Source organism: Spea bombifrons, chromosome 3, assembly GCF_027358695.1.
Source record: "Spea bombifrons isolate aSpeBom1 chromosome 3, aSpeBom1.2.pri, whole genome shotgun sequence".
Taxonomy (NCBI): Eukaryota; Metazoa; Chordata; class Amphibia; order Anura; family Pelobatidae; genus Spea; species Spea bombifrons.
The window spans coordinates 69,712,260-69,784,348 of NC_071089.1; the positions used below are offsets into that span (position 1 = coordinate 69,712,260).

The 72,089-nt window shown below is 36.4% G+C and overlaps 1 protein-coding gene across 1 annotated transcript; it reads left to right on the forward strand.

The window, feature by feature from the left end:
* The first annotated feature begins 9,000 nt into the window (after window positions 1-9,000).
* On the forward strand, window positions 9,001-26,008 carry TBX18 (T-box transcription factor 18). The gene is made up of 8 exons (XM_053460944.1): window positions 9,001-9,541; window positions 11,036-11,222; window positions 12,811-12,912; window positions 14,389-14,560; window positions 17,347-17,514; window positions 19,430-19,494; window positions 23,999-24,093; window positions 25,133-26,008. Exons 1-8 carry the CDS (start codon window positions 9,307-9,309, stop codon window positions 25,849-25,851), a joined length of 1,743 nt encoding a protein of 580 aa, XP_053316919.1. The 5' UTR covers window positions 9,001-9,306; the 3' UTR covers window positions 25,852-26,008.
* Window positions 26,009-72,089: the final 46,081 nt, after the last annotated feature.

Here is a 72,089-nt window from a genome sequence, read left to right on the forward strand (position 1 = left end):
TACCAGAAAAGGCTCTACCACACCGACACCCAGACACACACACCAGGACAGGCTCTGCCACACCGACACCCAAAGACACACCAGAACAGGCTCTGCCACACCGACACCAAAACACACACACGGAAACAGGCTCTACCACACCGATACACCCAAGCACACACCAACCAGGACAGGCTTTACCACACCTACACATCCAAACACATACCAGGAAAGGCTCTGCCACATCGACACCCAGACACACACACCAGGACAGGCTCTACCACACCGACACCAAAACACACACACCAGGACAGGCTCTGCCACACCGACACCCAAATACACACACCAGGGCAGGCTCTGCCACACAGACACCCAAATACACACCAGGAAAGGCTCTGCCACACAGACACCCAAATACCATAGTTGTTCGATTATAAGACGACTCTGATCATAGGATGACCCCCCAAAATCTAAATATTAATTTAGGAAAAAAAGAAAAAGCCTGAATATAAAATGACCCTATAGGGAAAAAGTTTTATATGCCCTATATGCCACTCTGCCTCCAGAAATGCCTTATATCCCTATATGCCACTCTAGCATTAATTTAATTAATTTATTTCATTAGGCGCCAGCAGCCGCTTTGAATGTTTATACCAGAAAATTTCCCGGTGGGACAGTCCGTCCCTGATGATCACATTACGTCACTGCCATTGATCGCGAAACTGATCAATGATTAGTGACCAAAAAGGTAAATAATAAGTGGTCACATTTTACTAGGTTTCATATAACCCTATCAGATCACAAGCAGATTCTTAACTGATAACAACTGACCTGGAAGCACCCTTGACTTTTCTTCTTTTTTAACTCTTCCAATACTGATGACTGCATTGACTGTGATTTAGTTCCCACAAGCTTGTCAGGACTGTAGAGACATATATTAATCCCTAAAATATAGCGACCATGGAATTGAAGGGGTTAATGCTGCACAATTAAGTTGCAAGAAGGTACATTCAATTTGTTTTTTTACTCATGCTAAATTACCTATGCAGCTGAAAAAAAAATTGAGACATGAGTGTTCATAGAGGGTTATCTTTTAGTTCCACTGTGTTCCTCAAGATAGTATGCAAGTGCCCTCAATGTCTATAAGAACATATAATGAACCAATAAACAATACAACAACAATGTTATTCAAATAATATATTACATTGAGTACCCATAAATCCCCCAAAATAGGAAACCATAAGACACAAAAGAAATCCTCAAATTATGTCAAGCGTCCAGAGATCTAAATCATCAATTAACAGAAATTGAAGGAAGGAAGGAAGGAAGGAAGGAAGGTCAGTGCCCCTCAACCCTCTGCTCAATGCACACCTTACAGTTCAGGATATTGTTATTACTCAGGTGTGTCTAAGGTGTTTAAGGTGTTTTTTTTTTAATTTTGCAACACATCTGAGTAATACCCAAATCCGGACTGTTAGATGTGCCTCGGGGAGCACTGATTTAGATCGTAGGCATATACCTCAGTTAAAAATAGTTACATTTAAAGTGTATTACATTTAGCATGTATAATTAAAATCTACCAAACAGCATCAACTTCTGTCAGTGTGAGTTTAAATGCGTTATTTCATACATTGTTGCATGCTTGGTTTATGTGTGTTAAAATATAAACTATTCTTTGAATCATGTGCCGCAAGGTATGTGTCATCAGAGCATGAAAATGTGTTTACTAAAGTACATATTATAATGGAACCTTTTCCCTGTGACCGGAATTTCACTTCTGGCTTGTAAAAGCAGCGATCTCTTTCCTTCAGATAGATGGCGCAATCCACATACTCACTAACCTGAGATGCCGAAAATCAGCGTTTCTTTGCATGTGCAAGCAGCTTCACACTGACACAAGTTAAAGATAAATGTACGTTTAAATAAATGTTAATAGTGACATTCATATATGATTTCTTATTAAAGCATTTTTTTTATTTTTGCTTATGGAAAACAATGTATATGGACTAATAGTACATTAGACCTTATAAAATATGGAGTCTTATAATTCTTCAAACCACCAGAACTAGTCTCTTTAAAAAAAAAAAAAAGACTAATTGGCATGCTGATATTTTGCTAAATGGTTAACCATGGCTGCATTGTTACGTTGTAATACTGTCCTATTTAAACCTAAGAATAAATTAGGTTTAATGTCAGAAATATATGATGCACGCAGTTCTTGGCACTGCGAACACATCGCCTATGCCTGGAATGTAATAAACTTATCCGGTCAGGAGAAAAATGAGTAGGATATTAGTTAAATTAGAGCTGAACGCATTTTGATGGAAAAACCATACCTCATTCATAATTGACCTGATTTTACAACCCCATCATAACGAATACAACACTTTAATGATAGAGAATAACTCGTTGGGGTGTCTACTATTTAATATAGTCGATGACTTGGACAAGTTTAAAAAAATATGTAAAATAGTAGTGCGTGTTTAAACAAAAGGCTAAGCTTTATAATAAGACTTACTATTCATTTAGAAGCATTGCTCATACCTAATTTCTTCTCAAAATTAACTCAGTCTCCGAGGTGATCACTGTATAAGCTAAACTTGGAGTCAAAGTGCAAAAGAATTGTGTACCCCAATCAGCCTTCATGAAGAGATCTTAGGATGTGCTTCACAATATTAACCAGAAACCTAATCCAACGTTTTCCTAATTAGACTTTAAAATTTAAATGTGTTTATTATTTATTATTATCTTAATTTGTGCAGCAATTACTTTTAATGAAACCATGTTCCGATCCACTAGAAAAAAGAAAGTGTTTATATAAACAATAAATGGATAGAGAGATAGATAGATAGATAGATAGATAGATAGATAGATAGATAGATCTTGTTTACATGTAATATGGACAGCTTTAACTAAATGTGTAGTATTATTGTCAGTTGGATCATTCTTGCAAGCAACCAGCTTCTTTCAGATCTTTCAGACATCAAATATCAATGGATTTTGGATCTTTCAGACATCAAATGCATATTATGGCCTGGCCTGAGATGTGTTATTTCTCCTGTGAATAATAAACGCATCATTCAGCTAGAATTATTTGCACGTTATTTTACCATAGAATACGTAACCTCTGCTGCATGTGATAACCACGTTTTAGAAAAAAATGGATATTTTGTAACTTAAGACATCAAACTGTCCACTTGAAATCTCTTACCACCCCCCCCCCCAAAAAAAAAACCCTCATTTAGCAATGAAATATACGTGGGGTATTTAAAACAAACCTGCTCCATCTTCTGAATAGGGATCTATGTATCATGAAAACTATTAACATTTAAAAACGTTTGTACTTACTTTTGTTTTTTCATTTACTCTCTGTGTAGAAGATTCTTCCTCAGTGATTAGACTCATAGCACACAAAGGTGACAATGGGTTGTTCAACTTCCAGACACAGTCAGAACATCAGCAGTTAATAGTTGTCTTACTCGATTGATTTTACCTTAGCAGAGGAAGACAGACATCAGTATACGTTGCGCTCGGAGGAAAGGGAATGGATTTGCCTTTAGAACGGCAGAATAATCTTGTATTACCTTTTATTGGAGTCCAAAAATATACCAAGAGAGGAAGGAGTGAGCAAATTACTTCCAAATGAAACAGCCAGCTTGGGTATTTGAAATGTGCAATTCCTTTTTCACACTTTCAAGACAATTTTAGGTTACTGGAATTACATACAAATAATCATTGAATGTATCATGAAAACAAAGCTAATACCGAGTTTTATTTAATATTGAGTTGATTGGTATTTTAAACACATATGTTGTGGCTAAGAATTATATTTATTCCTGAAATATCTACAAGTCTCACCTTCGTTTCTACAGAAAGGTTACTTGCTATAAATGAGAATAGCTATCCCTGATTTGATGAGCAAATGAAATTACGTTAACTTGTGTTTCTAATTACCAAACATTCAGCTTTATTGTGCTATCAAAGTTATTAATGATATCCCACAATAAATGTAGGGTTAAGCGAACAAGAAGAAACGTTTGTACTTAAATCCTTTTGATAATATTGTTTGCATATTGAACAGTGTTCCATACAAATAAGGTTATTATTTAATTGCATGTCAACATATTTAAATAATACTACTACTAATAATAATCATCATCATCTTCATCATCATCATCAGGATTTATTTTTAGGTGTTATAGTTTAAACTAAATTGACTTGTTTTCTTACAACTGATGCAGGCTAAAGTTGTACAAATAATAGTATTTACCAAAAAATCATGATCTGGTCCAAATAATTTGACACAGATCACAAATTCCTTGCTATAGAATGTCGCACTATTCTCAGAAGACATCCCCAGAATTGCAGAGGCATCTTTATGCCTTCATAATAGATAGATTGGTGGATAAACAGATATGTGAGTAAATAGATCCTGGAATATATCACCAAAACTAAATGGCTGAATAAATGGTTTGATTGTATATGACAATAATTTCCCAACATAACTGGTTGGCATGTAATCTAGCTGAGTGTAATGAAGGATTTAAAGGACAGTAGTTTAATACTTAAGTGGTTTGATGCCCCTTATCTTGGAATGACCTTCTTTCTCCGATGAGGATTGCCATTTGTCAAACATGGAGGATTAGTGTTGTTTCTGTAAGGGATATCTAGATGCCAAAAGGCTAGGCACTAATGCAATCTGGAGACTTTATATGTAACACCTTATCTGAACTAGACAAGTGTACACTTAATTGATCTAACACTGTCCTTGGGAAAATTAAAACGTATGTTAGATCCATTTAAACATTCAACCAATTGTTAGAAAAGCAGTATTTTATTGATAAATACTAATCCATCCATAAGTATATATTTTTTGTATAATTTGGTCTTATCATTGTCCTATCTATCATTTACGTTTAAAAATAAAATTAAAAAATACTAACTTGATATAAAATAATGTAAATGGTATAGATTTTCAAAAATACAAAACAGGTGCGTGAATCCTTTATCAGCTAGGCTAGCAAAGTGCTAACTACTAAGAGATCAATACAGAAATAATAACACATTTAAAAATATATAATAGTTCTACTACTAAATTATTAGTTATAATTAAATATTGCAATGCACACATAAATGTAATAAAATAAAAAAATATTGAAAATACTGTATTTTAGCTGATTCCCGTAAATAGTTTAAAGCTTATCAATCTGCTATACAGAATATTTTGTTAGACTTTCTGTAGACAAAAAAAGGTTATTTTATGAAAATAATAATAGCATAAGATGATTTGTGCCAAACAATGAAACACTGGCATCTATACTAAGTTGGAAGGATTGTGTAGTAATATAGACTATGTAATAAGCAGTTTGTCAATGCTGATTTGGTGTGATGAGTACAGTCGAGTCATGAAAAAGCAATTTATTACCAGGGAATTCTGTTACATTTAATGGGTGAGTAAGGAATGTTTCTGTTAGAGATTTTCACCTCTAATAAGTCAGCACCCTTACTAGTTCCCTGTTTTCTGAAACTTAATTGCACCCAGGACGGAAAAGTAGATGCATTTTCCTTCTGCAGCAGTACTACGGTAAAAATATTTTATAGTTGTTCTCATGTGTTGTACAACTATCAAGCACTGTGGCAAAAAGAAATGTAGCAAACGTTATTTTTCAAATAATAACAAGAAGAACAACAACGACAACAATAATAATAATAATAATAATAATAATAATAGAAATGCTTTTTCATATGGGGTAGGAACCGTGTCACAATCATCATTACTAGGTGACTCATGGATATTTAAGATTATGGCTTTTTTAGAATGCCCAAGCGAGTAGATTGTGGTGTAGCCATTTATTAGGGTAAATTGTACACTTTATACTTCACACTTTATTATGTAACTTTTTTCATTGAAACAATGTAATTCAGGAGGAAGCTGACGATGAGACATAAATAAAGTGGTGCATACCTGATCATTCCCATGTATTCTTTCGTAAATACTATACATATATTAATGAGTAATTTCTCTTGGTTTAAATCAGTCTATTTTGAAATGCGCTTCACACGCACTAACATTCATAGGATTAACATATTTTGCAATTGTTTTAAAAACAACGAGGAAAGAAAGAAAGAAAGAAAGAAAGAAAGAAAGAAAGAAAGAAAGAAAGAAAGAAAGAAAGAAAGAAAGAGGAAAAAGAAAGGAGGATAAAGAAGAAGAGAGAAAGTAAGGATAGCAACAGAGGAGATAGAAAGAGAAGAGAGAAAATGGGGATGGAGATGGGGAGGAAGGAAAGAAAGGGGTAATTACAAGAAGAGAAGGATAGAGAGGGAGAAAGGAAAAGGAGTGATAACGAAAAGGAAAGGAAGAAAGAAAAGCAATTATTAATATATTTTTGTATTTTTCTTGCAATCAGATTAATTAAATATAAAATGTGGCTTGGCACTGCTTCATCCGTTTGTGTAACAACGAATATATATATATATACACACACACATATTATATATATTTATACTTCTCCAGATGAAATGCAGCCAAAGTCAATGATATATTATTATAATAAGAGTCAAGCGCAACCCTGATCTACACTAGGTGCTGAGGCTAGCTAAGCCCAAGGAAGTTGAGCTTGCTACATGATATGTTTGGCATGTGGCACTTCCCTAAATCCTTACAATATCACATGTTGCTACAAATGATAGCATCCTGAATACAGGGATTTAATGCTAAGACTAGCTACGTGAAAACACATATCACTATGCCAATTAGTCCCAAATCCTAACCTGCCCTCCCTACTCCGCAGACAATAGGCATGAGAGTTTGTTATGGATAATAACCATGCAATATAATATCACCATATTAAAAAAGCCAGGGAAACCATTATCTCAGTATAACATACAGAACATTTCAGTTTATATATATATATCAGGGTAACCACATCGGCCACATTTTCCAGGAGACATGTCAGTTCTTGAAACACATATAGATAGATAGATAGATAGATAGATAGATAGATAGATAGATAGATAGATAGATAGATAGATAGATTGATTGCACAGAGAGAGATATATCCCGATATAATGAGAAATTACCGGTTAATCTTTATAGTTCAGCACTAGGGTCTTAAAAAACGAAATGGTTATTTTCCTTTAACAACAAATCCCTTAAAAATAATAGCACACAAAGTTCAGTCTGTCAAGGTATTTTTTTACAAACAAAAACACACAAATCCGCTCTTGTTTGTATTACCTATGATAAAATACATTTTAGAAATGTATTATTATTATTATTATTATTATTATTATTATTAATAGCACCAGCAGATTCCCTAGCGCTATTGCTGTGGCAAGTATATAATTTAGAAATGAATAAATACATTGAAGCAGTAGTGGCCTTTGTGAGTTTATTGACTGTTAGGTAAATGCTAGATTCCTGCAGTTCCACTTGTTCACCTCTTGCTGAAAGATGTTCCTCCTGTTTTCCGCTTATAGTGTTTCAATATATATATATATATATATATATATATATATATATATATATATATATTAAATGGCACAAAAATACGAAAAATCAAATAAAAAATTGAATTTCTTTTGTACCTCAATGTATAGTCAGCAAATTATTATTATTAAATTATTAAACTACATAAAAATTAATCTTGCTTTTTTCTGCTGTTACAAATTGAATCCAAACAATAAAATTCCTTTAGAAACTACATATATAAATATATAACATTATATATCATTATGTAAATGATATGTACTTGTCGCAATACAAAGGGTTTATATATATATATATATATATATAAATTAAACATAGGGTTTGATAGATAGATGATAGACAGATAGATAGATAGATAGATAGATAGATAGATAGATAGATAGATAGATAGATAGATAGATAGATAGATATTCATTAACGGTCTTGAGGAATGGAAGTGAACAGGTTAAACTGACAGCCTGTTGCTGAGTGTTGAGACGAAGTCCCATTTCGTTGCTCCTCAGAATCAGGATGAAAATCTGGGAAGTCGCCATCCCGTTGCACCTCTAAACAGTTTTAACAACTCCCAGCGTAAACCTTCTCAACCTATAAAAAGGAAGCCTTAACTTTTTATTAAGGTGCTAAACTGAGCTTACTGAACTAAAAAATACCAGTCTTCTTCGTCTTTAAACGAGGGGGAAGAAACCCCTCAGCCAGTGTGATATCATTATGGCGTAATTAGGTGAAAACGTGACTAATTGTACTGCGTGCGTAAACTTTAGAGCAGAACGTTTAAGAGAACCCCCTCAACCCCCCCCCATACACACACACAATGTCCTGTACCAACGGCTTGCAATTATTCCAGTATATTGGCACATATAGGTGTAGCTCCCCTCACACCTAAATGTTCATTATCACCATCAATATTAGTAGTGAAGAGACAGTATAAAACATACTGGTACAGAGGGAGAAGAGGGCCTTGCCCTTGTGAGCTTACAATCTATAACAGTTTATAAAGACATTGAATGTTAAACATATTGCTTAAAAATATTAATAGATACAAGCTGGTGAGTGATTTCAATTTCCAGTATAGTCTACTTGCTTTGTGGAACTTACATATTTTTAAATAATGTTTCCAGGTTGTATATCTGGGCTCTTTGCTCTTAAAATACCCCTAAATTCACTAGCAGGCTGCATTAGCTCATTAGTGCTGTGAGTTCAGCGTAATGAATAGGCACGGGGTGTGGGGTGCTCGGGGGATAAAAGCGGAGATCAGGGTTACAAAGCCCTGCAAGTTCAGCCTGTCTAACGGATTTGGAAGTAGGTCTGGGACTGGGTTAATCCTCAGGCAGTGATTGGTCGGCTATCAAGTTGATTGACACTTCACACGACTCCTCCCTGTCCCGCCGCTTTATTGTCATTAATGAGCAAGTCCTTTGCAGCGCTCTCCTGCTTGCAAGTGCTGACAGATCGCCGCTACAAATTTCAATTACAAGCTCTAATTTGTGTCCTGCGCGCTTTCTAACCCGTGTCAGTCCTTCCTGGCCCGCCAGACGAGTCAGATCTTCAAGCCAGTAGGGGAAGGGAAGAGAAGAGGCTGAGAAAACTTCTCAAAGAGGGGTTGTTTTTTTTATAATCCTGAGCATATTTTGGGATCACCTGGATTTCCACAGGACTGGATTATAATAACTTCACGACTGTTGTAAGAGGGTATGTCCCGGTGCTTATGCTAGAGAGACCACTTTACGCTCCAGAGATTGCCCCGTGATTAGGAGCGGGTGTAGGAAGCGGGCCTGGGTGTATAGGAGACAAGCTGGGAGTATAGCAGGCACATCGGCTGAGTCCATTGAGGAGGGATGGCAGAGAAGAGAAGGTCTCCTTGCACCTTGAGTCTGAAAGCTCACGCGTTTTCGGTGGAGGCTCTCATCGGGGCTGAGAAGCACCAACAACAGCAGAAAAAGAAGCGCAGGAAACTGGAAGATGGCCCTGGGGAGAGGGGCTGTACAGAGGGACCGGATCTGCCCCCCAAACCGCTGCAGCAATCCGGAGCCATCGAACTGGAGCACTCTGTGTGCAGCATACTGGGGTCCTGTGAGTATCACTGCACGGAACTCTGCACGAGAACTGGAGCAGCCACTCACTGCTTAGGGCTTTAATGCTGTCAGAATGTTCCTGATCAATGCTCTCTTTATGGCTGAAGTCACAGCCCGTGTTACGACTTAATAATACACTATGTGTTTTATATAAATTACATTTATTATTTATTTATTATTTAAAAAAAAAAATAGAACATATGAAAGTCCAGAAGCATCAGCTCTGTATATGAGCGTGGATTCATAAAATTGATACTCTAAAAATAGGGTATGGATTTAATTGTATCTATCTATCTATCTATCTATCTATCTATCTATCTATCTATCTATCTATCTATCTATCTATCTATCTATAGATAGATATAGGATATAGTATACATGTAAAAAATATATAGTCTTATTAGTCTGAACACTAATTCTAATACAATTTGGGATGGGGTTAATACTTAGCTTTTTCTTTTGCACTTTCATTGTAACTGAAATGTATTATTATTTTATTCCCGATTTAATCAAATATTAATAGCTTTAAATTCCAATTGTCCCGAATTAATAGCGCTGTGATTAAATCCCCTAGTAGTAAATAACTTGAAATCATTTTAATGTGATTTTAGAGTGGATTGTGTTATCTGTGATAATTTGATCACAAGGGATTGAATTCCTGCTCTCTGCTATTGAAACAATAAAAAGGGATATATTTTGTCCCAGGATGATAGAATTTAGCCCCCAGTACCGAAATGTTCTATACATACAATAACAAAGTTCTATAATACAATATGTCCCATGATGATAGAATTTAGCCCCCAGTACCGAAATGTTTGATACAAAGTTCTATAATACAGTATGTATTATGTATTTTTATTTTTTAAGCTTCTTGTTCGGGGCCAATAGATAGAAAGTACTATCTTTTGGGGAAATTACAAATCTATTTGCTATGAAACAAATCAGTTTACCAGGTTATTAAGTTTGGTCTTGTAGCTATATAATAGAATTAATGAAAAGAGCTCACAGATGTTGCTTTTGTTCTATAAGTACTAATACTATTGTCTTTTACTGTCAAGCTTCTGCTTATTTTTATTGTACATATATATGTGTGTGTAAATAATTAGGTAATACATTAAAAATATAAATATATAATAAAATAATTTAGTACATTTTATTACATTTAAAAAAATCCTTATGTACATTATAGGAATCATCACATTATAATAAAACAAATCTGTCTGGAAATTAAGCGATGACAGACATGATCTATGATATTTATTCGGTAACTGATGATGGATTCATGTTTCTATTATTATTTTTTTTTTAACGTTATTTTTATTTATTCAAACCAGACAAACTAAAACATGATTACGTTTTGCATTTCAGTTGAATTACAGTTATTAGGTAGTTAATAGCCATGAAAAGATATATAAAAATGCATATAGGTCCATGCTGTTAAATTATTAGCTGGTTGGGTGCAGTATATAATTTGTTCCATATGGATTCACAGCTCCCACTGAAGAAGGATATGGGGCAGTGAAATCTTCTGGTACTGATACCTCTTCTCCAATGTCCTCACCGGTTGTCACAACACCAGTGGCAGCTTCCCCACTGCCCAGAGTAGATCTACAAGGAGCGGAGCTGTGGAAGCGCTTCCATGAGATCGGGACAGAAATGATCATCACCAAGGCCGGGAGGTGAGGAACATTTCATTCACTCTTTCAAACAAGGTGAAAATATCCGAACTGTAGCATAACCATTTGAAGGTTGATCTGCAGCTTAGTTAAAAGCCAGTGAGATCAGCCAAGAGTCTGTAATCCATCAACAGGCTTGGATATGGTTTTACTGCATGAGAAGCTATTGACACTCTCTTGGACAAGGTAGGGCACACTCATTTTTGGTAGAGTTCAGTCATTTCATTTAGAAGTTTTTCCATGGTGATGTATTTTTTGGACAGATCCCATGCACCGTTAATTATCCCATTACCTGAGCCTCGAGATGATCGCAAAATCCACTCGGGGAAACAGTTTACACCAGAGTGTTAGCTAATAATAACAGGCGATCAGGAGCATAAATGGGACTAAAATATACCTTTTCACTTATACAGGACTAAAGCTGCGGCCCTACTTAATGGACAGATTCTGCATCTAGAGTCCTATTACAATTAGAGACCTAACACTTAGCCAGTGATCCCAGCAGATGTGTCAAGAAACAAGCACCTAGATCGGGAAGTTAGTTTGCTGTTAAAATAACAGAGCGCAGTTCAATTGATATATATAATTTGCAAGGATAAATGTAATGAAAATTGAATATGCTTTGTTAAATGTGTTAAAAAAAACCATCTTCATCTGGTGAAAGTGATTAATTGTGGTTCCTCCTTTTTTTAAACTCGCTGGAGGAGGTTCACATACAGATTAACATATATTAAAGCTAGCGAGACTGGGTCGCCCACACCTAAATTGAAGCTTACAGAGTTATGAAGTGTGTGCAGATGGCAACTTTATTCCAGGAGCCCAGAATCCCAGCATTCTAAAGGTTTACTGCTCATTACACCCAGATCCTTGAATTCCGTCTTCTTCTAAAAGGACACGGTTCAAAGACATATGTATAAAGAACCCTGGAAATTATACCACTAACCCAGCTTATTAAATATTGCAAAAACATATTTTATGAAATCCATATGTTAGCGTCTAGATTTCAGTAAGTATACAGCAAGAATTTGAATGTTGATCTAAACAGTACAATGCAGGGCTTGTCCAGTGAAGTTTCTGCCAAAGTCTCTCTGTGTGACACAGGTGCACAGAAAAAAAGCCAAAAATAAGAGTATATTGTTGGCTTTATATTAGTTATACACAGGGTCTGCCATTCACAGGGGACTCTAACTGGGCTGACTAGCAAGGGGCCATATCTTTCAAATGTAAAAGGGGTTAAAACTATTGCACTAAATAAAGCTATACATACAGCTATATTTACATTTTGATGGAAAATGCTACAAATTGACACAATCACCATAGCAAAACAATAGAAATAACAATAATAAAAATGCAAGGTTTCCCCTGCGATCAAGAACTGCTTTAGGCCAATTAATATATGTCTAAATTCAACATCAAGGTGAAAGCTCCAACTTCTTTTGAAATACATTGTTTGGCTTATATTTTCTACAGAATGTTTGATATAAAAAATCTGTATTCCACTTAACATGAAAAAGACTTTATTATTTAGTAGTAGCAGCATTGCCATATTTCCTTTAACTAAACCTATGATATTAATTCTTTTTTTTGTTAGACGAATGTTTCCAGCAATGAGAGTGAAAATATCAGGTTTAGATCCTCACCAGCAATATTATATTGCTATGGATATCGTACCAGTCGATAATAAGAGATATCGGTAAATATTCCTGCACATTTCCTTTATTATTTTTATTTATTTACCTAAATATGATACTTGATTTTATTTTTGCGCTATTTCGGTCTTTTATCGTATGAAGTAAGATTAATAAGACTAAATCATGTATTTGTAAACTATAAGTGCATATTTATTTTTGCCAGTCTTTGCTTATATTGTGTGATAACAAATGAAAACTTGGTAATTTCGGAACAAATAGAAATTCTAAAACGTTTTATAAACCTAAACCTGAGATTCCCAAATAGGAAACTGGTGATGGGAACTTTTTAAATCGGTGACACAGAGCATTAACCTTCTATTGTTTTCAATTCCAAAATCACACTAAAAGTAACAATGTTTTGCAGCATTTGTTCTTAATAAATAGGAGCGATAACTGTTATTTATTAGTATAGTATTTCTGCTTGATTCACAAAAAAGGTCCGACTTATTATTGAATTAGACCATGGCTTTTATATCTGAATCGAACACTGCAGACATCTTACTATTTTATACGTATTCTATATATATATATATATATATATATATATATATATATATATATATATATATATATATATATATATATATATATATATATATATATATAAAACTAATAATAATGATATGTAACGAGGTGGTAATCACCAATTTCTACATTTTAGCCACATATTCACTATAGGTTAAGATATCCTGGGACACTATGGGTTAAAAGCACTATATATGCTGGACTATAAACTTGACAGACAGACAGTCATTTAAATACATGTTACTAGGAAAGAGTGTGTTTCCATTAAAGTCCTTTAAACCTGAAACGTGCTATTCTCATTGTATTGTCACGGCTGTTCTTGTGGAAATGGTCACTAGGCACACAGACAGGCGTGTAAAGTTCATTTCTATATTTCTGAAAAATATATTACACGAGTCCATCGGGGCTGCAGTGATCGCTTTTGAGCCCTAATCGTTTTAACATGTTTATTTATTAACTGTTCTAGAGTCTGTCTGTTTATTTACTTACACTTTTTACGGCACGGTAATTTATAGGTGGGCTGTACAATGCATTCTGGTGTTAGCATTTGTGACTTTTGATACTACTAGAACATTTTGAACATTAGCTTCCCTGTATAATTGAATTGGATTTGATAGTTTGATTTCTTGATTTCTGGTGATATGTGTATTACAGTCACAAGTATTAACTGTTGTAAAACATACAATGGAATATAATATTTATTGTTTGTAACTATATATACACACACACACATATCTAGCTATATAAATATATATATGTATTATTAATATATATACATATATTTAGATATATATGTAGATAATTATATATATATATAATATAACACTATTTGTTTTTGTAGGAATACATGAAACATCAACAGTGCATTATACCATTATACATTGTCCTAAATGGAGAATAGGAATAATATAAATGTATTTGCACTTTTACCACCATTTTCTTTTCCCATACAGTTATGTCTACCACAGTTCAAAATGGATGGTGGCAGGCAATGCAGATTCACCTGTGCCTCCACGAGTGTATATCCACCCAGACTCGCCAGCTTCAGGAGAGACCTGGATGAGACAAGTCATTAGTTTCGACAAACTGAAACTTACTAATAATGAGCTGGATGATCAAGGACATGTGGGTATTCCAATCATAGAATAAAGGCTTGTGCATTCCTTTTACTAATAGCATACATATGTCATGATGCCTCTAAGTGTTGTAAATGGTTATATGTTACAATTACAGATTTTGTGCTGTAGTGGATCATGTTACCACAAAATCTTAATCTTAAAAAATAAGGAATTTATCTCTAAATATCTGTGGCCATCTCTTTGTAGATTAATTTAAGATCTCTTTACAAGATTGATCTGCCACAATATTAATGAATCTGTAAAAACAATAAATTCAGATTGATTCATGAGTTACTTGGGGATGAAAAAAAATTTAACCAATAATTATTATTTTATTGGAGGAGTTGGGCTATGCAATCAAAATATGACACAAGATCATAGAAGAAAATACTTTTGACTAGTTTCAAAAATATTATTTATAGTTACATTTCTTGTAAACATATTTGAGTATGATGAATACATTTATCACTAGAATATATTTGAATCCACTTAAGTAAAAGTCACCATATTTATAACTATCCTTATATTAGGTACCTGCATCTCATATCTTTCCTAAACTATGTTTTGCTAACTTAAAAATGTCCTTCTGAAAAGCAACGTTTGTTCATTATGGAATATCTTCATAGGTGTATATCTTTATCAGCAACCATCCCTCCTGTGTTCCAATGGCATGTTGTGTTTGCTTAAACAAGTTTCATTTTAAAAGGCTAATTGATTATTAGAAAACCCTTTTGCAAATATGTTAGCACAGTTACAAATGTCCTTGTTTTCCATAACAAAAGCGAAGTGGTCCCAAACTAATGGTAGTGGCATGTAACTTTGACACCCAATATTACTTTACCACATTTACATTTGTCAAAGCATGTGACATACATTGTGCTAACCATGATAAGCAAAATAAGCAGTCCCTTTTACACTTAAAACACTAATCATATCATTATATTAGCTTAGAGCTCTTAAGTTCACAATTCACAAATTGTTCACTAATTCATGATTTTACTATATAGAGAGCATGCAGATTCATTAAGACTATTAGGGAATGAAGGTAGATATAAAATAAACAACATAAAAATGTACAATATACAAAAATAACACTAACATCAAGAAAACAAAGGGACCAGGAGTAGGTACTGCTCTTGCAAATTTGTAATCCATTAGATATAATTTCATTGCTTAAAAACACTGTGTATTTTAAAATTTGTGGCTATATTTTTATAATTTTTATTTAAATACAGCTATTTTAGGGGGGAAGCAGTAGCATGATCTGCAAGTGGCTCATTGTTATACTGTAGCACTCAAAATACATTGGCTCTAGTCTTCTAGACAAATCAAGGGGTCTTATTTTTCTTATTATTTAAATCACATAAGAAGCTGTGGGTTTGTGTATTAAATGAGTGTTGGTTTTGAGCTCCTCACTGACTAGAGAATCAATGAGAGAGAAAGTAGGTTTAAAATAGCTTCTAGCCATGTGCTAAATAAAGACAGTTTACTTGCCTGTAGCCAGCTACACAGGCTAAATTCTCTCTCTTATTTTAAGTTCCAAGTGCTCCTTTAATTGTGGGAGTCTCTTAATGTAAATCAATACATAAAAATGTTTACTATTGTTTGCACAGTGTTAAAAATGTGTTAAAAAAAAACAACTCTTTTAAAATAATAACCTAGGTTATGAAAAGCCTTTATTCTCTGTGATTAGGGGGAAACAATTATATTATTATTTAGTTATTGCTAAAGGGAAGGCATAAATCCTTTGTAATCGAGTTACCAAATGTTAGAGATATTATTTACCATCCCTCCTGTGATTATCCTATGATGTTCATATTCCATTAAAATTGTTATCCTGTTCAAATTTACATTGATTAGTGTACAAATGGGAAATTATGAATATGTGTGATAAGAATTGGTGACAGAAATTTTGACGAGGGACATGCTTTTGAAAAATAGACATTTTTTACATCTAGATGCCTAAATATCTAATACAGCATAAAGTTGTAGCTTTGATATTTTTTGACTTAAGGAATGTTGAGCATAGTTAAAATGATACCATTTATTGGCTAACTGAGAGTTTAATAGTGAGCTTTCGAGGCCAAGTTGTTAGGTCTCTTCCTCAGGCATTAATCAACCTTTTTTATCATTTTAATATGTAAAAAGGTGCTGAACTATAAAACTCAAGTGTTCTGTTTGACACCTTCAAAAAGCAGCTACAGTAACAGCAATGAATATTTAGTTAAGTTTCTTAACAAGAAGTATGTCAAACTGTTGTTTTTCTCTATCATCAAAATTGTAGTCATGGTAGTTTATTTAAATATTTTTTTTTCATAATTGGAAACAAGTGACTTTTTTCTCTGTGACTGAAATACATAGTGCATATTGTTTCCATGAAAAGCTTAGAATCAGCTAGCTGCATCAGTAGGGTATAGGAATGGTCAACGTACAGCTTCCCTCACAGTTTGTTCTTCATTATTCATGGCTTCAACCAAGATTTTGAAGTCATCAGCATTAAAGTAAGTTAGTTTTAGCTTTTGAAGTTTCAGGATGAAAACCAAGCCACAATTTAAAACATAGTTTCGATGGCCACTCAACTGAGAATAATTATGATCAGAGAAGAATTTGGAATCCCCCAGAATATAATTGTAGAATAAATGTGAAATTAATTAATTAATGTATTCCTAATGTGTCACATTAAAACACCTTTTTTAAACTTAGCATTTGTAGCTATTGAAAAACAAACGTTTAGCGTGAAGGCAGAGTCTGAAATATTTCTTGTTATATAACATTTTTTATAATTAATTTCAGATTATCCTTCATTCAATGCACAAATACCAACCACGTGTCCATGTCATCAGGAAAGACTGTGGTGATGAACTTTCACCAGTGAAGCCGATTCCAGCTGGAGAAGGGGAGAAAGCATTCTCATTCCCTGAAACCATATTTACTACTGTCACAGCTTATCAGAACCAACAGGTAAATCATCCTGTAAATGTTTGATCATTTCATTTGGAAGATGGTTGCTCTGTTTTTAACTTGCTACACCTATGCGTTTTTGTCGAAATAAGAATTTATGAAATGAGCTATGGGACTTGGCAATGTGCACTGGTTCAAGTGAGACAACATCATTGGAGAAATATTTGCCTCTTTTCTTGAAGTAAGAGTATATAAACATGTATGGGATATGCATGTGCCTATCCTGAATGTAAGAAGGGCCGAAAACGGATTATGGTTTGAGTCTTTACAGTCCAGACAGTTCTTATATGCTGTTGAATTCTGTTTCTGATAGTTGATAAAACCCAGGTGTTGAATACATCTTTTTGGGTTTGCTGCAAGCCTGGACACTGCAACACGCTCAGCAAGTTTGGCCACCGTCACTACATGAGCATAAAAACGTATCGTGCAGCCGCGCATATCATGTCATCAGCTGCACTCAGGTCATTGGACATCCGTTGGCCCTAAAGTGCCAGGGCTGTTTTCTCATCACCAGTGCTGCCGTCACCGTCAGTCCGGCCTTGGTTTGGTGTTTGGGTGGATTCTGGATGCATGGACAGGTTTGACAGGCCAATGCAAGTGACTATTAAAGTTACTGCTTTCCGAAAGGCTTCCAGACATATTTTTGATGGACCATCCAAAACTTTAAGTATAGTTCCTGGCAACTCAAATAGACCTAGTAATAACTATGTTGTCAGAATTATCCACCTCCACTTGAGAACCTACACTACTTCTGGTAAAAAAGAGACTTGTTAACATGAAGTCAATACAATATACACAATAAAAAGCTATGAACTGAAGAGACTATTTGAACAACAACTGTAATAGTAGAGAGTTAAGCAAAGTTGATAATACTTATGGGGAGGCTCCTTTACACATTCTATGCGAATTACGTTTGTTTTCCCAGGGAATCACAGATAGGGTTTATTGGATTTATGCATGCTGTGCACTCCACATATGTTTAATGGAATGCTTAAATAATTTGGAGTATTTTCTAGCTTGGAATTTGACTTGTACAGCAAGTGTTATTACAGCGAGTCCCTATTTAGCTATTTTTATACAAAACAATCTTCTACAAAATAAATTAAAATTTTAAAACATGCTGGGATGATTGGATAAACTATTGTAGCATTTGTAAACAGGATATTTTTTCAAAAGAAGATTGGATCAGAAAAAAACTATAGTTTCTATTTTTTTTCTTCTCATCTCAATTTTTTATACATATAATTTTTATATAAACATAAACATAATGTAGTTTATGATTCTATGTATGTGCCTAAATGAAGACACTTCCTTGATTTAATAGGCTTTTTAAACATGTATCACATGACCAGGGAAGAATCTTATTAAAATAAATAAAACAAACAAAATAAATACCTTTTAATTTTATTTTAATATACCAGTTTAAGTGGTATCTCAGCTGTAGAGAAATACATACCTCATACTGAGGTTGCTTCTTTTTGAACATTTGTGTTTACCAAAGCTGCCAGATCTCTTTTAGAATTCTACTAAATAAGGAGACCAATTTAAAAGTAGCATGTGTCAAAAATTCTAGGTAGCTGATAAAACATGCCCTTTTGGAATGGTAAATAAGTGGAACATCTTCCCATCATAAGTGGGAGAGGTTACATCATTGAGATATCCTAAAAATGTACTGATTAAAAGAGTCTTACATCAAGAAACATGGGCAAACTAGATGGGCCGAATGATTCTTGTCTGCTGTCAAGTTCAATGTTTTATTGCATTTGATTATTTGGGAATAATCAAGAAAACCACTAACAAACAATAAATAGTTTTCTTTGTTATTCTGTACATTTGTAATTGCAAGGATAGCAATATTTTTGGTAACTAGTAAAATGTATTCCTTATATATTTATTTATATATGATTTTCTGTAGATAACAAGGCTGAAGATTGACAGAAATCCATTTGCTAAAGGATTTAGAGATTCGGGACGTAACAGGTTAGTGACAATCTTTAAATTTGTATTTTTAAAACTATTGTTTTCTGTATTTTACTAATATGTCATTATTAAATATGCTTTCTATCAATGAAGGTAGAAGGAAACTAAGCCTATACTTACATCTACTTAGACGTTTCTATGAAAATAATAAAATAGATTATGGTAGAGGTGCAGCTATGCAAAACCTGGGATTTGGGCCCCCACTATCATCCATTTTTTAACAGTCATTACAATGTATACACTGGCTCTAAGCAGATATAAACGTGTTATGCATAAAAAAAAGCAGAAAGTTTAAAAAATTAACTTACCACCATACTGTACATTCCAACATATCAAAGGGCCAAAGAGGGACATGTGATTACAGGTGGCCAGGATCTGAGCTTTTTATGCGACTTTATGACCTATTGACAGACATTTATGTACCTGAATAAGGCATTTAGATGAAGAATAGTGTAGGGTAGGTTATTGGCACATCTATTGTATGCTGTTTAAACACATTAAAGTGGACTCACTTTTTCAAGGTTCCATTTGCATTTGCCTATATGCTGATCATACTTTATGAGCCTTGCCTGCTTCATGACTATTGGAGGATGGGAAATACTCTTATTTAAAATGACTTTATTCTACAGAATATAGTTGTTACATATTTACCTAAATGATCACTACATAATGTTTAATTATGTAATGTGTTATGTTATTATAGTAGTATAATAGTGATGTATGCTAAAATTAATTCATTTATCAAAGGCAAAAATCAGTTTAGAATATAATGTTCATTCAAGATATTGAATACAGATCATCAAATGGAGATAAATTGGACCAAATCCATTATCTGAGATCAAACGTATCACTGTTTTTTAATCTCATTTCACCCATTGCACTTTACAAAAAGGTTGCTGTTAATGACAAAGCCCGTACATGTACGGGCTCAAAATGCATTGTTTTCAATGGGTTTTGGGACCGCCCATTGTCCTTAAGGGGTTAAATTACTGGATAGCTTTATTTTCAATATTGAATCCTCCCCATTAATTTTCTCAGTTTCAAAGAATAAGTAATGAAAACCAAAAATATTGTAAAATCATATTCGCAAGCATTTTGTAGGGCTGAGTTTACCCATTACTTTAATATTAGGAGTGGTGTGTGATGGCTGGTGTAAGGGGGGCAGATACATGAGTCAGTAGCCAACAGTTTGTTCTAGTTGTATTATTTTCAAGACACAGAGTAGCAAAAACATCTTTGGTGTTACTTAAACAGCTAGCAAATTCTCTCATATAAGGCTTTTGCTTGCCCCCTCTGAAAAAAGTGTTTATTCATTTATAAAAAGGAATGCTTTTCCCCTCTAGCCTCTCACATTTGTTTGATCTATTAAAAAAGCTGACAGCCTAAAATCTGGTTTAGTTTAAGAGGTGATTTAATCAAAGCTTGGAATTAGTCTACTAACATCTAAGGCACTGGGACCCATGGATTTTACAGTGTGCAGACTACAAAGAACTAAGACTGAAAATAGGGTTAATTCCTGTGAACCCCCCATTTCAAACAGTTTAATTGAATGTGCATTTTTTTTATGGTTATTGCATATTTATTCGTTTTATCTAGATGTTTAGTTAAATATTTCAATGTTTCCCTTTATCAAAGCTCCTTCTCATATGGGGCACAAAAACAATGTTTATACCCTCGTCTATTAACTGTTTTTCATGAATGAACAGAATGATACATTTTTGATTAGATTATCATTGAAGTGAGATTATGCAATGTTCAGCATTAAAGACTAGATGTACCTTACTGTTCTGTTGTTCTAAAATGAATCACTCAGTAAATCTTTGGCGAAATATGCAGTTCTACAATTGCACGTTTCATCTATTTACAATAAAATGATCCCATGTCACATTTCTGTAAACATCAATATCTAGCCAAAAAAAAAAAAAAATCTAAATTGTAAACTATGGCAAAATTGAAAAGATGATCTGATAACTTTTCTTTCTAGGTAGTATTTTATAAAATTAATTTAGTAAAATGTTAACACTTGTTAACATGTTTATTGCTTCCCTAATTTGTTTATCTTTATGTCATCGATGACTCACTAAGTTATTTAAGATAGGTCCTCTAAATATTGGGAATCATTTAATCCATACTTAACTTTTTTTAAAGTGGTGGCAATTACTTTTTTGTTAAATAGCTGTTAAGCTATACAACTAAAATTCATAATTTGTTAACATTTACCTTTTTAAGAGTAAACATTCATTTTGTATGAAAAACTTTACACTTGTTTTTAAAGCCTCTCATACCTTTGTCATTTATAAATTATATATATATATATATATATATATATATATATATATATATATATATATATATATATATACATTTACATGCAAACATAGGGTATAATTATATCCTTGTATACAGTTGCAGGGTTTATTTAATAAAATTCAGAAGCTTAAGCTGTTAAAAGATATCCTGTGGAATATTAGCAGAGTGAAGGGTAATTTATGTGTTGAGAATAAAGTTCCTTTCTTTAGTTAATCTTTGAGTTTGACCTAATAAAATGTTATACCAGGAAGGCAAAACAATTTCGTCCCTTTAAATAATTGTAAGTATTTCACTAAAATAAATGTGGCCATTTGATTGCATAAATTAAAGGGTGATAAAACGTGGAAATTGTTCGAAGGCATCTTGTATAAATTATCGCCCCGGCTATAGTTCTCCAGGAGGTACCTTTTATCTCCTCTTTAACTAGAAGTGAAAAGTCTGGGTTACTGCAAAAAAAGGCATTTTTGTTGCCCAGCTTCAGCTAATAAAGGCTTTATAGGGGTTGCCTGTACAATATCTGGGATCTCAGAAAAAGCTTGGTATAAAAATGGTTTCATAGTTACAATACAGCTTTAAACCTGGCATTAAATAAAAACAAATCACTTATAATAAAAGAAGTTTTAGAAGTTTATTATTACCTGGTATATATTTTTTTTCTGTTATGAGACCACTTAATCAAAATGTCTTACTTTTACAACTTCATCAGGACATACAATAACTCGTAACATTCTGCAAATCTTTGAGTAAGTCATTACTTTTTAGTACTGGACAGATTTGTTGCAGCTTTAGAGTGTTTATAACGCAGCGAGTGACCAAAATTACTGTTGTTTCCTTTTACTTAGTGTTTTATTGATATATATTCAATATATATATATATATATATATATATATATATATATATATGTTTGTATATATATATATATATATATGTGTGTATATATATATATATATATATATATATATATGTGTAAAGTTTAAGTAAGGCCGCACTGAGTCTCACAAAAGAATTGATGAGCCTATTCACCTGAGTGCAGGGCAGGCCATAAATAATAGTCCATAGTAAGCATGCACTCATGGGTCTTGTAAGTGTAAAACAATAATTTGTATTTAAATTGACAAATCATCATCGATGTTTCAGTCTGTGTACTGAACCTTTATCAAGATGTCTACTAAGGTTCTAAAAGCCGCTTAAGTAGATCCATCAAACAAAATTAACCAATCACTTCCTACACCTGTGTATCACCAGAACCACTGACTCGATAAAGCTGATCAAACCATTGATAGATGGAAAGAAAGGAGCCTTTAACTGTTACCATGGTGGCCCGTGATGTCAACTCTATGTTAACCCATAATGCTAACCTATTGATCAAATCTAGTTGATCCAACATAGAGTTAGTCATGTTGTATATAAAATGGAAAAATATATAAAGAGGATCTGTTCGAACATATTGTCTAAGTCAGGCATGTCCAAACTTTTTTCGAAGAGTGCCAGATTTGATGAAGTGAACATGTGCGAAGGCCGACCATTTTGCCTGACATTCTTTGAACCATTAAAATTAAATGCAAATTAACTATTTTATGCAAAGTTTATTGAAAACGGTATATTTTTCATTGTGTGACTTGGATGACAAATCTAAACAGGTGTCTCTGCCTTTAATATAACAAAACAGATCTATATTTGGGCAACTTATCTGTGGGGCCTTATCAGTCCAGAACGCGGGCCGCAATTGGCCCTCGGGCCGGACTTTGGACATGCCTGGTCTAAGTGAACCTCTAAACAAATCCTGGTCACTGGGTACACAAGATATAAGATGTATCAACTTCCTGAAACTCTAGAATAGAAAAATACAATATAACAAAAACATTAATTCAAAAAAGAAATTATATTTTAGGCATTAAACATGTTGCAGTGTATTTAAATACACCTGACAGAGAAAACCTCAAACTGACCAAAAATTACAGATTCCATAAATAAGTTTTCATAGCTCAAAAATGTACAGCTTGATTAGCTCAGAACATTACTGATAATGAATTATTGTAGAGTTTTAAAAAGGAAGAAAAAGATATGTGTTCATTAGGGCCACTGGGAGCAACAGGTCTACTCACATTGAAGTAGTAAGCAAGATCTTTCACCGTCTCTATGTATATATATATACACTTGTATACATTTATTTTTTATGTTATTCGTATTCAGGATGGGCTTGGAAGCCTTGGTGGAGTCATATGCGTTTTGGAGACCATCTTTGAGAACACTTACTTTTGAGGACATACCTGGTATCTCTAAGCAAGGTAAAACTTAATGTGTGGGCTCATTAGAACTGTTCTCATAAACATAGTTAAAATGAAATATGAATGTTTGAAATATCAATATAGCATGTTTGATAACTTTCTAGTATAAAACTATGGCTGTTGGTCACTTTGAGTGATTCTGAAATGTAAACTGGGTCATTTTTGATGTAGAACCTGTTGGGTAGGCTACTATAGGTAAAACAGGTCAACAAAAGACAAAATGTAATATTTGTTCAGTATTGCTTGAAGTATTATCTATTGTGTAAGACCTTTATTCTGGTGTATGTAAGACTTTATGTATTTGCCTTGGTTTTTAATGGTAACCGTAGGTGTCAGAAGGCCACTAAGGCCTCCGTTCACACTGTTGTTTTTTTATATTACTGATATGCTCCTTTATAGTAATATACAGAAAATGTCAATGCATAAAGCAAATAGTGACTGGTCAACAGGAGTCCTGCTTACTATACCAAGTACAGGAACAAACTTTCTTCATAAACTGAGTCACATGTGTTTAACATTATTTACTACACAAAGTCAAATACATATCATACATATAATAGTTAATACACATTGTACATGGGACCTTGATCAAGAAAGGTTAAAAGAAGTGAGTGCACAGCAGAGAAATACAGCCTACATAAAACAAGTAGGATATAGTCTTATGAAACATCTAACAAACAGGAGAAAAAATGTTGCTATAAGAAAGATAGCTAGAGTAAGAAGGTATAACATACAGAATACTTGTGGGGATTAGGAGCTGGCTTTTACAGAGGTGTTGAAGGTTACATGCATAACTTTGAATGTATGAAACAAAAAGCATTGAATAGATATTTGTGGGGGGAACTGCACTTGGTAGATGTTGTGGACTATTCTTGCAGCGGATAAAAATATGTTCTCAATTACCATATTTGTAAATCTGTTATAATGCTGAATTATTAGTATATTTAATGTTATTTCTGGAATATAATGAGACATTTTCCACTGAAACGATTTTAGTTCATTTTTTGCTCATGTATTTAAAATTGAATTTGCATTTTAGGAGGCCCTGGAGCTTCTTCTTTATTCTCGGGTTCTGGAACTTCAGCTACCCATTCTCACCTGCTACCTGGTTCACCCTGCTCTTCTCCAGCATTTCATCTTAATACAAACACCAGCCAGCTTTGTGGCTTTAATCCTGGAGATTACTCAGCCTGTGGTCGATCCAGCCTTGCACTTAACAGATATAGCACATCACTCGCTGAAACGTACAACAGACTTGCAAACTCAACAAGTGAAACCTTTTGCACTCCAAGGACCCCTGCCTACGTTGGAATGGCAAGTACTACATCAGTGAATATGTCTATGACTGGAAACGACAATGAAGCTTTTGGATGCCCCCAGTCTAGCCTGTCAATGCAAATTTCAGGAATGTCTCCGCAACTCCAGTACATTATGCCTTCTCCAACAAGCAATGCCTTTGGCAGCAACCAGCACCATCAAACACATTACAATACATTTAGACTGCACAGTCCATGCGCTTTGTATGGATACAATTTCTCTACATCCCCAAAACTGGCTTCTAGTCCTGAAAAAATTGTCTCCACGCAGGGAAGTTTTTTGGGTTCCTCTCCAAGTGGTACAATGACTGATCGTCAGATTCTCCCTCCTGTGGAAGGTGTACACATCCTTAACAGTACAGGGCAACAGAATTACTTTGAGCCTAGGAGTCTGGGGAGTTTAACATTGTCATCTACTCAAGTATCTGCACACATGGTTTGATGGAATATGTAACACAAGTATATTTTACTTTTTTTGAATAGCCAACTTAATTTTCTCATATCTTAGTTTGTAAATATATTTGAAAACACAAATGCACTATGTTGCACCTAACAATCTGATACTCAGATCCATAAAGAATGAAAGACGTTTTAAACCACATAGCCTCTTTTTAATCTGGAAGGAGCAAGCAATTTTATTTTGCACCTCTTAGCACTTGAGACCTTCCTGAGCAGGAAACCACTCATGAATATGCATATCGCAACTGATTTCCCTTTACTAATTTAAGTTCTGTCAAGTTATGAAATCCATTACATATATTTGTGAATAATACAACATGTTTTCTAAATGTTTCTTTCATCTAAAATAAGCAATACAGATCCTTAAAGAATAATGCTTTATTACCATGTTTATTTGAATTACCTGTTGAGCTGGTAAATAGCACTATTTAAAGCAATGCAGTCTATGTAATATTTGCTGTTAATTCCCTACAAAAGTGGTGGTCAAAAAAAAAAATACCCTCTTGCTATGACTGAAAAGGTAAATTATCTATTTTTTAATAAACTTGTAGACCAACTATGACTCTACTATTTAAAAGAGTTGTATCAGATGGTATCTGCATCAGATCGAAACCTAATATTAGGATATACTGAACCTATCTGGCAGGCTATGATATAACATTTGTGTTCATATTTTCATATCTGTGTTCATTTTTTTTTTATCTTTACAGAATTTCAATTATTGAAAATCTCAGTGTACCCTTTTGCAGCAGGATTAGGTGGAGACATGCTTCTTTTGAATAATATTTTCTGTCCAGGAAAGTGATAAATAGAAAAGACCACTGCTCCCTATCTTGTCAATGAAACAGAACCCACAAGTATATTATGTTCAGTAGTGGAAGTGACCGAGGGCCGACATTTGACAATTTGCACGGTCTTTACTTATACCAAACGAATTACACTTGATGGATCAAAGTCTGTGATCTCTGTTGTTCCAATGGGCTGGGAAATCCGTGCTTAGAGGAATACAAAGTTATTTCTGGGAGTAATAGGCCTAGGCTATGGCATCTTATTTGAACACACTAGTGTTAAAGTGGACAGTAAGGGAGCAAAGATAGAGAGATTTGTTCCACCGAAGGCACAAACTGTAATGATGTAGACCCATTGGGACAACTGCACCATTCAGATCACTGTATATATTGTTACAAGATATTATTTTATATATATATGTGCCATTTCTTTCCTTGTGTATATACATCAAATAGTCTGAAGACTGTATGCTGTGACAATAGATATCAATTAATATGTCTTCTTTGGTTTTAGGAAATATGTTTAATTATATAGCATTGGTATTAATTACCGTATTTGCTCATTTATAAAACACGTTTTTTTTCAGAGCAAATTCTCTAAAAAAAAAAAAACCCTCATTTTATATTCGAGACGGTCTTATAATCAGACCTCAAATAGGTGGCAGAGTGGCATATGGGGGTATATAAGGCATTTTTGTAGGCAGAGAGGCATATAGGGAGTTAAAAGGCGTAATGTGGGGGCAGAGTGGCATAATGGGGGTTAAAAGGCATATCATTGAGGCAGAGTGGCATATAGGCAGGTACAAGGCATATCTGGGGGCAGAGTGACATACTAGGGTTAAAAGGCATTTCTGGGGGGGCAGAGTGGCATAATGGGGGTTAAAAGGCATATAATGGAGGCAGGGTGGCATATAGGGGTGTATAAGGCATATCTGGGGGGGCAGAGTAGCAAGCCGTGGGGCAGCTGTGCATAACTGGGGGCCAGGTTGGCAAATAAAAGGAAATAAAAAACAAAAAAAAATTTCTCAATCACAGTTTTTATTAAATCTGAAAAATAGTTTACATCTGAATTAATATTTACTAGTAAAACATTTTTCCTAAAGGGTCGTCTTATATTCAGAGTTTTTCATTTTTTCCCAAATTAATATTCAAATTGTGGGGGGTCATCTTTTAATCATGGTCATCTTATAATTGAGCAAATACGGTAATTGCCAATTACGCAACGGAAATGGTATGAAATAAAACTGGCGCCTACTATTAATAATTGGAGACTCTTTCCCATTACAATAAGAAATGCAAACAAGGCCACTGGAAGTAAAATCATGTTTTTAAGCCCAAACTGAAATATCATTCTGTAATAAAATTGTATTATTCTGAAAGAATTAACACAACAGTGTTCCTTATTTACATTAATATTTTTGAGCAACATTATCACAAAACAGCAACACATGGTTATTTATAAGTTGCAGTAATGGTCAAAAGGGAATGATCTAAAAGTCAAAAGTGCTTAAGGCCCTTGGTAATGTTTGGGCCTTGTTGTAGTCCACTTAACGCAAAATTACCTCATAAGGATAGGCTGTGGCTCTTCTATGCTGGAAGCTGCAAGGGCTCATGGGTGAGAGCCCTACATGAATTTGCTTAAGTGACTAGTCCATACATAGCACAAGAGTGCTATAGTGCACACAACAACTATTTATGGCTGGACACACTGAAATTTGTTTAAAATATACCGGTAATATCCATTTACCAAGATATACTGAGTTCCTAGAAAGGTATATAATATTTAGAAAATTATACACTCCTCATTTCTAGCATTATTATCTTACCCCACTGTGCCTGTTAAAAATAAGATGGAATTTAGCCATTCTAGTCACAGAATATTAATGGCAAAGGCCAAAAAACTCTTGAAGAGGTATTCCGGTGAACAATCATTATTAATAAAACAATTTAAAAAAGAAACATATAATCCAGAATGTTGTACAAACGTGTTCTGGTTGTGTGAAAAATATATGCAGATTTGCAGTTTTTGTCAACCATATATTTTCTTTAAATGAAGGATTTTTTGAGTTATAATACACTTTCTGACTGGTTTCTAATATATTTGTCTCAGAATTCAAAAGACACAATTTTTCATGCACTTTTCAATGTTGCAATTTGTAGCACAACCCACCTTAATCTTTTTAACCTACATGATGACCGTCTGAAGAATGACAATGAGATCACATTGGTTATTTATCCAGTCAGCTATGCTAAATGTAAAGTGACTGTATGTTAACCTTTTCTTTTTTTGTGAAGCACATTTTTCGTGAAACTGTAAATTCTATATATAATGCCACCATTAAATAAATATTATTATGCTGCAAATGAAAAGATTGATGTCATCAAGACAGTGGGATTAAAAAAAGACACTAGCTTTGCGTTAAAGCAAATAATAATAAAAAAAATGATTAGACAAAAATAAATATAGATTTTTTTGCTTTTCACAGAATCATATATTTCAATATCTGCTTATATTTGTGCACACAGTGACATGTATATGGAGTTAGGTAATTATTAAATGTGTGTACATCTGTTAATTATCTTACAAGTCTAGCAATTACATATGAATAGAAAATCACATGAATGCATGTTACATAATAAACTAATGCATATTGACTGCTGCATATATCTTTTGCATGTTCACATACGTAAAAAGAAACATTTGTGTATAAATTATCGAAAAGTATGAGTCAAAATAGTTTAATCATGTATTCTTATTTACATACATACACCGATCAGCCATAACATTATGACTGCCTGCCTGATATTATTATGTAGATCCCCCTTTTGCCACCAAAACAGCCCTGGCCTGTCACAGCATGGACTCCACTAGACCTCTGAAGCTGTGCTGTGGCATATGGCACCAATACGTTAGCACTAGATCCTTTAAGTTGCGACATGGGGCCTCCATGGATGAATCCTGGTGCCATATGTCCTCCAGATGAGCGACGCACATGCACCTGGCCATCTAGGTATTGCTCCCCCCCACAAGAAGGACAGAAGGTGCTTGTAGTATGTACACCAATCAGCCACAATATTATGACCACCTCTCCTGAGATTGTGTAGGTCCCCCTTTTGCCGAAGAAACAGCCATGACTCGTCGAGGCATGGACTCCACTAGACCTCTGAAGGTGTGCTGTGGTATCTGTCACCAAGATGTTAGCAGCAGATCCTTTAAGTCCTTTAAGTTGTGAAGTGGGGCCTCCATGAATGCAACCTGGTGCTATGTGTTCTCCAGGTGAGCGACATACACGAACCTGACCATCCATGTGATGTAAAAGAAACTGTGATTTCTCACCACCTTCTTCCATTGCTCCGTGGTCCAGTTCTTATGTTCACGTGCCCATTGTAGACAGGGGTCAGCATGGGCACCCTGACTGGTCTGCAGCTACGCAGCCTCGTACACAACAAACTGCGATGTACTGACACCTCTCTATCAGAACCAGCATTAACATTTTCAGCAATTTGAGCTACAGTGTTGGATTTGACAACACGGGCCAGCCTTCACCACCCTACCTTGCATCAGTGAGCCTTGGCTGCCCACGATCCTGTCATCGGTTCACCTTTTCCTTCCTTAGACCACTTTTGACCACTGCAGACCGGGAATATCCCTTGTCAAAGTTGCTCAGATCCTTAGGCTTGCCCAGAATGAAATGGAGAGGTGCCATTTTTGGAGACAGTGCAGCAGCAAAGAGTATAGGTTGACCTATACTCTTCTTCAATGTGGATAGTGAAACATAGAGAGGAGCCCAGAGTTACCCCTAGGTAACATGTAGTTGCCACAGGACAAACGGTGGCGCCACCCACAGTAAGATGATGGGAGGGCTTTAGATGGAGCCTTCAAAGAAGAGACGGTCGTAAGGAAAAGTGTGACCTCATGTTGAATTTCAGATGAAACTTATTGTACTGATAGGTTGTAAGTACATCGAGCAGTAAAAAGCTAAGTATGGTGTTAGCCTGGTTTGTCAGATGATCAATATGGACCTGCTGGTATTATATATCAAAATGTCACAATATATTTACCTGAGCATTTGTACCGTTATTGTAGTAATTTCAATGGAACAGTTAAAATTGATTTGTTTGAGCTTATTTTAGGATTTACATAGTTAATTAAAGAATTGAATGGTTTTTCACATTTTTAAATTTTCTTCTAAAAACAAATTTAAAAAGAATTAGAAATAATTTGAGTAATAGATTTAGTAAATAATTTGCTCAGCCCAAACATTTATAAAGTTAATATTATTGTAAACAAATCAAACATTTTAGTTATTTTTATCAGCAGGTACACTTAAGTATATAATATCGACTTGTAAAAATGCTCTGCTCTTCACTGGCATTGAAAAGGTTAATGCTGTTTCAAGAGAAATGCCAACTGGACAAAATCTTTGCCTGTCATTACACAGACACCTGTTCCAATGCAACAAGCATTCCATATCTGTGTCGAAAGTTGAATCTGCTGGTGACTGGCACAACAAGGAAAATAATTTATGTTAAAGTACTTTGCAGCTTCTGGCTCTTGATGATATTTCTTGTCCACAACATTCCTTTACCGACAAACAACATATAATATCCTCATGTTAACATTTTGTTCAGGTGGTCGATGTCATTGGTTCATAGAAACAATAGAACATATTTTGGAATTTAAATGATGTCATGTACATTAATGTGAGGAACATCCTTACATCCATAAACTGATTGCAACTGTAGTCTAATCACCAAGCTGCAATTACATATGAGTCTGACAAAAGTCTTTTGCATGAGTTGGAAAAAAAAGTCCAACACTGTTATTCACTAAAGCCCTTTAAAAACTAGTGTATTATTGACTGCAGGAGAGTCAATGTGATGCATATTGAAAAAAATGTGAATAAATGGATTTTGGATTTCATATTTCACTCTGCCCCACTCAGGGGGACTCAAGGTTACCAGCGAGTTCCCCCTCCCTTTAACAGAGGTAAACAAAACTAGTTATTACAAAAGGAGAAAAATAGAACCACTAAGGACGGTCCCCAGAACCCTCTCATAAAGAAGCAGGAAGATGACTGTGAAACAAACTTATCCCTAGGCATTTACCACCACTCCATCTTAGGCCTTTCAGCCTTTCACTTGTTCCTATCTTGTGCCTGGTGGGGTAGGATGTCCAAAATAAAATCTCTGGTGGGGGTAGATGTTCCCCACAATCTGCTCAATGTGATAAGGAGGTGAAATTTCTTTAAAAACCCTGTAGAGAGGCACGGGCACCTTTCTGTGCCTCTCCTTGTTCCTCCATCATTTTCCTATGGAATGGTCTTGTATGTCCAAAATGTTTTTAAAAGTGGCTTTCACCCTAGTGGGCATGAGGCATCTATGCTAGACTTGTGCATTCAGATTCGTACCAACTGCAAATTTACAGAATTTTGGCAAACTTGGTTAGTCATACGAAGCCACAAAAACAAGGCCAGACCCACAAGAAGCAGATAAAAACAAAGCAAAAAAACTTTTTTTGTCCAAAGTTTGTGGGCCCTTCACTCACACTCTATCAATCTCATATTCTCATTCTTGTTTACGCTCTCTTTCTCTGACGCTCTCTAAATGTTTCCCAACCTTCTCTGACAACTACTTTTGCATCTGTTGACCACTTCCGTATCTTCTTGTTCGTCATCTTCTCTTCTATATCTTTAACTTCTATCTTGGTCCGCATCTCTGCAGATATACCTTGGCTTGAACTTCTGCCCAAATGGCGGCGCTTTCACGCCGATCCTCCAATCGGGTGGGAGAGGATGTCGCCTAAAGCACCGCCATTTTACTCTAAGGTGAACTTCTGCCCAAATCGCGGTGCTTTTGATGATGTTCTCTCTACCAATTGGAGGATCAGGGGAGAGGACATCATCGGAAGCGCTGTCATTTTGGCAGACATTCACGCCACAAACTTCGGACAAAAAAGTTTTTTTCCCTGGACTGTCTATATTAGCCCAATATCTTTAGTATTTCGTTGCATTTTGTTGGTGTAACATTCTTGCATTGTTCCAGTCTACGTCTGTTGGTTTTTTGCTTCTGGTTTAGTCAGGTTGATGATTTGGCTTTCCGAAACATTTTTGACCTTTGTCTTGAAAAAAAATCTTACTTGCCAAGGTGAATAAAATGATGCTGGTTTACGTTATAATTTATTTTACTCTTCCCATTCACTTGCCGTTACACCCCTTCATTATTGTGTAGCCCAGGTTCTCTTAGCTCATTTACCATTGCTCTCCTTCTCCATTAACTCTGTCTCCTGTCACCCTATTGGTAATTAATATTGTCTACTGTTTGTTTTTCACCCTATTGGTCAGCTTTCCTTAGATCCTACCTTTAATCAGACTGGCCTCTCTCTCTTTCACTCTGACTTCCTTTACATTGGATTGCCTGGCTATTCGATTTGTTCCCTCTCTTTATTCATGTGACAGGAGCTGCAATACTGGTAATCTTTGTTATTTCAATCTTTCAATGCCAGATGTGGCATTATACACCCTTCTGGCAATCAGGTTCTGTTATTAGAAAAAATACAATATGGGGTGTTGGTAATGTGTGATTAGCACTAACGTGAGTTGTGGTGCAGTGTGTGCACATCTGTCTGAGGGAGTGTAATGACACATTGGAGTGAGGACACATTGGAGTGAGAGAGTTTTTAATCTGCTCGTTTGGTTTGGGCTTTCTATAACGTGACGGGGATGCAACCACTGTATAGCCCCTGCTATTCTGTTTCTGCCACTGATGCCTGGAAAAACAATTGATTCTCAGAAAGAGATGAGAAGGGGAATAATAAAATGAAGTGTATATATCTGTATAATGCAAATTTTCACAATACTTTTTGCTAGGTAAAGTTCATGACTCCTAAACAGCTCTTATTTAGTGAAAGCTGGTGATCTATATTTTATTTGTAAACTGTATCTGGTAAAAGTCACTTTTTTAAAAGATTAGTCCAAATTTGTAATTTTCACCATTTTATTTGACTATATGGCTACAAAAATCATTGTCATATCTTTATGTATTTTATTAGAGGTCCCCATTACATACTCCCTGAAGATTTAATTGGTAAATAAACTATTGCTTATATACAGTAGAGCTTTAATTTCCTTCCTCTTTTATAATAAGATAATAAAGTAATATTTTCTCCCTAAGATTAAGGATTGTGTTTGTTTTTCAAATTCAATAGTACTAAAATGGAAAGACATTCCACTATATTCAGTTGTATTTAACTTTGTTATTAAATTATGTTTAATTGTCACATTGACCACTTAAAGAAGAATTATCAAAACTAATATAATGTGGCGTGTAATGTTCCCCACATGCTTAGGTTTTCTGTGCCTTTATTCAGCCTCTTTTAAAAGTTGTGGTATATTTTGCAAGTAGGAATGCAAGTTACAGGGCAGTCACATATTCCAACGCCAGCTTCCACGACTAGGCCTTCTGGGAATTGCACTTTCAAGGCACTGTGCTTGTTGATGTAACACAGCATCATATTGCTCTTGCTATATATCCAAGCTACAGCTGTAACAAAATATAAATAAATTACCTAAAGGTCCCATGTGAGCCCATATAATGGCAATAAATGGCATGCAAGCAACACCAGATCAAATAAAACCTTTTGACTTTTAAGGGTTATGCCACTTAAAGAAACTGTTTTCTTTGATGGATCTAGCACATTTATTTACCACATACTAATAAATACAAATAAGATGAAAATAACTACCATTTTTAAACTATACATCCTAGTAATTATGCTGGGTCTAGTGGGATGCTTTTATATATGTTCACACATGCTGTGGACACATTTACAAATTTTGTGTATGATATCCTAATGTTTAAATATTATTGCTCCCTTAATTCACAAGATCGGAATACACAGACCCCCCCCCCCAAATAAAATCACATTTAATAAAAGGCCAGTTTTACTATGTTAACATGTCATCACAAGTCAGCCATGGTACTTTTCTCTGTGTTATATTTAACCAGCAAGTGTGAAAAAATATTGTGTCATTTGAATTTGTTAAATAAATGTTGACTACATGAACTTAGGATAGAAATAGCTGGCAATGATTTTTTTTAGCATGGAAGAATGAATGGCTTGCTATTCTGGACAGTTAGCATTTGCTCCATGCAAAACTCACATAGTTATAATCGCTCCAGGAAAGAGGCAGAAAATGGTTCAACAATTCTGTATCTGAAAAACACTCCACACTTAAAGAATAACATCTTGGAAAATTCCAGCATAATTTCTTGTTTGTTGGTAAGGCTAAGTTTCATTTTATTTCAGATGGAGGCATATGTAAGTATTGAGTTGAACAATACACAAAAAAAGTGCCAGGGTTTTTTCTTTAGTTTAATGCAAGAGGTAAAGCAGCAGGTATAAGCAACTGGCTAAAACACTATTTTTGGCTACTTTGCTGTAGACAAAAACAAATAATTCATAGAATCTAGCAATAAAATTTAAAATAAAACAACTTATATAGTCTTAAGGAATCCTTTCCATTCCAACATTTGGATAAGAACTGTAAGTACTCAGTACATTAAATTTGGTAAAAGGTGCAAGAATTCACCTTGTATTACATATTGAAAAAATACAATTTAGTAGTAATGTTTATTTAAGTACAGTCTGGCTTTCTTTAGTAATATCAAAATGATGGGTTTTCTCTTCTTCACATTCTGCAGCATAATAAAACTAAACATTAAAACAATTAAAACAAATGATAAGAAATATTATTTTCATCATGTAATTGTATTTCAGTAAATGTTTTTCGATAGGGTAGAGAGTGCACATGGAGAATGTTCTCGGCCAGATGTGTATTTGTTTCCTTTAATACAAGGCTACTTGGCTGAACCTGCCCTGGGTGAGTGTTGGCAGCCTTCTTTTTATAGGGACATAAAATCCACCTTGAGGATGCAAGGTGAAATTACTGAGTTGGAGCTTGCAAATGCAACTTGCAACCAAAGTACGGGTTAAAGAATGTATTATGCATAGAGATGATAAAGATGAAATTATTTTTACGTTGTGTGCTGTTCAACCACACATCTATAAAGTTATTTAAGTGTTTGTGTGTGGGTAGGGGAAATTCATAACTGAATTGGCAGCAACAATGTTTAAGCCAGGAAAAGAATCACGCGGTATTTTATCCTTCTTTAACACTTTTAAAATTGGGAAGAGCATTTATAGCGGCGCATGAAATACTCCAGCAGCAGCTGTTTTTTTTTTCAAAACAGATGGCCTTGTGGATATTAAGATTTTATCTGTTTGAAGATACGTTGTAAACGTCCAAACTATTCAGTGTTTAAGACATAAAGCGCTTAGAAGCTTACTTAATGCAATTTAATTCCATGTAAATGTAGTTCCATATTATATGAAGACAGGGTCTGCAGCTAAATATATATATATATACTTAGACACAGAATAAGCACAATACAGTAGTTTAGTTGTAAAACTTCCTTCTCAGTGTTCTAGGTTGTACAGAAAATGGTGTATGTACTAGACTAGAGTGCATTTGGATTCATACGAATTGCAAATTTAACAAAATTTGACAATTTGTCGATTCATGCGAATCTCCGAAAACTAGGCCAGAACCTCTTTTTCTCAGACTCTCTCACACTCTCATCCACATTCTCTCACAAGATGGTCTACATTTACACTCTCCCTCACACTCTCTGAATGTCTCGCTACCTTCTCTGCCGACCAATTCCTCTGCTGTGTCTTACAGCTCCGCTTCCATGTCTTGTACCTCCCAGCGAACTTCGGCCAAAATGGCACACACAGTAACATACAAACATTCTTACACATACTAACATACACATTAACTAACATACATGTACACAGTAACATAAATATATACTTACACATATACTAACATAGACATACTAATATATTTACACACACATACAGTAACATATCTACACACACAGTGTCCCACAGTAACATACTTACATAGCTCTCCCTACACCTGGTGGAGCAGATGGCTTTCTTGAATCTGCTCAAATTAGATTACCCAGCACTCAATATTCTCCTCTATCTCCTTTCCTACCTTGGGCGATCAGTCCTTTTGTTTTTCAAATATTGGGAAAACTCAGTCCCGCACAAAGAGGCTGCATGTCCCAGTGCCTACCCAGGCCTCATGCCTTACAACTGCTGTTGCTATTTCAGCTGCTCCTTGGTTTCCCTCCTTAATTCTAGGGAATTGTTTTAAATTATTCAAATATTGTGGAAATTCAGTCCTGTGCAAAGTGGCTGGATGTATCTGTCTGCCTTTGCCTGCCCAGGCCCAGTGCCATACTCCTGCTGCTCCTCTATCTTCTGTCTTACTCTGACGGTCATGTTTTTATTTCAAATATTGTGGAAATTCAGTCCTGGCTGCCAGTGGGAGCTCAGGCCAGTTCCCTACTGCAGCTGCTTTTCTGTCTCCTTTAATCTAAATGATCAGGTCTTCTATTTTCTTCTATCTCGTGGAAATTCAATCCTACACCAGTAGTCTGCATGTGCCTATCTATCAGTGCCTGCCCAAGCCACATGTCTTACTACTACTGCTGTTCTGTTTTCTTTCTTGTTTTTTTATCTCATATTGTGAAAATTCTGTATTATACGTATTGTACCATATGGTTGGATGTGTCTGTCTGCAAGTGCCTGACCTGTGCCCTGCTCTGCCTCTGTTGCTGCTGCAGCTCAATCTTCTTCCTTGCACTAAGGAATCATTTCTTTAAATATTTTTCTAATTTTGAAGGAGTGTCCTGTAACGTGAGGCTGGATGTGTGTATCTGCCAATGTCTATTCAATGCCCTACCACTACTGCTAGTTTATCACCATCACATTTTTTGATGATCAATTCATCAAAATGGTCCAATGTTTGGAAACATTCTGGTCCCTTAGCATGCTGCTGGATATGTGCATGCATTGGTGCATTGGTGCAATGCTGCTGTTACTGGCAGTGGTGATCTGGTATTGTAAAATCATGTCTGGATCCCTCCCTAAACCCTGAGATACTACTGTAAGTGAAAGGTGACACCAGAAGGTGTCAGGGACATCCCCTTTGGGTACACTTTGGAGCTATTTTAATAACTTTGGGTGTATCCCATGGCTTTTTCTGTTTTTACTTTGGAAAGTTCAGGTAGAGCTTCTTCCTCTGTAAACAAGCCTGTTTTATATTATTATTATCATTATTATCTTTTATTTATATAGCGCCAACAATTTACGCAGAGCTTATATATTTGGTAATTCAGGTCCCTTACCTTTACGTTCCTCTGTAAAAAAACGAATAGAAGAATTTATTTAAGCAGTCGGCTAGAATGTAACTGTGAAGTAAGTAGCAGAAGACACAGTCTTAGTATAGGAATGATATGAATGGAACATACCCAGACTGAACTATCTCTAAGATATAAGGAGGTAATGCAAGGGTATGAAGCATAACAAATGCAGGGTCATGGGCCAGATGGAGCAGGGAGACCAGGCAAAGGGCATACGTTTTGGTTAAATGCCATCCAATTACCAGGCGACCAGCTGAGTTGGTTAATATCTACTTCTAAAGTGTAAGAAGAACCACCCAGGGTGGCATTTACTTGATATTTAAGTAAGCACTGCGACTGTAAGCATGTGTTTTAACCATGTAAGAAGTAGACCCTTACATGTCAAGTAATAAACTTGTTAATTTAACATAGCGGGATAATACTAAGATAATATAAAAGGAGCCTGCCTTCTCATAAACTACAATACATACATGTTTATGTAAATATTGCTTTATTTATATAGCCTAAATGTTTCCAGAGATGTTGTAGAATATCAAATGACAATGTGTATTTTGTTAAATAGGAAACATTAAGAAACACTTGTCAGTGTTTTTGACAGATGCATTGCTCTTAAAGATTGTCTGAAGCTACTGAGTCCTAAAAAAGTTTTCCTAATGAAACTCACTAAGAGACATTTATATAGCAGACAGCTCTCTTGACCTTTTAATGGTTTTCAGAGTATTTGATGACAGTTGCAAGAATATGATGCGCAGCAGTAACCTTTCTAATAGTTTAATCTTTGTCATCAAATCTCTCAGCAGTCATGATTAATGACAACACTTGAATATGTTTTCAGAGCTTTATATTTGGCATCTAGAAACATTGATGTATAGTTTCAATGTATCATGTCAGATATTTCACTGTGATCTCTCTACATGGCACAAGGAAACTTGACACTAGTTTATAGCATGTTAATTACAACATTTATAGCAACTCATAAAAATGGATCAAAGGAGGATAGTCTGAGCTGATCATCATCTGCAATATATTCAGCTTATTGTCTTAATATCTTTCTAAACCTGACAAGACATTTGTCTTACGGTTATGTGAAAAATCAGACTGTGGGATAAAGCTATATTTTAGTGAAATGTATAAAGTAATTGATGACTGTTCAAAGGGGTCAATGTTGGGATTGCGGGGGAGGAGGCTGGGTGGCAAACAAAGTTTCTTAATTCATAAATCTAGTAGCCTACAAATCTTGTAATTGTAAAATTTTGTTGCTTTTTCTACTGGAATTTCCATAGAATGAAGATTAACTTTGAACACAGCATTGGACAATGTATACTAACAAGCTTACAGGGTGCAGGTAAGACCATTTGTTGACCCAGCAAATGGATTTGCCATTGTCAATAATAGTTTTATCCTGCAGTGAATGCAGCCATAATTTGAAGACACATGTTACTTTTAAGGACATAATACGTTTAAAACTACTAATGCATTTTTTTTATTTCCAAACTGATCTGTGTGAAATGTATTTTATGTATCCCCTAAAAATTAATTTGCCATATCCAAGTAGGACATAGCAACACAACTGGGTATATTGGTGCTGGCTTAGGGCTCCAATGCACCCCGGGTGCTGCTCATCAGGGGGATGCTACCACGCTGGCCTCCTCTAACTGGCTTAAGGTCAATCAAGGGAGCGGGAGGTCTGTTAATGCAGACCTCCGATCCTGCTCCATTGTGAGGTATGCATCAACTGACGCTGTGCGTCGGGATTTGATGTCATATCCTGGCACACAACACTGAAACCGTGCCCACCACCTTCAGGAAGAACGAAGAGGAGGAGGAAAAGGAGCTGTAGTGGGGAAAGTGACAGAGGAAAACTTACAGTGAGAGTGAGAGTGGATTAGTAAATGTGAATTAGTAAATGTGGATTAGTAAGTGTGTAAGAGTGATGGGTGTTATGCTGTAGCCTGTACCATTGCCAATGTCTTGTTCATTACATAATTATGGGAGTTATGCTCTAAAGTACATCATAACTCCTATCACTATATACTATGCCAGACATTACATGAATATGAGTATGAGTATATGAATGAGTGAATGAATGAATGTTTGTGAATGAATGCTTGTGAATGAGTGTGTGTGTGATAGCATGGATGTGTAAGTGTTGGGGGGATAGCATGGCATAGGGAGGCTGTAATCACACTCCTATCATGCCCAGGTTTCAGCATGTACTGGCTGCCTGGGCATGATAGGAATGTGATTGCTGTTAGCAATATATATATATATATAGCAATTGCTGTTAGCAATATATATATATATATATATATATATATATATTTATGTGTATATATATATATATATAATATTGTTATTTATTATATATATATATAGCTATATATAGCTATATTGTTATATATATATATATAGCAATTGCTGTTAGCAATATATATATATATATATTTATGTGTATATATATATATATATATAATATTGTTATTTATTTTTGCTGTCCAGTTTTGGTGTGTTAACTACACTTTTATTAAAAGTAAATAACACACCAAAATTGGACAAAAAATGTAAATAACAATATTAATATATATATGATTGCTAACAGCAATCACACTCCTGTCATGCCAAGTCAACCAGTACATGCTATATCTGGGTATGCCTGGGCGTGATTGCTGTTAAGAAGTGTTTAAAAGTGTGTGTCGAGGGGGTTGCCACATACAGAATCCACCCCAGGTGTCAAATATTCTAGGTACGCCCCTGCCTAGCAGCCACTGCTGCTAATGTATGTTTGGCTCCACAATTCTTCACTCACCAGGGAGAGGGGTGGTATTTGGTCATGTTTCTGCATACTCCCCCTCCATTACCACCTACTTCCTGTGCACAAAATGCTAACTTGGGCTGTCTTTCCCCCTAAAGCCACTCATCGAGTTGAAGGGGAGCTCTGTGCAGCCTATGCTGGGAGGTGCATATCTGCACAGCTAGTTTTTATAAATAAGGAGTTTTGACATGTTCCCCTCCTGTGGAATTCCCTTCCCCGTTCCATAAGACTTTCTGCCTCGTACGTGACTTTCAAAACCTCTCTGAAAACCCACTTGTTCAGGGGAAGCGTACAACATTAATTTACAGTGCTCCCAACCATCATCCTAATTACAGCCATCGGAACAAACGGCTTCAACACATCATCACAACTAGATCAACTCAAGGGTTCTGCTCTTCTACTTTCCTCTTGGCCAGTCACATATCCCCCTCGATCATATGCCCTCTCAGCCAGTCTCTCTCATCCATCTTGTACCCACATTAACTCTTCATAGGATCTGTTCCATCCTCCTTCAAGCATGCTACTCCTATCTTGAAAAAGCCCTCCATGAACCCCACCATTCAGTCCAACTATTGTCTTTACGCCTTCTCAACTTTCAAGCTTCTTGAACACATTTAGTACACCCAAACAACCAGGTTTCTTGAATCCAATCAGGTTTCTTGAATTATGTTAACTTATTTGCTGGGTTGGGGTTCTCTCACTCACTCATCACATCCAGTCTGTTTCAATAAACTGCTGCCTCCATTTTAAATACATTTCCTGCATTCCCCTTTCCTAACACAAGATAAAGCTTGTGATTATGCCCTCATTATCACCTAATACTTGAACAAAGATAGGCTCAGATCCAGTTATGTTGTCTGTACTCAAACCCTAACTCATAGGACTGTACACCAGAAAGAACAGAATCCTGTTTATAAATCAAATAGATATTATCTCTATATAACTACAAGAGGTCCAAAAAAAACAAGTGATCAACAAAACAAAACAGCCCCAGTAACGAGAGGTTAAAACAGCAAAGCCAGCTACATGTAACCGTATCCAGGTTCTTCTATGCTACAGCTATAAGCTCAAATTGACACCACCTAGTGTCTCTAGCTGTTCCCTACACTGAGGAACAGAATGCCTTCCATTCATAAAACAGTCTCACCCTCCTAAATTAAACTGCTGCTCATAAAACGATTCAAAACTAGAAATACATTAACCCGAGACAACTTCAACGCCGCATCGACTGTATATACTTCATGAGATTCTGTGAAGCAAGGGCCCGTACATACATGTCATTGGATGGTCCGTCACACAACTCTGATTGATTCATTTTCCCTTCACTTGGATAGTTCTGCAAACGGGTATGCTGCCTTGCTACATCTGATATAATAATACCAATCAATGCATCTAATGTTATCAACATATTTAAATAATCATCAAAGTCCAAAAAGGTTGCCTACATGGCATCATATTATAGTGTGTGCTGTAGGACATTATTTCTAGAGGATTTTACTTAGAATTATACTATTCAACACCTGCTACGTATAGAGAGCTAAGATGGGTATGCCCATATTCACTAAGTGCTAAATATATTTACTAAGTTCTAAATATCACAAACACATGTCAACTATTGGGAGTACAGGGTCGCTAGAAAGCCCTGTCTGGTCTCCGTAGCCTACCCTGGAAAGTTCCCAGTTAAACAATCAGTTTTTGGAATATGTGTTAAATCAAAATATCTTATTTCTTGAATGATACATTTTACACATCCACATCAGTTTTTGGAATATAAGGTAAATCAAAATATCTTATTTCTTGAATAATACATTTTATCAAATATTTATACAGAGGAGATGCTACCCAAGTTGGGAAAAGTTGTCATCAATCCAAGCATTGAAGTCTCCCAGATTTAGCCATCTTGGGTGTTCAGATTAGTCTTGTCACCAGCTCTGAGAGCTCTACTATAAACCCCTTCATGTCATCAGTAGGACAGAAGAATTAATAGAATTCTAAACCTTTTTAATGTGCAAATACTGGCAGCTATGCATTCAAAATACATCATATGGACAAAAGTGCATTTTAACTCGTACAAACTTGTTTTTTTACTAAACTAAAATAGACTGTTTTGCAAATGGTACGAATCTCCGAAAACAATGGCAATCAGGATGAAACGATCAAAAACGAATTGCAAAACCTCAGAAATGTCATTAAATTCGTTCATTCGTTTGCCAGCTATAGATGAGGTATCTCTCCCTCTCATACATTTTCTGGGAAGGTTGCCAGTAATTACAAGATGTTGTTTTATCTGGGGTCATACAGGCTTAAACAAGCTATGATTAGCTGGCAGCATTCCCAGAAAATGTGGTTAAGGTTCAAAGTGAGTACATGTGTTAAGCATTCAGAGCCCAATAACAGGTGCTGCTTATTATGTATTAGCAAATGCTAAACAATCAAGGACAGGGTGCAAAAGGTTACCTGTGGCAAAAATTGCAATGCCAGGGATATCTATAGATATCTTAGATAGATCACTGTAAAATTAAACTTTTAATGATATCTTTGAAAATCACAACCAATACACCAACTTATATTAGAGATGTGCAAGGATGAGAAGAAAAATAAGGATCTCAGAGGTTCTGTTGACCTCTAGGTTCTTCTGCTGGGAGGCTGTTCCACATATCTACCATGCTCTCATTAAAGTAAAAAAGTATTAAAGTATTAAAGTCTTCATTACATTAAGTAAAACTTTATTACATTAAATAAAAGTTTAAATCTCAGGAGGAAAATAATTAATATGCAAATGACAACCATTTCAGTGTCTGTAAGGAAACCTGTGCATTAATTTACCTTTATAGACATGCAAGGAAACAAACACCTGCCTAAAAACATAATATACACATATACTGCCCTTACACACACCTGCCTTTACACACATATGCACATACACACACCAGCTTACAAATACCTACACTGCTCTTACACACACCTGCCCATACACACACACAAGCTTACAAACCCACACATATATACACATACACTGCCTTTACACCACATTCTCCCCATCTCTTACCTTTCTCATCCTCCATCCTTTTGTGGGAGCACAAAGTCTGTCATTTCTGACCTCTGGTTAAGTGGTCCCTAATAACTATGCGCCGGCTTTTGATGCGGGGGTACAATGTCATATCATGGTGCTCTGCATCACTTGTCGGCACATAGTGATTAGGGAGCACGGAAGCCCAGAAATATGAAGTGACAGACCTCACGCCCCCTAATGTTAGGCTGGTTGGAGGGGGGTTGTGATTTCCCCAATCAGTCCTGCAGGCTGCAGTTGCTGATTGGCTGGCTGTGTACCACCTCGCAGCTGCACCTGAGGCGAGCGAGTCCCTCTCTCACCTCACCCTTGCTACGGCCCTGCTAATTTATCTGGTGGATTTTCTCCATGGTTTCCTGGGGGGATCCATCCCCCCCCGTTCCTACGCCCATGCGGTCAGGTATACATGATCATTGCATATGAGGGCAGCATGTCCTAAATTCCCATGAATAATGACTATTCCACCTATTTTCTGTGAATAATACAGCTAAACAGCCTATCATACATTTGCCCTAATGGTGTTAATAAATGTAACCATTACCTCCTTGTGCATCACCAGAGTAATAAAACGTTTTGGATTCACCTGTCCCAAACAGACCCAGTAAGGCATGCCAAGGGGAGCTTGTTGGGGGCTGCGGTGCTGGGCCAGTGTTTAATGGTGGATACATGGAAGACGGCTTGCAGGGGCAGGTGCAACTGGTGGCTTATGGCATTCGCTGAGCCAGAACTTTTGGTTTGCAGTGGTGGAAACTGCCTGCTGGGCTTATAGGCTCAGGACCTGGCAGGTTGGTGTAGGTTATGAGTATGTGTGTTTGGTTACATTGGGGGAAGTAATAAAGCTGTGACCAATGCCCTTACCCACATCAATATCTCCCGCCGTCAGTTTAGGTGGGGTGGGTAAGTACGTTGAGGGTATGGAGGCTCTAGGCCTAAGCCGTCATGTAAATTGATGTATTAGCAAAACTGGAAAAATATTAAGTCAACACATATTTCAGTTCTCTCACAAGAAGATTTCCATACATGATTTAATGCATATGCTTGGGCCAAGTCTGCCAATAAAAAATTTCAGCAAGCAAGCTTCTTTCAGCACCATATAAGAGAGGGGGTATATACGCTGTGTAATCACCATAAACATATACCATTATCTCCAGAAAACCAGACAGAACCTAAATATATTCATCTAAATCTTACATAAATGTCTCAATACATTTGCTATGCTCCATTCCTAAGATGTTTTGAGGAGGAATGAGATGCTTATATAAAATCTGCACATGTGGGAGAGCAGTATGTGTTTTACTAGCCATATAATAAAAGTTTTTTATTTACATTTTCCAATGCTACTGTGTACTGTAACTTTACAAGATGGAACTTCTTACATCCAGACCAGATTTTCAACAGACTAGTTAATCAATAATAACAGCTTTTGTCGTATGAGTTTTCAGTCATATAAAGGGTTAATTCAATGTGTGAAGGTGTGATCAAAAGAAGAATCACATGAAACATGGTGTGGGGAAGGGCTGGACTGGGAATGAAAGGCAGCCCTGGAAATATTTGGACACCATCTGCAAATATGGTGGTCGAGATCACGTGCCCACACGCCACACCAGTGGGGGGTTAGAAACCACAGGGACCCAGTGTAAAAATTATCCCGATTTCACAAGCATGTCCGACAGTGCCACCTTCCCCCCCAAACAGCTTGTCTGTGCCATCTGTTCCCCAAACATGTCTGTGCCATCTTTTCCCCAAGTAGCTTGACAGTGCCCTCAAGCAGTTTGGCAGAGCCCCTAAACAGTCTGCCTATGCCATCTCTGCCCCTCAAACAGCCTACCTATGCCCCCTTTGCCCCTAACAGCCTGCTTAAAAACTGCCTAAACCCTTCACTCATTCATTCACCCATTCAATCACCCATTGACATCATTGTGGCCCTAGTGCTGCTTGGCTGGCCCCCAGACCGTCCGTCCCACCAGGAAATCTCTTGGTTATCCGGTAGTCCAGTCCAGCCCTGTGTGGTGAGTGTAAAAAACAAATTCAGTCCATTTATTAGCCCTTCTTCATTTGAGATGATAGATATAATCTGGGCTATTACAGCAAAACAATGAGTTTCAGCTCATACGTCCCATGGTACCTATGAGCTGTTTTCATGGAGCAAAGTTTAATCCGCTGCAGTAAGTTAAGTAAAGGCATTCTATAGAGAAGCTCAGCTCTGGGAAATAATTACTGTATTTGTTCGATTATAAGACAAGGTTTTTTCAGAACAAATGCTCTGAAAAATACCCCTCGTCTTATAATCGGGGTCGTCTTATAATCATACTTCAAATAGAGGTCTGACTATGAAACTAAGATCCAGATCCCCCGCAGCGTCTGGTAACCTCTGCTGCTGGTGCTTCTGACTCCCTGGTGTGTAGTCGGGGCAGCGGGTAGACGTTTACGTGATTCACGTAGGCAACTTCCGCTGCAGCCGGAAGTGCCGTTAGCAGCGGGGGTTGTCTGCATCCATCGCGCAGCCCTTCCCCGGCTGTCAGAGACTCATGGGAGTGATCAAAGGCTCGGCGGATGTGCTAGTCAAAGGCTCGGCGGCTGTGCTAGTCTACCCAGACACCTGGGCAGACAGGAGCAATAATGCCCCCACGATCACCACGATTGTGGCGAAATGGGGGCTTTTTTTTTTTTTACATCACAGAACCGCTGAGCCCACTTGTGCATGGCGTACCTGGTACATCACCAGGCGTGAAGGGGTTAAGGCCTTCTTGGGACAGCAATAATGGTTGGTCTAAACCTGCAAATATGCACAGCACAAAAATACAGTGAAGCAACACTGCTGCAATACGTTTGAAACAAATAGTATCTGCAGCCCGCACGTTGTGGCTCTGCCCAGGCAAGGACTCAATGTCTAGTAAGAAACAGCTACCAGAGTGAAGGGGAGGAGACCAGCTAGAGCAGGGGTGTACAAGTTTTTTCTGCAGTGGGCCACTTCATCAGAATTGTATACATGTGAGGGCTGCACTCAATTTTCACTGTGAGAAAATATGGCCTTTAATAAGATATGCAGATAAAGTAAATGACACAAAACCGTTTTTCTCACTGATTTCTGGGCCTAGAAAGTTGTGTGACTACAAATTCAGGATTCTGGATAAGTATTTAGGATTCTGGATAAGTAAAAATGAAATAGTTCTATTTATTCTAGGGATGCACCAAAATAAAAAATTCTGGACCAAAACCGAAAATTCAGGGTTCACTTAGCCGAAACCAAAAATGACCCCCCCACCTTTAAAAATAATAAAAAATCCCACACTTTTAATAAAAGTAAGTTACACACCAAAATTGTACAAAAAATCTAATAATATATATATATATATATATATATATATATATTATGATTGTTAACAGCAATCTCAGACATACCCAGATTCCCGCATGTACTGGTTGACTGGGCATGATAGGAGTGTGCTTGCTGTCAACAATCATATATAAATTAATATTGTTATTGTATTTTTTTTTGTACAATTTTGGTGTGTTACCCACACTTTTATTAAAAGTAAGTAACACACCACAATTGGACAAAAAAAATCAACAATATGACTTGGCATGATAGGAGTGTGATTGCTGTTAGCAATCACACTCCTATCATGCCAAGTCATATTGTTGATTTTTTTTGTCCAATTGTGGTGTGTTACTTACCCAGGCAACCAGTAAATGCTGGAACCTAGGCATGATGGGACTGTGATTGCTGTTAGCAAACAGCAATCACACTCCTATCATGCCAAGTCAGTCAGTACATGCTGAAACCTGGCTAGCTGCCCCCTTCTGTATTGATGCTGCCAGCAGTATGGGGTCTGCACATCACTTACAGCCACCCAGTACCATGCCCCCCCACTTACACATCCATGCTATCACACACACGCACTCATTTATTCATATGCACTGCAGCTCTCTTGATGCCACTCACAGACTTCAGCAGGGGGCGCGGCCTCCCTCTGCATTCTCTTGTACTGCACAGAGGAAGCAGGACTGGAGCAGAGTCATGTGATGCCACGTACATTCTCGTGACTCTGCTGGGTTCTCCTTCCTCTGTGCAGTACAAAAGACCCCCCCACAGGTAAGCAGCAGGGCTCTGTGATCCCGATTGCCCTGGCTGCCGATCTCACGCGGGCCGCACCTCGAGGTCCCGTGGGCAGCATGTGGCCCGCGGGCCCTATGTTGGACACCCCTGAGCTAGAGGGCGAGCAGACCAAACCATTCTGATAGCAGAGGGGTGTACAGAATTAAATAACATTTTTGCAAATTATCATGTATTTAGACTGCCTTTTTGTCTAGTTAACCTAATCTAAACAGCCTACTGTTTCTCCCTCCCCTGTTACTGCTCCAGTGGGCCTCTTTGAATTTCGGGGGGGGGGGGTATTTCCAAGGGGGCCCTCTCCTGATGCCTATAACTGGAACAAACATCAGGCTGTATTTACCTGCTTTATTTATTACCTTAGTAAAGTTAGCCACCAAATTTGATGGAGTTATTTTTTAATCCAGGCAAGAAATCCCATGGATTTATAGGACATGTTACAATAGACAACATATGGGTTTGTAGTGATAGACACTCATATAAAAACAACCTTTATAGTCTACTTACATTTGATAGCTACAGTATCTCACATTTTTGTAAATATTTTACTATAACTTTTCATGCAACAACACTGAAGAAAAGACTCTGCTACAGTGTAAAGTAGTGAGTGTACAGCCTGTATAACAGTGTACATTTGCTATCCCCTCAAAATAACTCAACACACAGCCATTAATGTCTAAACCTAGGCAGCAAAAGTGAGTACACCCCTAAGTGTAAATCTATAAATTGGGCCCAAAGTGTCAATATTTTATGTGGCCACCATTATTTTCCAGCACTGCCTTAACCCTCTTGGGCATGGAGTTCACTGTTGCCACTGGAGTCCTCTTCAACTCCTCCATGATGACATCACAGAGCTTGTGGATGTTAGAGACCTTGTGCTCCCCCACCTTTACAAATATTTAAAAAAATGTGAGGGATGTACTCACTTTTGTGTGATACTGTATATATAATTTACTATACATCTCAACATTAACCTGATTGTGACAGAACATCAGCATTCTTATTTGTCAGAAGATTTACTGGAATTGGACCTAAAATATAAAGTAAGATCTGACAATGTCATAGTCTTAAACTTGCTTTTCTTGCTCCCAAGTACTATTCCTGCAGATGGTGCCAACGAGAAAGTCTGCAGACAACTGCCTTTAGTCAGAGGTTTACAGAGAGTAGATGCCCTCCAGTCTGGTCAAAGAGGACGGGCCCCCTCCAGTCCACAGCGCCCAGTCCGTAGGATATCCAGTCATGTGCCCAGTCTGTGGGCTATCCTTTTGTTTGCCCTGTCTGAGGACTTCCAGCCGTGTGCCCTGTCTGTGGACTATCCAGCCACAGCGTCCTGCATGAGGACTTTCCAAGCCATGTGTCCGCACATGGCTTGGATACAGTTTGTATCCTGCCTGTTTCCGTATTTCCTACAGATGGAAGACTAATGCTATAGCGTGCAGCAGTCTTGAATTGGACACATTGCCATCTGTCTTCAGCCATGCTCTGGAACTGCCCCTGCATCATGACTCCAACCTAATATTGGACCCCGTTGATGTTACACTTTAGCCTGAAGCTGTATCCCTGATTGTGACAAAACTATGGATTTTCAGTTATAGACTCAAAAGCTTAACCTCACATCTCTTTTGATACTTTGTCTAATCAAGGAAAGTCAACATAGTCTTCATTTGTTATTGTATTCCCATTTTACCCATCCAATCTATTGTCATGCAAGGAGGTGCACCTCAAATTAATGGAAAGCTATTTGTTTGGTATGCCCACTCTAGATGCTTAGAAAGATAGTCTCAATGTCATACATTTAGTTAATATCACTATATGCTTTGACAGTGAGTACGTGATTTGTCTTCCTCATTCAAATAGCATACTTATCTAAACCATATAAAGGTTATTCTTGCTTTATTTTTTTCTCTTTCAGGTAAGTTCTAGCAGTTTCATTTTCTTAATGTAGATATACTGTATATAGGAAATAGCCACATTCTTTTAATGAGAATGGGTTTATTACATGAAATATATTTGTTATATATATTATTTTAATATAATAGCCAACCAAATGTTGGCTATTAGTTGACTCCCACCTACTAATAGGTGTATATGGCTTGCCCTTCACATACACATGATTTGCTCTACCCCTCACAAAGCTTCTTCCTCAGAATTAGGAGAGCTATGGTAAAATCCCTATGGAGGAATATCCATAATATGTATCCTTTTACAGAAACAGGTAGTAACACTCTTTGCAGGCCCAGACTGGCCACCTGGCAATCCTGGCAAATATTCCATACTCACCTGACCTGGCTAAAGTGTGCTGGGTATGAGTGGCAGCAAGCTGTCTTAGTGTAACATGTGACTGCCAGATACATCATTTGGAGGGCACTACCCTTAAAGTGTCAGGGCCACTTAGTAATCTCCAGTCCAGCCCTGACTGTATCTATTACTGAGACACAATATGAAATGCAGAAATGCAGTAGCATAAAAAATAGGAAAACAGGTATAGATGTTTATTTTATTTATGTTCACATGCTTTTTTTTTCAAAAATTAGTGAACATGAAAGGAATGCATTATGCACTTCAATCTGCTCTTTATCTATGTAAACTGACAGTAAAACTCTAGTCTAAAACTGATGAAATGCCAAAGCTGTGTTAGGCCATGCAGCTTTATGTCTTATCTGTTTTTCTTTAAGGGAGTGCCTGGTATTTGGACAGTGATAATAGCAATCTCACTGCTGGTGTCAAGTCAGTGAAGACATTCCATGAAAACAAATACTTGAACAACTTAAAAGAATAATTTGAGAACAGCAGCACACATGACACAGAGTTATCTGAACACAGCAAGGAAAAATAATAGAGAAGTTTGAAACATACTCTAGGAAAAAATAATAAAAAGGCAATAAATCTCTTATTGCTTTTTATCTTTAGGACTAGAATGCGACCAAGTAAAAGGAAATGTTTTTTTTTTCCAATCTTAAATTCCCTTTTGCTTTGTATCAGAAAAGCTAGGTATTTTTATTCTTTGAAATAGCTTTAAAAATAAAAAAATATATAGTTAAATTACAAAATATATATTAACAAATTAATATTAACAAATTAACAAATTAATGAAATTAGATTATTTTAAAGAGAAGTATAACTAATATAATATATTTCTTTACTCAAGTAATTTTTTTAAATTAAGTCTATCTTTACAGTACAAGCATTGTTTCATTATGGACAGATTGGAGAATTCCAATGAGGATGCAAGCCATCAAAATGACTCTCCAATATACAAAGCCAAGCAAATAGACACAAACCTATTGCATGTTGACCAGTCCTATCGAAAGGACATTCCCCACCATGAACTGTGTTGGAAACACAAGTGGATCTATTCTCTACAGGCAGGAAATGTAAGGGGGGGTTGTTGTTTCAACTTCTCGACTTCACTATACATTCTGAAGGTCCAAGCCCAGTGGGCTTCTGCTGCAGGAAGAGGTTGTCTGGCCATGTATAATGTATAAAATATACATTATGTTGGGCAAGCTCAGCTCTTCTTGCTGGAGAAACCTGTGAGTGTTGAACATTGATAATGGGTGGTGAAGGGAGGGAACTCTAACCAGAGAATAGCTTTTTAGTGAAGACACCCAATACAACGAGAAATTAAAGGACTATGCTTCAAACGAAGCTTGAACAGAAAGTTGCATCTTCTCCTTTTGTTTCCATGATTTTTTGTCAATATTTTGTCAGGTGTTTTAAGTGTACTCATAACTGTATGTGGCAATATACTTGTTGTATGCTAATTTTGTCCGTAATTTTAATGTAGAATAGTATTAGGCCAATTCCCTTTCACTCGGAGATCAGAGGAATGCAAAAAAAAAATGATATGGGAAAATATTTTTTTTAACAATCCTGGATTTCTTTAAAAAAAAAACATTATTTTCCTTTTTAGACTGTTTTATTGACTACAACTTTATTTTTGTTATGACACATTACTATACAGTCTCTCTTAATTGCATGAAGTCATAATAAATATTCTATTAATTAAATGATTTGTGATACATTCTTAAATCATTTTTTATTTTATTAAATAGATCCTATAAAAAAATGCTTTGTATTTTTTTCATAACTGGCATTTATTTTATATTGGTGCTACTCACTAATCAAAGGAAAAAACTAAGGAATGGAAATATGGCATAATTAATGGTTCTCAAATGTTGCCATTTGAGCAAGATTCAATTTTTTAGTGGTTTTATTCTTAAATTATGCTGAAAGTCTTGTTTCTACTACAAATGTGCCAAGCTAATTCTAAACCCAGACACAGAAGTTAACTGCTTTCTTATTTATAAAATATACTGTGATGCTACACTGAAAGAAATTTGCACATTTAAATTAAGGTATGTATTTTTATTGGTTCTTTAAAAACTTTTTTTACTATAACATTTCTGCTAGACCCCATGAATTAGCAGAATACATTTCTTAAATTATATGCTTTTGAATATTATTAACTACTAATTTGCATATGAAATCCAAACCTTAACATATCACTAAACGACCATCTGTGATACCAGTGTAGAAAACCAGTAAACTAAACCCTGGATATAGAGAGATATTTACCTAGTAGCATTTACTATAGAAAATAAGTATCCTAAATTCGGTTATTGATGAAAGATGTCACCGAACATCCACCCCAGGACACGTTGTGCCACTCGCAAGATGGTGGCGCGTCCTTTAAAAAAAATAAAGAGCTATATCTTCAAATAATTCTCGCATGTAAAAAATGACTACCACAAAGTTTGATAAATACTGGTAGTAGAATTAGTACATGGAAAGAGTTAAAATATTAGCATTTGAAATTAGACTTGGGCACCAGGGAGGTCTTCAGGTTCATCTTCGTGTTTGTCTTCGGGGAAAAAAAATCATCATATTCCACGAATATTCGCCCATTCCTGTCAAACAATGGTCGATGCCAGAGGCGGTCTCTGCAGGCAACCAATAGGCTCACTCGCACTGCCCTTTAACCCCTGACGGCGAACCTACAGATTTCTGCTTCCGTCAACTCCTGTGATGCCGCGAAGATAAGGTAGGATAGATGGGGACGGGACCAGGGAGATTAGTAGACGAAAACGAAGATTGTTTGTGTTGTGTGTCTTCGTCTTCGTCTACGTTTTACGGCTGCTATCTTCTCTTCTTCATGTCTTCGGAACGAACACGAAAACGCACTCCTCGTGTTCGTTTTCATGTTCGCCTGTAAAATTGCATTGGCTGGCTTCAAACATACCCGAAATAGCACATGGGGGCAGAAATACCAGATTTGGAAAAAAAATTGTTTTGAAATAGCAAAACGCTACTTGTTATTGCCCCATAGCGTGAAGAAAAAGGCAAAAAAGCATAAAAACATTGGGTATTTCTAAACTCAGAACAAATAGTAGAATCTATTTAGCAGGTTTTTTCTTTAGTTTTATAGATGAGTAAAATATTTTTTAAGTATAAGTCAGAAAAAGTCCATTTTTTTCACAATATTTTATACTTTGTATATAGTAAATGATATGATACAATCAAAATATTGACATCTAATAAGCTCTTCTTGTCCTGAAAACAATATATTTGAATGAGAATGGCCATCACAGTTTAGAAATATCACAAAAGGAAAGTTTTTCAGACTTTGAAGAAACGGTACCAGATTGTGGAGCAATTGTAATACAACAGTACTAAGTATAGATATAAAAAAAAATTAAACAGAAACAGGGAAGAACTCTTAATACCCAATGTAAATGGCAATAAAAGAGATTTAAAGAAATAACACAGATGTGTACAAGCATTACCAAGCCTGCCATCTTGCTAGAATTGCAGGATGGAACCTGTTAACATCAAATAAAATCTTGGTTATAGATACAATTTTCCCTACTTTGGTTGCCAGCAGCATTCTACATAGAGAAACCATCATTGCCCCCACTTTGGCCAATACCATTCTAAATGCTTTGGAAGATTAGTTGTATAGGATGGCAGTCTCTCACTTTAAATAGTAACACAATAGTAGGCTTAAAATTTACTTACTAAAGAAGAAAGAAATTGGTTAATACATTTAGCCACTTTAGCCCCAAAAGGTTTAAACTTAATATTATTTAAAATATTTTAAAATTAAACATGTTATTTAATATATTATAACGCTCATTACCAAGCACTTTAACACATGCATCTGATCAGAATTAGGCATTTTATTAACAATAGGAACAGATATTTGACATAATACATTTAATCACTGTTATTATGTGTAAGAAACCTTAAATCTGTTTGGTTTGTTCGTGTTTAGCCTTTTTGAACAACTCAAAAAGAAGCAATCACATTTCTATAGAAGATTCAACCCAGTGGTAATTCTGGAAAGGAAACAAAAACATGTGAATTAGATAAATAGATACTACTTTCTAAACAAATCTCTGAGTATAGCTGTAGAACCAACATATCTATTTTGAAATCAGTTTCACACAAATATGGCATAATGAAAGCTAGGTAAGAAACCAAAAGTCACATATGAACTATTGGAATGATATTTAATTAAATGTAGGTGATCAGCAATATTTTTCAATAATGAATGCTCAGTATGATATTTATTCTGCCATAAGGACCTAAGCGGTTTTAATTAAGAAATATTATTTTGGGGAAATTCATATGATGAATTGATTTTCTATAACACACTAAAAAAAAATTTTCAATTACATTTAAATACATTTTATAAATGTACTGGGATTTAGAATTGTTCAAGATATACAAGCCTCTAGCATTGAGGAAAAACATGTCAATATGGGTACCACAGTTTTATCTTTTTAACTTTATATGGAATACAAGCAGTTATTTACTTTATAAACTATAATTTATACCGCATACTACACTACTGCTATGTACCCTTTTTTCTTGGTACTGATTCTTGTCTGAGCTTTTGTCACTTATCTACAACAACAAGATCAGGGTGGCTGGAAGACAGCAGAGCAGCTGGTGAAGATGATTGGTGGAGCTCCATTGTTTGTGACAAAGTGAAAGTGTTTAGAAGGTGATGGAACAGCCTCCAAGAATAACAGAAAGGACACATTAAACATTATAAAAAACAGCAACCCCCCACTTCGCTAAGGTGGGCTGAGAACTGTATGTGTTTTGCTGTGACTACTGTATGTAAATGACCCTCTTGTACCGCTTATATACTGGTGTGTGTTTCCCATTAAACTCAATTTATGATTTATGTAGTCACGCCTGATATTTCTTGAGGGGAAGGTGTTAGCAGCCGATTTTCTGACATCTGCCAATAATAAGCGAGAGGTTCAGTGGTCGGAGTAGTGGAGGAAGCTGACTTTAGCGGCTATACCCATTTGGGGTACCGAGATCCGTTACATGTTTATTATTATTGTTATTTGTCAGAATAATTCTGGTGCAAAGAAAGAAAATCAAGAAAAATGTCTTAATACCAAGAAAATAATTTGTTTTCTATGGTCATAAGGTCCATTCAAAAAAATTTACCAGAATTATTTTTCTTATAAGAAAAGCCCACTTGTGTCATCCATCAATCCTTGGAAACTAAGAAGAATGCTGTAACGTAAGAATGTTTTCAAAAATAAAAAAAAGTTTAATAATAATTTGATTGTGATTTGTCTTTTGTTCGTTCACTTTGCATTTTGTTAAATGATAAATTGAAACTATTAACATGTCTGTTTTTGAAAGCATTCTTATTTTACAGACTATTTTTTACACCTGCCTTAAACTTTATTAATGAAAGTGTTTAGTCTGCTACCAAGAAAAAAAAACAATAGCACACAAAGTGAATTATCTTTGAGTAATGGTATCAGTATGTAAACAATAATAAAATTAAAGAGTAAACATTTAATGATTTCATCGTTTTCACCAATAAGTATGCAAACTGGTTGGAAAAGTGTAAAGTAATAAAAAAAAAATGTACCAGAAAGGTCAAAATAAGTACTTAATAAAGTAGTTGTTGATAATATTTCACTTTTTCCAGAAAGTTAAGATGACTGCAGAATGTTTTATTCAGAGAGCTTATTAGAGATTGCATCCTCAGTTTCCTTTCCCAATTTATGTAACAGATAAAAAGAACAGTACAAATAAACAAGGAAATAAATAAACCGCAACCAATTTTACTTTCCAAATAAATTGTACTACAAAAAGTTGATCTACAGGTCAATTTATTTATTTCTCTATATTTAGTCAAAATATGACTCCAGAGTTGATGTATGTGAAGATATGTATTTATTTATCAAGGATCACAAATATGTTTCTGAAGCATGACTAACAGCTCAATCAGAAAAAGTCTTCTCAACCGTACATTTAAGAAACAAGACATTTTTACAATCAGATTCACGTCTCATTGATACATTTGTGGCATTCAAATACAATGTTTATTATGTTTCCTTTTAAACATATGATACCTGGAATGGGCATTTTTTCCGGCAGAAGACAAGTTTCGTGTAACTAAATATTCTGCCTATATGTAATGTAATGCAGAGTGTGACTCTACAGATTTCCATCAGATCATGTAATGCAACACTGATCACAATGCGCTGACATCTGTCATCAGCCTGCAGGATTTTACTGCAATTGTAGGCGGTATGTAAGGTCAACATGACAGGAGCCCTAAAATCTATAGAACTATACACTCAGCTAGTATTCCATGCATTGTGTTTATATTTCTTGTGGATTTCCAGAGTTTTTATGGACTACCAAGACAGAAGTCAGAACTAATTTCATTTTTAGAAATCCTTAAACCAGCGCTCTGAAAAAATATAAAAATATTACTACTATTGTTGCCATTAAATGTATCATTAATTATTGACATTTTTTCTTTTAGTACTCAAAAGCAGATTCAATATTTATCTTCTTTACTTGTTCGCAATTTCCCCATGATTAAAATTGACAAAACAAAGTACTACATAGACAGAACACAGCTTTTTGTTTACAGAAAACATTAAGAAGTCTTTTCTGCTGGTATTACAACAGAACCTCTTAGACTGCCCAATTTGTTATATAACTATAACTATAACCCAAACATCTTGTCAGTGCTATCTTTTTGCCTTACTATCTTTGTGCCCAAATTTCTCATCAGTGCTATTTTTGTGCCTAAACAGCTTATCAGTTCAATCTTTGCCTTCAAACATTTGTCAGTGCCGTCTTTGTTAGTAAACAGCTTGTCACCTCAATCTTTGTGTTAAAAGAGCTTAAAAGAGCCTGACAGTGATACAGTATAAATCCCATCAATATATACTGAGCCTGCTAGTAGTATACCACAACTCCCAGCATTATAAAGTGATTCAAACACTAACAGGGTACAGTGTTACGCAGAAATGAAGAAAAAAAACTATAAACGATTCAATGAGTAAAAGTTTCATGATGTAAGCAAAGTTAGAGTAAAAAAAACAAATAGAAAACTGCCAAGTGCGATCAAATGAAAAATGAACGTTAGTATTAATTGAGCTGTATAGTACACAGCAAGATGACAATTTTATTACCTTCATCATCACAGAGGATCTGGATGAAGTAAATGTGCGGATCCACCTCATATACTACACTAATTAGTATACTTGCAGGGCACTGGGTGGGGTCATGTCACACATGTGCTCTTGTGCTGGAGTCTGCAATTTTGTTGTCCTGTTTTTTTAGAAAAATAAAAATGAGGAGCTTGAGCAACACATAGCGAGATAAGCAAGCATCATTGATCAGCCTACGCTTGTTCAGGGCTAATAAAAGGATTTTTAAGCAAAACTTAATTTTGCTACCCTTTGTGTCTCTTGGGGGCAGAGTCGTGTGAGTCCACCACACATATGACCCCCCACAATACGTTGGCTGTGCTTAACTCTCCAGTCCTATGTTAAAAAATGGAGTAGCCGGAGCCTGGAGGACTATAGATATATATATATATATATATATATATATATATATATATATATATATATATATAGCTATATAGATATATATATAGCTGTATAGATATATAGATATATATACAGTGCCCTCTTCTAATATTGGCACCCTTGGTAAATACAAGCAAAGAATGCTGTGACAAATTGTCTTTATTTTTTAATCCTTTGATCTTTCCTTCAAATAATACAAAAAAACCTTGTCTCATGGATATCAAACAATTGCAAACACAACAGGTTTATAAAATAAAAAAAGTGAAATATATGCGTGGCACAATTATTTAAGTCAATACTCCCAAGATAACAGCTCTTGGTCTTCTCCTATAATGCCTGATAAGGTTGGAGAATATATAGCAATCTCTGTATCCTTCAAATTTCGATGTCAACACTGGTGGACTTTCCCTCAGAGGACTGGTATGGCCATGGTAGGACCTTCATTTGTGGTCAGTAAACCATTGCTTTGATTTTGAAGTATGTTTTGGATCATTGTTTTAAGCTCTCTGGCAGAGGCAGTCAAGTGTTTATTTAATATCTGTTGATATTTGATAGAGTCCATGATGCCATGTAGCCTAACAAAATGTCCAGGTATTTTGGCAGAAAAACAGCCCGAAAACATTAAAGAGCCACCACTATACTTAACCATGGGCACGAGGTTATTTTGCATACGGCTACCTCTCTGTGCGCACCAAAGCCACCTCTGGTGTTTATTGCCTAAAATCTCTATTTTGGTTTCATCTGACCATAGAACCCGATCCCATTTGAAGTTTCAGTAGTGTCTTACAAACTGAAGGCTTTTTGTATGTATTAATATGTGATTAATAATGTGATGCTCCAACCCCCCCCCCCAGCCACCCCCTTTTTGTATTTAACAAGCTTGGTGATGAAACAAATAGGTGGGGAAAAACACATATTTCTCTGAGATTCTTGTTTTGCTTAAACATTTTGTAAATGCTAATGTTTACCAATATGTAGTTTTTTCATAATTATTTTAATTATACTGTATAAATATGTAACCAAGCTCCATATCACTGCATTTAAAAAAAAAACAAAGTAAATTAAAAATTGGTATTTTTATGTTTTTACATATTCCTAATCATGCATGTAGATGCACAGTGGAAGGGGAGGAAAATTCTGTATGTTCCCTCCAGGGTGGACTACATGTATAATGATGGGGTTCACTAAATACTTCCAATGTTTACATTAATTGTTGCCTTATTTGCAATGTGCATTTCTGTTTTATTGGAATTTCATTTTATAGCATTGTCAAGCAGTAATCACACATAATAAAATATGTTATAAAGAAAACATTGACTTATTTATTGTGTAAAATATTGGAAACTAATCGACGTCCTGCACATAAAATATGAGTACCATTCCATTGGTCTAAGGATACTTTTAATTTGTTTTTACAATAATATATACACTTATAAAAGCAAATGCAAGCTTGCCTTTTTTGATTTACAGATACAAGATCTCATGATTAAACATGGCACACGTGCTTAGTGTTAAATGATGCATAGTTACATTATTGGTCTGGCTATAAGTAATACCTTTATCTTAGACTTTTTTTTAAATACATACAGTAATTTTTTTTTAGCATTTCAAACATTTTTAAATTTAAATCAGTTAGGGTTGCACTTGTTGACTGCTGGGTTTTCATGTCCTGTAGGAAGTAACAGAAACATATGGGACCTAACACATTGCCTTGCCTAGAACACCATGACACCTTTATCCATTTTTTGTTATATAATGCTTCATAGAAAATATTTTATCACTACAAACTGTTGAGCTATAAGGTCTGGTTTTGTAGTTATGTAAATAATTGATTGTTTTTATTTACTTGCTATAGAATACTTTCCTAAGGTGTTTAAGGTTTGGTTTTTTTGTACATATTGTATTTTTCAGCCTTTCCCTATAGAAATTTCACATATTGACCATATTATCGATAATATAATGTACTGTGCATGCAGTGTTTAATGTATAACTAGAGGCTTCATTTATACGACCAACTCTTACTGTCCATCAGTCCAACAAAGACAGCTAACAGGACATAAACCACTGAAATTTAAACCACATAGTCATAAAACAGCTCCGTTTCCTGGCAATTAACATCAGTACTTGGCAGGTTGGCAGTCACATAAAACAAGTATTAGTCATTTTTTTCTATTTATTGCTTTCCCAGTTAACTAAAATAGATTCCTTAATAAAAATTATACAGCTGAAGATCATACGTAAGAAAAAGCCACTGTGACGTTTAATTATAATGCAGTAAAAAACAAAACAGATACTTAAATTATATTTTATTCCACACATATAGTTAATTTTATTTACCAGTAAGACTAACATAAGCAGTGGTACAGAAACTCGGCATAGACTGGCATAGATTGGGCTTCAAATTAAGGTTTTGTCTCCCTACAATAGTGATCCATGGAACCAGTTCATGGGAGCAGGGCCGTCCCTGCCATGGAGCAGAGTGGGGCAATTGCCCCAGGCGGCACTTTTGATGAGACAACAATTTGCCGCCCCAGGCGCCGAGTGGTTTTCGCTTATCAAGTTTTCAGTATCCGATCGGCGCCCCTCTTTCTCCTCTGTGAGTCGTCTAGCTCAGTCTCAGTGCTGGCTTGTAATGCTGAGCACCGGAATATGACGTAATTTCCAGCGCTCAGCAGTGAAGCAGCGCGTACCGCGGCAGAGCAGGGAGACTCTTGCTGCTGCAGGACTGCTGGAAGATAAGTGAAGTTCAAAGGGGGGGAGATATTCTAGGGAGGGAGGGCAGTAGATAATGAGCCGTGGCATCAGCTGGGGGGGGGGTATTTCAAATGTCGCCCCAGGCTGCACTATGTATTGGGCCGGCCCTGCATGGGAGTCTAGTTCCGGCAGACAAGACGGGGTGTCCTGGTCACCCTGTGCCCACCAATGAGCACAGGGTTACTTAGACATAAGAATGTACTGGGCAGGCAGTTAAGGAGTCTCCCCAGAAATCAACCAGTGCCTCCTCCCAAACTCAAACATACCCCCTATGAGTCCTCAGTACTTTAATATGCATTCTGTTTTAGAGGAAGTATTAGGGACATTAGACTGTCCTTTTCAATGTTAGGTAATTGTAACACATTGGTACATTTACCGCAAACTACATGGACAAAGAAAATAATAAAAGGTTATTCAAGATCAATCTAGGGTGAAAGATGTTTATTCAACCCTCCTGTCTGAAGGCCTTTAATTGGGACCACCAGTGGTGCAAACTTTTGATATAACAAACTATATTCTAAATATTGGTGTCTTTGGCAGGATATTTAATTTATCTTAAACATTTTATTGATAGGGTATGAGAAAATTAATTGAGGAGAAACAATAAGTATAATTACCGTATTTGCTCGATTATAAGACGAGGTTTTTTCCAGAGCAAATGCTCTGAAAAATACCCCTCGTCTTATAATCGGGGTCGTCTTCTAATCAGACCCCAAAAAAATGCTGGCGCCATGCTGCTTACCGGTCGCGAGCAGCGTCTCTTCTGTTAGAAGCAGGGCAGGAAGCTTGCAGCGTCCTCACAGAACTCTATCTCCCCCCTCCCTCCTCTGAGGGCGGGGCCAGAGAAGTTGCTACAGCCGGTCCCCTGCAGAAGTCTGCGAGTGGGAGATCTGCAGTTCAGGTGAGGGGGTGGGGGAGGGTTTTTGAGTATGGGTGAAGTGTGTGTGATTAAGGGAATGAATGAGTATTTAAATGTTTGTGAATGAGTGTGAGTGTGTGTGTGATAGCATGGATGTGTAAGGGGGGTGGGGGTTGTAGCATGGCATATGGAGGCTGTAATCCCACTGCTATCATCCCCAGGTTCCAGCATGTACTGGCTGCCTTGGCTTGATAGGAGTGTGATTGCTGTTAGCAGTTTGATATATATATATATATCAAACTGCTAACAGCAATCACACTCCTATCAAGCCAAGGCAGCCAGTACATGCTGGGTTAAAAGGCATATCATGGGGCTGAGTGGCATATAGGGGGTTAAAATGCATTTCTGGACCTCCAGAAATGCATTTTAACCCCCTATATGCCTATATACCTCCAGAAATGCTTTATACCCCCCTATATGCCACTCAGCCCCATGATATGCCTTTTAACCCCCTATATGCCAGAGTGGCATACAGGGGTATAAGGCATATCATGGGGCAGAGTGGCAAATAGGGGGGTATAAAGCATTTCTGGGGGCAGAGTGGCATAACTGGGGGGGGCAGGTTGGCAAATAAAAGGAAATTTAAAAAATATATTTTTCTCAATCATAGCTTTTATTAAACATGAAAATAATTTACATTAATTAATATTTACTGGTAAAACTTTTTCCCTATAGGGTAGTCTTATATTCAGGCTTTTTGTTTTTTTCCTAAATTAATATTTTGATTTTGGGGGGGTCGTCTTATAATCGGGGTCGTCTTATAATCGAGCAAATACGGTACTTATAATATAAAATAGCTTTAAATAACATTTTACATGCTTTATAGGGGTTGCGTTTTTTAAATTGGACAAATAAATACCGTCTTATATTCAGACCTCAAATAGTGGTTCTGACTACAAGACTAAGATCCAGATCCCCCGCAGAGCTGCAGCGGGCCTGGATCCTCCTCTGTGGCAGCCAGTAGAGGTCTGTGCGATGCACGCAGACAATCTACGCTGCTGCCAGCACAATTCCGACAGGGCTTCTATGACGGAGCGCCGGCGTGACAAGACCTTCCAGTCCTCCATCGTAGAAGCCCCAGCAGAAGTGCCGGCAGCAGTGGAGACCTGGATCCTCCTCCCTGGCAGCCAGTGGTTTGCCCCATCGTGCTCAATTGAGTACCCCCATTTTATCTTGTTTCATTATCACTATTTTTTTAATTGGAGAGGGAGTGAGACTTACAAGTCTGTGTATGACTTCTTATAAGACATGATAACAAAAAGTAAAATAGAGACAACTCCATTTTAAATATACCCAACTAAAAGCAATTTAAGTCCAAAAAATATATAATTAGTGGTTTCACTATACTAATGACATTTTAATACTAATGTCAGGTTCAATATCCTGGATTATGAACAATTCCATAACGTCTGAAATATAATATAATAACCACATTATAGGGAAATGATATCCAAATAATATGTTGGGCATAATTTATTTAATAAAATATGCAGTTTTACTGCTTCCAGCTTTTTTACACGTACAGCTAAATTTGTCTTTAACATGGAAATAAAATCTCACTGTACAGGTTTGTGAAATTTCACAGCAAAATATAAAATACAACAATGATTTGAAACAAGATTGTAAGGATGATTTGAAGTTTACTTTTTAGCTGACTAGATCCCTCAATCCGATAAAATACATAATTTTGTAAACAATATTATAAAAAAATGATGGTTGGCCGTAGAAAGTTTGTGTTAATTTTCATGTTTATTTACGGTGGGGAAAAAATTATTCCAAAATTTTTGTTTTCAGAAATCCCATTGGTTTGTCCGGTTTCCATGGAAACAAGAAAAAAAACTGTTGTAGAAGAGGTTCAATAGGGAAAATAGCTTAGAGTTATGGGGTTATGGTAAGGATAGTGGTGGGCTGGTCAGATTATTTTAATTTAATTAATTTAATTAATTAATGATCTTAATTAAATCAAAACTTTACACAGTCTTAGACACCGTGAGAAATGGTAGGCTGAGGCTCACTAAGTCTTACACAAAATAAAATCACAGCAGTGTCACATAAAGCAGTGACATAGTGCAGGCAAAATGGTGTGATTAAAATGGCAGTTGCGCACGTTTGTTTTTCGTTTCTTTAGTCTGATGATGCATTCATTTTTTGTTATTTGGACAAATGGACGAAACGGTAATTCAGCAAGAATGCGCAAGTCTAGTTTGTATGGGGATTTTTTTGAAATATGCACAGGAAAGCAGCAGTGTAGCTGAAAAAAGAATGAAGAGTTAAGAGCTGATCTAAATTATATATTGGGATTTTTTCCCTGTTCATGTTATTTAACAATCTGGTACATGTTCCTTCTTGGGGAAATTGTTCACATAGATAATAAAGAATAAAGAATAAAACATGAATATATCGACAATAAGCCTCAAAACAACATTATTAGCTGTGATTGCATGAAGATTACAGGGTATATTAAGATGAAGAAAAAAAGTCCCACAGATACATTTTCATATATCACAACAATTTGACGGCTATATTATAAAAATAACACTTGGGAACTATAATTTTTTTGCCTGTCCTTGTTTGTGTAGCAAAGTTGAGGAACACCAAAGGAAAGTTAAAATAAGACATATTGAGAGATTAATGGTTTGAATTATAGAGTGTGGGAAAAGAAAGATACCTTTTTCACTCCCTTAACTATCTCCAGGTTTTGTGATTACACTGACAAAATTATCAACAGTTTCTACAGTAATGGCCCTCGTTTCAATCATGCCTTGTAATTTAGGTATTTTCATGTTAGATGGATGAGCAATACGTATCACTGAATGAATGCGTAGCACATTCATCTGGCAATCAAAGTGTTAGGTGCACTGAAAGTTAGATTGTGCCTACAGGAATGTTAATCACTGGTAGATTGTGCACTATAAATTACAGCTATATTGATATATAAAAAACAATGCATTGTGACACTTTTGTTTTAGTTTAGGTATAACTAAAGTAGACTACAGGAACCTTGTAGAAGAGTATGTTTGGACCTTTAGAGCTACTAAATATACATATATTTACTATATATTTACTATATAGATTATATATATATATACCGTATTGGCTCTAATATAGGCCGCACTTTTCCCCCCCACTTTAAGTCTTTAAAGTGGGGGTGCGGTGCAGGGGACCTGTATCCTACTCTCTGATATGCTCAGACAGCCTCCCCTGCCAGCACTTTCCACAGGGGGCAGGGGGTTCCGGCACGGGAGGTTGTCTAAGCTCATCGTGCGGACGGTCACCGGCTGCGGCGATGCGGGTAAACAGCCTCCGCTGCCGGCACGTTTGCACGATGTGCTTTAACAATCTCCCTTGCCGGGAATTCCCACGGGGGGAGTCCCGGCAAGGGAGATTGTTAAAGCACATCGTGACCGTCCGCACGATGCGTTTTACCTCTGCCCCCAAGACTTACCAGAGCAGACTCCCAGGTGTCTTGCGGGGCCGGCGGGGGACATCTACGCAATACGCGTATACAACTTCCGGTGCCGGCACATCTGCTGAGTGCCGGCACCAGAAGTTGTATACGCGTATTGCGTAGATGTCCCCCGCCGGCCCCGCAAGACACCCGGGAGTCTGCTCTGGTAAGTCGGGGGGGGGGCAGAGTGGCAGCATATCTCGGGGGGGAGGACAGTGGCAGCATATCTCGGGGGGGGAGGAGGACAGTGGCAGCATATCTCGGGGGGAGGAGGACATATTCAACTGTAGCTTATAACAGAATGGCACAATCATAAAACTTAACAGGGCAACAAAGAAAAAAAGAAATGACCCATGTTCAAACGTCTGCATACGCTTAGTTCTTAATACTGTGTACCCTTTGGCATCAATGGCAGCGTGCAGTCTTCTTGCAGGTCATATAGCTGCATATTCGTCAAAATGCCTCCAGGACATGCAAAATTTTTGGTCATCTTGCATGAACCACACGTTTGAGATCAACCCCCCGGAGTGGCTCGATGGTATTAGGTCAGGAGACTGTGATGGCCACTCCAGAACCTTCAGCCTTTTCTGCTGTAACCACTGGAGGGTCAACTTGGTCTTTTGCTTTGGGTTATTGTCATGCTGGAAAGTCCAAGAGCACGGAAGATTGCAAATTGTCTGCCAGTATTTTATCATAACAGGCTGCATTCATCTTGCCATTAATTTTCACAAGATTCCCTGTGCTTTTAGAGCTCACGCAGAGCCGGCCTTAGGCGTTGTGGCGCCCTGTGCGGACTACTCCTCTGGCGCCCCCCCTCACTACCCCTTCAAACTACCCCTCCCCTCTGCCCCTTCAAACTACCCCTCCCCCTCTGCCCCTTCAAACTAACCCCCCCTGCCCCTTCAAGCTACCCCCTCTGCCCCTTCAAGCTACCCCCCCTGCCCCCCTGCCCCTTCAAACTACCCCCCTCTGCCCCTTCAAACTACCCCCCCCACTTACCTTGTTGCCGGAGTCCTACGGTGAGAGCGGGAGGCATCCGTCTTCTTGCTCTGCTGCGGTGCCGGCATTTCATGTTGAGCGCCGGAACATGAGATGACGGCCCCGCGACGGAGTCACTGAGAGTAAGGGGCGCCGAGCAGTTGCTGAGAACTTCACGAGCAACCGCTCGGCGCCCCTGCCCGGGACTTAGATTAAAGCATCGTTTTTTTAAAAACTTTATTTAACATGAATGATGTTAAATAAAGAAAAAAAAAAAACAAAACAATGTTTTAAGTTATGTCCCGGGCAGGCGCCCCTGCTACCATGGCGCCCTGTGCAGTCGCACAGGACGCACACCCCTAAGGCCGGCCCTAAGCTCACGCATCAGTGAGCCACCACCATGCTTCACAGTGGGGGTGGTATTATTTTTGCTATAGGTCTTGTTGACCCCTCTACAAACATAGCCCTTATAGTTGTGACCATAAAGCTCTATTTTTGGTCTCATCACTACAAATTATAGTGTGCCACAATCTGTGAGGGGGGTTGAGGTGTTGTCGGGCATATTGTTACCAGGCTTTTTTGTGTAATTGGCAACTCCACCATCCATCTCATTTCTGTTCGAGTATCGTCGTATTGTGATCCTTAAAACAACCATATAGCCTTTTTCCAGAGCAGCCTGTATTTCTCCAGAGGTTACCTGTAGGGTTTGCTTTGTATCCCGAGCTATTTTTCTGGCAGTTGTGGCTGAAATCGTTCTTGGTCTACCTGGCCTTGGCTTGGTTTCAAGACATCCCCACATTTTCCACTTTTTAATAAGTGATTGAACAGTACCGACTGGCATAAAGTATCGTTATATTGTGTAAATAAATACAATAAATTAGTTGAAATGTACATGTTCTTGTACACAAGGACTAACTTACTCTGAAATTTAATGTGAACATACTCTACAAGCCCTATTTTCTTTTATGAACGGTTCCATCTTGAATAATATGTTTTACTTACCTAGCAGCAGTGAAGTATTTTGGTTATAGGCTGCCTTAGGCATCACCCAGGGCAATGATCGAAATGCCTCCAGTGTCCTACCTTTGCAGCCACCATCCTCCATGATGTATGACAGGATATGACATCATATCCCAGCTTTCTGAGCTCTAGGTATACATGGGATTGGGTATGGATACTATGAAGGCTGTGCCAACTTGGAATATCGTACTCCTCCGGATTCTCATATTTTAATTTTTCTTGTACTAAATTATATTTTATCTAAATGTGTATGATTTGAAAAGAAAGCACTACTATGCGTGGGCACTCTAAATGAAATTGAGATAAATAAAAATGCTGTTTGCATTCTAAAATGCAAAATAGTCTGTCTCATTAAAAAGTTAAGTATGCAAGGGATAGGCATAACAGTTGACAGTTTTTACTTTAAAAGAGCCAAGTAGCACATTTACTTTTTCAGAAAATACATTTTACAAAATTGCTAAACTCTTTTTTCTATATAGAACTACTTTCATAAACATACAGTTCAATACACACTTAGCTATTTTTTGTTTTTCACTTGGTATATTGCCTGTCCACTGCTGTTTCCAGGGTTTATTTTCACTGTGTGGTAACCTAAATTCCTCATGAAAGCCTTCGATCAGAAGCTAACTGATCCATGTAATGTACCTTTTGGTAGAAAGTCCCTGTTGACTTGCCTTTACTAGTGCTTACATTGACTTCCAAAGAATGATCTATGTCTCTAGAGGCCATCCTTCATGTTTTCTCCTGTAATACAATGTACCTAATGTGTTAAAGCAAATACAACACATGGCACATTAGGTATTATGTGAAATACCATTACACCATAAAGAGTCCTTGTACTTTTTCTCTTTCGATGTACTTTTGATTATCTGTTTCCTGAAAGGTGGGGAAAGAGAGTAACCGCAATCTGTGTGGCCATTTCCCACCATTCCTGAGTGACTAATAATTAATTTATGCTGTGTGTAATTATTCCCTTGTTAACAGTAGTTTTTCTGCACTTTCTCTTTGTTGGCTCTGGAGACTCAGATGCTGAGTGTGATGTATGACTCCTGGCACCGTATGGAAAATCATGTGGAAAAAAAGACACAGATAAAATGAGGTTGCGCTATTGCTCACTAATGAATTTGTGTGCTCAACACTCTTATCTAAAGCATAACTGGGAAATATTTGAAGGAGCTATTAGTCTTCTCGGAGAATAACTATCTAAGGTTGGATTAAGCCTCCTGCACATGCCTACACATAAATGAGGTTTCAGAATAGTACTTATCACTAACAAAAAGTGTTTCTATGAAGATAATACCCATCTAAAGCATTTTCTTTTGAAGGAAATGTATATATATATATATATATATATATATATACAGTAAAGAGTATACAGGAATTATTAAGATTAACTTTCAATTGTTGTGGTCCTCGAACCCTGGATTGTGGACCACTTTATAGTAATTCAGGTTCTGAATTTATATTCCATAAAGGGTGTCCCTCTCCATTAGACAGGGATACCCCTTAACTTTAGATCACCTATTTATGGAAGTATAGGAGCTGACATAAATAGGACCATCTCACAGTAAATATGGGGGATCAGGACAGCTGACTTGGCTATAGCTTACAGTGGGTGCAATGCCCCTAGTATTAATTACTGGATTCTTTGTTCCATAGAAGCAAACACAAAAGTGACTTGTTTTTTTACAAATACATATATTTTGTTGCAAACGTATTTGATTTTTTTTCATTTTTGACACTATATACAGACAATCAGATCTGAGATAAAACAATATATAACTTTAAAACATAACCTAGAAAGCTACCCATTTATATGCCACATTATATGCACTTGGATCATGCAAGCCTATTCTTCCATAAAATTAAAGCGATACCAGTTTTTTTCACATGATGACATATGTGTTTTGCCAGTTAACTAAGAATAACATGAGTTACGGTGTTAATTGACTAATTTCTCCTGTAATCTTGTTGATTGAAACAATGTTGTAGGTGTATAATAAATTAATTGTAGGGGAAAAAAGTATAGTGGAATAAAAATAGCATTTAACAGGGTGGTGAAATGTATGCACTTTAGGGTGCATATGCATATACTAGAAGTTTTGAGAGTTTTAAATAGGAAAAGACAATTGGTGCATAACTGGGCCCTTTGTAGCTCACTCTAAAGACATACCTTGCTCAAAACATCTGTAGTGCTTTATTACTAGAAAGTGTTTGTTTTCATATCACTGCTTTATTTTCCTGGAAGTTGTTAGCAGTTTTGGCTTACATTATATAACCAAGCATATATACTATATGGACAAAAGTAATGGGACACTTGATCATTACACCAACAGATACTTTTATGGAATTGCATTCTAAATACATAGAAATTAATATGTATTTGATCCCCCATTTGCAGCTATAACAGCTTCCACTCTTCTGAGAAGGCTTTCCACAAGATTATGGAGTGTCTTTGTAGGGACGTTTGTCAATTCATCCAGTGGAGCATTTGTGAGGTCAGGCACTGATTTTGGACAACAAGTCCTGGCTCGCAATCTCCATTCCGATCCCAAAGGTCTTCAATGGGGTTGAGGTCGGGGTTCTGTGCCGGCCAGTCAAGTTCCCTCACACCAAATTCATTGGGGCACAGCCATTCTGTTAACAGAATTTGCTTTGTGGAAACAGTTCGGGGAAGGCTCTTTTCTATTCCAGCATGACTATGCCCCGGTGCACAAAGCAAGGTCCATTAAAGACATGGCTGGATGAGTTTGGTGTGGAAGAACTTGGCTGGCCCGCAGACTTGACCTCAAACCTATCGATCACATGTAGAAAGCCTTCTCAGAAGCTATTATAGCTGCAAAAAGGAGGGGGCTACATATTAATGTCTTTGTATTTAAAATGCAATGGCATAAAATTCCTTGTTGGTGTAATGGTCAGTCATCCCGATACTTTTGTTCATATAGCGGATATGAGTAGTATTGATTTCGCATATAAAGTGACATATTCAGAGACACAACAATTTAGATTAAAAGCAAGATACCTTTATGGGGAAGGTCCCATGCAAACACTGAAAACAATTTGCAGGTAGTGGCGCATACTGGCTTAGGCTGAATAGGCGCAGTGGGGCAGGTCCATGTAGACTGCTGCAACATATAAGAGGAGTGATATTTAATTGTTTGTGATATATTTATCTCTGACATTAAATCCAGTCCCTTTTTTCTTTTTGCTTAAATGTGACATTTTATGTGTAACCTCACTGTACAGCACTGTAAGTGAGCTATGCCACCCAGTCAGTATGTGTCATGTTTTCCCTACAAAGGGAAAAAGCTTTCTATCTAACTTCATTTAACATAAATGTGGTTGGGGTGTGAAAGAGAAAGAGTGCAAATAAATTAGAAGTCTTTGATTACATATCAGACTATTAAACAAAACAAAAACATATAAAACATATGAATGATAATCTTTAGGGGCTTTTAGCAGATTGATTAGTTAAAAAGTACAATATTTTAGTTTGCTATTGGGAGCTACAGGACCAAGACAATTAAACTGCAATCTTATCAAAGGTGTATTATACAAGACTTCATATTACATGTGCCATTCGGTTGTTGAGAAGAAAAATTGGATTTTCTAAAAGACTCTCCTTTTAACTTTTTTTTATTACTAGGGTACACAGTGGATAAGTAACAACATTGATCAATTATAATAAAATAGTCCAAGAGGATAACCAGACTCATTAAGGGTCAGCATTACATTATATCCAAGCAGTTTGCACATGATTAAATTATTAACTAACACCAAATAATATAACTCAATCTACAGCAAACTCATGAAATATTTCATGACAGTTTGAACCTAAACCACTGATGACCTCAATTCACGGCTCTCCAATTGAACAGTACATTACTCATTCTACACTAAATCAATGTTGACTTCTACTTAAAATATTTCATCAGCAGAGGACATTTGCCATAAAGCATATTAATCTTGCAAAGTCTAAACAAACTGTTGACAATGTTACTAGAAAGGAAAAATACTCCTTCCATAATATTCTTTATTGTGGAATATTCTTGATTAGGTTTGTACACCTCTTCAAGCTGGTTCATATAGAATTTTCTTTATATGTTTAAGATTTCAATGCAACATCATTTTACATTTTAATACCAAAGGGGAACATTTTATATATTGTGAAATTGAGGAATATCTCCTGATAATAATAAAAGTGTAATTGATATTTGTAAATATATTTACAATAATTGAAAAGAGGCGTAGAACAGTACTTTTAAGGTGACTACACAAAGTCTGGTTATATAAATAATGTTTTCATAAGAACAACTAATGTGCTTATAAGCAATATCAACAAGAAATCGTTCAGCATTTAATATTAAAATAGCTTTGCAAGACACATTAGCAGTTTTCTATAATTTATTCTACAATAATATATGACAGAAACATGTTTCATTGATAATAATGTCACAGCTCTATGGTTGTTTAGGTTTGGAAATATATTGTTTAATAAATCTAAATCTTGGTTACATTAGTCTACTTCAATGCATTTTTGAATCACCAATGTCCCGTCCACCTTAAGACTATACTAAACTCACTTGATACATTCAGGCACATAGCCACTCAGACACAAAATGTGGATAATAATGGCCACAGTATGTATTCATAATACATAAAATAAGAGGACCTTGCCAGCACATTACATATATATCAAAATGAATTCTGAATTACTATGCAATGTCTGATTAATGTTTTTGCCCCTTCTGCCACCATGTGAAGACAGCACCACATCCGCCACTGAGCATTAAGGCTGCCTGTATCCATGGGACGACACAACCCCATCTCCAAACCATAGGACTGGGCTGTCACAATGTCCACAAGCCAAGCTGTCCATCTTGGCTGTGTAGAGTCACGATGAGGGGACACCAGGACATAACGTTATCTAATATCTGGCTATAGTAGCATTTTACCAATGGTGGAAAGTCTCCTTTATATAGCTGCTAAACCAATCTTCACATTAATGGCAACTGTTGTTGTGACAGAAAATATAAAAGTGATTGACAAAACTTCCAAAATGTACTTGCAAAATTCATGGATACATAAAATGTTACATAGTTATATAGGTTTGGAAAACAATATCCAGGCCAGTGAATTTTAACTAGTTGGAGAATGTACTTAGGATTA

What these genes read in the sequence shown, in the direction of transcription:
- TBX18 (XM_053460944.1), top strand. Translation starts at nt 9,307, where the DNA reads ATGGCAGAGAAGAGAAGGTCTCCTTGCACCTTGAGTCTGAAAGCTCAC. An exon ending in GTGCAGCATACTGGGGTCCT is followed by an intron (nt 9,542 to 11,035) that starts GTGAGTATCACT and finishes ATGGATTCACAG; the next exon opens with CTCCCACTGAAGAAGGATAT. An exon ending in ATCATCACCAAGGCCGGGAG is followed by an intron (nt 11,223 to 12,810) that starts GTGAGGAACATT and finishes TTTTTTTGTTAG; the next exon opens with ACGAATGTTTCCAGCAATGA.